General features: G+C 46.9%; 2 protein-coding genes across 3 annotated transcripts; both read right to left on the bottom strand.

Annotated features, from left to right (window-relative positions):
* Positions 1 to 3,244: 3,244 nt before the first annotated feature.
* Positions 3,245 to 25,587, bottom strand: LOC118396991 (sodium- and chloride-dependent GABA transporter 2-like). Its single transcript, XM_052467992.1, has 13 exons — positions 25,210 to 25,587; positions 24,814 to 24,948; positions 23,871 to 24,011; positions 16,362 to 16,449; positions 11,461 to 11,593; positions 11,057 to 11,295; positions 10,820 to 10,944; positions 10,605 to 10,717; positions 10,379 to 10,516; positions 9,816 to 9,918; positions 9,480 to 9,580; positions 9,045 to 9,215; positions 3,245 to 4,422 (listed from the first exon to the last, which is right to left on the bottom strand). Exons 1-13 carry the CDS (start codon positions 25,562 to 25,564, stop codon positions 4,300 to 4,302), a joined length of 1,965 nt encoding a protein of 654 aa, XP_052323952.1. The 5' UTR covers positions 25,565 to 25,587; the 3' UTR covers positions 3,245 to 4,299.
* Positions 25,588 to 36,424: 10,837 nt separating this feature from the next.
* On the bottom strand, positions 36,425 to 52,122 carry vwa7 (von Willebrand factor A domain containing 7). Of its 2 annotated transcripts, XM_052467991.1 has the most exons (18): positions 52,004 to 52,122; positions 51,802 to 51,920; positions 48,817 to 49,062; positions 45,813 to 46,046; positions 45,531 to 45,627; positions 45,319 to 45,453; positions 44,895 to 45,090; positions 43,683 to 43,852; positions 41,629 to 41,741; positions 41,308 to 41,424; positions 41,018 to 41,221; positions 40,571 to 40,703; positions 40,313 to 40,465; positions 40,114 to 40,206; positions 39,699 to 39,979; positions 39,204 to 39,340; positions 38,813 to 38,972; positions 36,425 to 38,585 (listed from the first exon to the last, which is right to left on the bottom strand). In XM_052467991.1, the coding sequence occupies exons 3-18, from the start codon at positions 49,054 to 49,056 to the stop codon at positions 37,974 to 37,976; spliced, it is 3,075 nt and encodes a 1,024-aa protein (XP_052323951.1). In that variant the 5' UTR covers positions 49,057 to 49,062; positions 51,802 to 51,920; positions 52,004 to 52,122; the 3' UTR covers positions 36,425 to 37,973. The 2 variants fall into 2 exon arrangements, with proteins under 2 accessions (XP_052323951.1, XP_035617766.2); XM_035761873.2 differs by having other exon boundaries at positions 51,802 to 52,122.
* Between the last annotated feature and the right edge of the window lie 671 nt (positions 52,123 to 52,793).

Here is a 52,793-nt window from a genome sequence, read left to right as displayed (position 1 = left end):
ATTTACGTTGGTGTTTGTTCTTCACTGGTTGCCCTTTTCTTGTGGTAACAAGTCACAAATCTTGCTGCTGTGATGGCACACTAGTATTATTTTCCACCTTTATTTAACCAGGTTGGCCAGTTGAGAACAAGTTCTCATTTACAACTGCGACCTGACCAAGATAAAGCAAAGCAGTGGTGACACAGAGTTACACATGGAATAAACAAACACAGTCAATAACACAAAATAAAAATCTATATACAGTGTGTGCAAATTTAGTAAGATTCGGGAGGTAAGGCAATAAATAGGCCATAGTGGTGAAATAATTACAATTTAGCAATTTCACACTGGAGTGATGGATGTGCAGAAGATGAATGTGCAAGTAGAGATACTGGGATGCAAAGGAGCAACAAACAAAAAACAGTATGGGGATGAGGTAGTTGGATGGGCTGTTTACAGATGGGCTGTGATCTGTGAGCTGCTCTGACAGCTGGTGCTTAAAGTTAGAGAGGGATATATGAGTCTCCAGCTTCAGTGATTTTTGCAATTCGTTCCAGTCATTGGCAGCAGAGAACTGGAAGGAGAGGTGGCCAAAGGAGGATTTCAGCCAGTAGATATGGGAGTTTTTCCAAATCGGGTTTGTTTTCAAATTCTTTGTGGATCTGTGTAATCTGCGGAAACATGTGTCTCTAATATGGTCATACATTTGGCAGGAGGTTCGGAAGTGCAGCTCAGTTTCCACCGCAAACTAAGTAGTATTTATTATTCTACATTCTCCCAGATTGGGGCTCGAGGGCAGCGCACAAACAATTCCTTAATATCGACGGGAACAGTTTGTCGTTCTAGCAAGGGGAGGTTCGTCACTAGTTACCACAGCCACAAAGTCCAACACGCATGTCTGCAATGTCTCCTCTTAAACTGTGATTTTAAACTTAACCATACTGCTAACCTTAAATAGGCCTATAATCAATTTGACTTTGTGGCTGTGGCAACTAGTGGAAACCAGCGGGGAGGTCTAGGAAGCGGGGTTTTTTTCAGGTTGGGTACCGATTTTATCAATTTTAGGACTGAGAATCGTCTCGTATGAACTAACCGTTAGGCTTCAGGCAGTCTTCACATCCCAGCAGCTAGATTATAAACTGAATGAGATAGGTGTAATAGAAACGCAGCGATAGACGCTTCGAGATGACGTAAAGAAAGATCTAGAAATTAGGTGCTCTAATCAACAATAAGGTGAGACGGAGCGCTATGCAAGGGAAGTGAGCCTTCAGTGGCAAAGAGTGTAAATTATTAGGTCAACTGTTGGTGATTTTTATATATATGTACTTTGAGACAGATTTTTAAAACTATTTTATAAAAAATTCACTGACCACAGTTGCTTTATGTGGACTATTTCACTGCTGTCCATGCTCAACCGGCCCTTTATCCACTATTAAGAAGCACATAGATACAAATTTGACAAGTATTGTTTAGTAATTTTATTTCTTAGATTTATTTTTTAGGCCTAATTATTGAACTTATTTCATGCGTTTTGTATGTGGGGTTTATTAACGTGTGCTAAAGCAATGGTTCCCGAGCAGGGGTACTAGGACCCCAGGGGGTACTTGGCCTATCCACAGGGGGCCTATCCACAAAATGTACTTCGGGGGTACTAGGACTCCAGGGGGTACTTGGCCTATCCACAAAATGTACTTCGGGGGTACTAGGACTCCAGGGGGTACTTGGCCTATCCACAAAATGTACTTCGGGGGTACTAGGACTCCAGGGGGTACTTGGCCTATCCGCAAAATGTACTTCAGGGGTACTAGGACCCCAGGGGGTACTTGGCCTATCCAGAGAGGGCCTATCCACAAAATGTACTTAAGGGGTACTAGCATGAAAGTGGAACAAGAGTGTAGGAGGTTGCCAATCATAGGACAGCAGAACTAAAAGGAGAGAAATAAATGTTGTGACAGGTGGAGGAGGAAGAGGTGACAGGTGGAGGAGGAAGAGGTGACAGGTGGAGGAGGAAGAGGTGACAGGTGGAGGAGGAAGAGGTGACAGGTGGAGGAGGAAGAGGTGACAGGTGGAGGAGGAAGAGGTGACAGGTGGAGGAGGAAGAGGTGACAGGTGGAGGAGGAAGAGGTTACAGGTGGAGGAGGAAGAGGTGACAGGTGGAGGTGGAAGAGGTGACAGGTGGAGGAGGAAGAGGTGACAGGTGGAGGTGGAAGAGGTGACAGGTGGAGGTGGAAGAGGTGACAGGTGGAGGAGGAAGAGGTGACAGGTGGAGGTGGAAGAGGTGACAGGTGGAGGTGGAAGAGGTGACAGGTGGAGGTGGAAGAGGTGACAGGTGGAGGAGGAAGAGGTGACAGGTGGAGGAGGAAGAGTTGACTTGTGGAGGAGGAGGAGGAAGAGGTGACTGGTGGAGGAGGAGAAAGAGGTGACTGGAGGAGGTGGAAGAGGTGACTGGTGGAGGTGGTGGAAGAGGTGACTGGTGGAGGAGGTGGAAGAGGTGACTGGTGGAGGTGGTGACTGGTGGAGGTGGAAGAGGTGACTGGTGGAGGAGGTGGAGGAGGTGACTGGTGGAGGAGGTGACTGGTGGAAGAGGTGACTGGTGGAAGAGGTGACTGGTGGAAGAGGTGACTGGTGGAAGAGGTGACTGGTGGAAGAGGTGACGGATGGGTAGAGGAGGTGGAAGAGGTGACGGATGGGTAGAGGAGGTGGAAGAGGTGACGGATGGGTAGAGGAGGTGACTGATGGGTAGAGGAGGTGGAAGAGGTGACTGATGGGTAGAGGAGGTGGATGAGGTGACTGATGGGTGGAGGAGGTGACTGATGGGTAGAGGAGGTGGAAGAGGTGACTGATGGGTAGAGGAATGACAGGTGGAAGAGGAGGTGACAGGTGGAGGAGGAGGTTACAGGTGGTAAATGTCACAGTGAGCCAAGTCAAAACGACTGAATGATTTTAGGGATGTATTTGATGGCACCATTAGACTCATCCTCTTACAGCAAGTCAAGTCCCCTTTAAATAAGTTCCCCTTCTTTACAGTATATGTTAGCATGAGGAGTTGCCTCTCTTTCTCTCATCTTCCCTTTGTCTTTCCTTTCGGCTTCAGTATTGACAAAGTATTGTGATTTTAGACTAAATACTGTGTAGTAGAAAAAAAGTGTTTGTGTTTGCTTCTTGAGTCTCATCTAAGGGAGTGCCAATACACACATTTCTATGTGACAAAGACAAAACACGCTTCATTTTTTAATCTACTTTAATTGGTGTTTCTAGAAAAACATCCTGTTTCTGATGTCTAGTAAGGATTATAAAAATGCAAGTGAAGGTTAACGTTGAGGTAAAGCACTAATTTACAAAACAAAAATGCCATTAGTCAGAGTTGCTGTATATTAGCCAAAGGTGGTCTTTCATAATAAGAAACTGACAACCTAGATGACCTTTTATGTGACTACAACTGCTACCATGGAAACTGGATTGAGTGACTTCAGAAAGGAAAGTCATGAGCTGCCAGTAACCCATGTTGTTGGAGCCGATTTGGACATATTTGTATAAAAGACCTAACATATGGAGCTCCATGTATATTAAATATTATTGTAAATGAGGAAATATTAGGTACGTACGTTTTATGATTTATATTTACCTGATTGAGAAATATTCATTTGTTGTTAGTGTAACTCAGTTTTTGGCCCCCGCTCTTGCCTATTCATTGTATTGTGGTAAGTGTGTTAGGATAAAGGCAGGAAGTTGGGCCTTCGGGGGAGGGAGTCCTTGCTAGATGCGGGAGCGGTATAGTTTTTTGACCATACAGACATACAAACATACAGACATACAGACAGGTCATAATATGTATTTTCCATATCAAGTATTCTACGCTTTAAGTTGATTGAAGAATCATTTATTTGTTAGATATAAGAAGAATAAACATTTTTGTTGCACCATATCCCTGGATGTCATTGAATGTTTGGCCTTTTGGAAACCTTGAGTGTGGACTGTATGCGTACCAAACAACCCCGCTTCAGGCTTGGGCAGTGGCTATGGTAAAAACTAAAGGAAGCCACTACACATGTTAAGCCCTGAGTGGGGACAGTTGAAAGAACATTGTTTTGTACAATGACAACCTACAGTGTCTCTAGGTTGTTTGAGCTTTGTCCTTTCAAATGTAAGGTGGCAACACTTCAAATATGGAACATGATGACACTATTGAAACATGCACCATTGTTCATTATCAATGCGTTTCTCTCAACGTGTTGGTAAAGATACAAGAGTTCAGCTTGGTGTTGAAATAAACGTTCAGTATACGAAGAGCTTTGACACAGAAGCTTTTCTGGATGTGTATCACTTGTCTGTGCTTTCCTCTGCTGCAGTCATGAGTGTACCTCCATCTCTGCTCCAGAGGACAGCCTTTCTCTTCCGGGTCAACGGGAGGTCATTGTCTGGCCGACACAAGTGGAGGAAACGCTGGGGAGTTGAGGAGAAAGTCAGCACATCAACATGTCAACTTTAGTGGTTGTTGGTTTCTTCAATAATTTATAGTGAATTAATAATACCTACCCACTCAGTTTACAAAAATATTTTAAGATGTATATGTCCTCCAATTTGACCCTCTAACATAATTATTCTATGACCAATCCATAAAGGAAACCCGAGTTTTAACTCCAGTCACAGGGCAGTCCCACTCTCACCTCTCTAAGGCTGCCTGTCACAGGGCAGTCCTATTCTCACCTCTCTAAGGCTGCCTGTCACAGGGCAGTCTCACTCTCACCTCTCTAAGACTGCCTGTCACAGGGCAGTCCTACTCTCACCTCTCTAAGACTGCCTGTCACAGGGCAGTCCCACTCTCACCTCTCTAAGGCTGCCTGTCACAGGGCAGTCCCACTCTCACCTCTCTAAGGCTGCCTGTCACAGGGCAGTCCCACTCTCACCTCTCTAAGGCTGCCTGTCACAGGGCAGTCCTACTCTCACCTCTCTAAGGCTGCCTGTCACAGGGCAGTCCTACTCTCACCTCTCTAAGGCTGCCTGTCACAGGGCAGTCCTACTCTCACCTCTCTAAGGCTGCCTGTCACAGGGCAGTCCCACTCTCACCTCTCTAAGGCTGCCTGTCACAGGGCAGTCCCACTCTCACCTCTCTAAGACTGCCTGTCACAGGGCAGTCCTACTCTCACCTCTCTAAGGCTGCCTGTCACAGGGCAGTCCTACTCTCACCTCTCTAAGGCTGCCTGTCACAGGGCAGTCCTACTCTCACCTCTCTAAGGCTGCCTGTCACAGGGCAGTCCCACTCTCACCTCTCTAAGGCTGCCTGTCACAGGGCAGTCCCACTCTCACCTCTCTAAGACTGCCTGTCACAGGGCAGTCCCACTCTCACCTCTCTAAGGCTGCCTGTCACAGGGCAGTCCCACTCTCACCTCTCTAAGACTGCCTGTCACAGGGCAGTCCCACTCTCACCTCTCTAAGGCTGCCTGTCACCAGGCAGTCCCCTCTCACCTCTCTAAGGCTGCCTGTCACAGGGCAGTCCCACTCACCTCTCTAAGGCTGCCTGTCACAGGGCAGTCTCACTCTCACCTCTCTAAGACTGCCTGTCACAGGGCAGTCCTACTCTCACCTCTCTAAGACTGCCTGTCACAGGGCAGTCCCACTCTCACCTCTCTAAGGCTGCCTGTCACAGGGCAGTCCCACTCTCACCTCTCTAAGACTGCCTGTCACAGGGCAGTCCCACTCTCACCTCTCTAAGGCTGCCTGTCACAGGGCAGTCCCACTCTCACCTCTCTAAGACTGCCTGTCACAGGGCAGTCCTACTCTCACCTCTCTAAGACTGCCTGTCACAGGGCAGTCCCACTCTCACCTCTCTAAGGCTGCCTGTCACAGGGCAGTCCCACTCTCACCTCTCTAAGGCTGCCTGTCACAGGGCAGTCCTACTCTCACCTCTCTAAGGCTGCCTGTCACAGGGCAGTCCTACTCTCACCTCTCTAAGGCTGCCTGTCACAGGGCAGTCCTACTCTCACCTCTCTAAGGCTGCCTGTCACAGGGCAGTCCCACTCTCACCTCTCTAAGGCTGCCTGTCACAGGGCAGTCCTACTCTCACCTCTCTAAGGCTGCCTGTCACAGGGCAGTCCTACTCTCACCTCTCTAAGGCTGCCTGTCACAGGGCAGTCCCACTCTCACCTCTCTAAGACTGCCTGTCACAGGCAGTCCCACTCTCACCTCTCTAAGACTGCCTGTCACAGGGCAGTCCCACCCTCACCTCTCTAAGACTGCCTGTCACAGGGCAGTCCTACTCTCACCTCTCTAAGGCTGCCTGTCACAGGGCAGTCCTACTCTCACCTCTCTAAGGCTGCCTGTCACAGGGCAGTCCTACTCTCACCTCTCTAAGGCTGCCTGTCACAGGGCAGTCCTACTCTCACCTCTCTAAGGCTGCCTGTCACAGGGCAGTCCTACTCTCACCTCTCTAAGGCTGCCTGTCACAGGGCAGTCCTCTCACCTCTCTAAGGCTGCCTGTCACAGGGCAGTCCTATTCTCACCTCTCTAAGGCTGCCTGTCACAGGGCAGTCCTACTCTCACCTCTCTAAGGCTGCCTGTCACAGGGCAGTCCTACTCTCACCTCTCTAAGGCTGCCTGTCACAGGGCAGTCCTACTCTCACCTCTCTAAGGCTGCCTGTCACAGGGCAGTCCTACTCTCACCTCTCTAAGGCTGCCTGTCACAGGGCAGTCCCACTCTCACCTCTCTAAGGCTGCCTGTCACAGGGCAGTCCTACTCTCACCTCTCTAAGGCTGCCTGTCACAGGGCAGTCCTACTCTCACCTCTCTAAGGCTGCCTGTCACAGGGCAGTCCCCTCTCACCTCTCTAAGGCTGCCTGTCACAGGGCAGTCCTATTCTCACCTCTCTAAGGCTGCCTGTCACAGGGCAGTCCTACTCTCACCTCTCTAAGGCTGCCTGTCACAGGGCAGTCCTACTCTCACCTCTCTAAGGCTGCCTGTCACAGGGCAGTCCCACTCTCACCTCTCTAAGGCTGCCTGTCACAGGGCAGTCCTACTCTCACCTCTCTAAGGCTGCCTGTCACAGGGCAGTCCTATTCTCACCTCTCTAAGGCTGCCTGTCACAGGGCAGTCTCACTCTCACCTCTCTAAGACTGCCTGTCACAGGGCAGTCCTACTCTCACCTCTCTAAGACTGCCTGTCACAGGGCAGTCCCACTCTCACCTCTCTAAGGCTGCCTGTCACAGGGCAGTCCTACTCTCACCTCTCTAAGGCTGCCTGTCACAGGGCAGTCCTCTCTCACCTCTCTAAGGCTGCCTGTCACAGGGCAGTCCCACTCTCACCTCTCTAAGGCTGCCTGTCACAGGGCAGTCCTACTCTCACCTCTCTAAGGCTGCCTGTCACAGGGCAGTCCTGACTCTCACCTCTCTAAGGCTGCCTGTCACAGGGCAGTCCCACTCACCATCTCTAAGACTGCCTGTCACAGGCAGTCCCACTCCTCACCTCTAAGACTGCCTGTCACAGGGCAGTCCCACCCTCACCTCTCTAAGACTGCCTGTCAGGGCAGTCCCACTCTCACCTCTCTAAGGCTGCCTGTCACAGGGCAGTCCTACTCACCTCTCTAAGGCTGCCTGTCACAGGGCAGTCCTACTCTCACCTCTCTAAGGCTGCCTGTCACAGGGCAGTCCTACTCTCACCTCTCTAAGGCTGCCTGTCACAGGGCAGTCCTATCTCACCTCTCTAAGGCTGCCTGTCACAGGGCAGTCCTACTCTCACCTCTCTAAGGCTGCCTGTCACAGGGCAGTCCCACCTCACCTCTCTAAGGCTGCCTGTCACAGGGCAGTCCCACTCACCTCTCCAAGACTGCCTGTCACAGGGCAGTCCTACATCTCACCTCTCTAAGGCTGCCTGTCACAGGGCAGTCCTAGGACAAACACTCTCTAAGGCTGCCTGTCACAGGGCAGTCCTACTCTCACCTCTCTAAGGCTGCCTGTCACAGGGCAGTCCCACTCAAACTCTCTAAGGCTGCCTGTCACAGGGCAGTCCTCTCTCACCTCTCTAAGGCTGCCTGTCACAGGGCAGTCCACTCTCACCTCTCAAGACTGCCTGTCACAGGGCAGTCCCACTCTCACCTCTCTAAGACTGCCTGTCACAGGGCAGTCCCACTCTCACCTCTCTAAGGCTGCCTGTCACAGGGCAGCTTCTAAGGCTGCCTGTCACAGGGCAGTCCTACTCTCACCTCTCTAAGGCTGCCTGTCACAGGGCAGTCCTACTCTCACCTCTCTAAGACTGCCTGTCAGCCTTTAAACTTTAGAGTCCCACCCTCACCTCTCTAAGACTGCCTGTCACAGGGCAGTCCCACTCTCACCTCTCTAAGGCTGCCTGTCACAGGGCAGTCCTACCTCACCTCTCTAAGGCTGCCTGTCACAGGGCAGTATTCACCTCTCTAAGGCTGCCTGTCACAGGGCAGTCCATCACCTCTCTAAGGCTGCCTGTCACAGGGCAGTCCTACTCTCACCTCTCTAAGGCTGCCTGTCACAGGGCAGTCCTACCTCACCTCTCTAAGGCTGCCTGTCACAGGGCAGTCCTACTCTCACCTCTCTAAGACTGCCTGTCCCAGGGCAGTCCCACACTCACCTCTCTAAGGCTGCCTGTCACAGGGAAGTCCCACTCTCACCTCTCTAAGACTGCCTGTCACAGGGTAGTCCTACCTCACCGTTTAAGGCTGCCTGTCACAGGGCAGTCCTACTCATCAACTCTCTAAGGCTGCCTGTCACAGGGCAGAACTCAGAGTCACCTCTCTAAGGCTGCCTGTCACAGGGAGTGTATTCACCTCTCTAAGGCTGCCTGTCACATCAGTCCTACTCTCAAATCTCTAAGACTGCCTGTCACAGGGCAGTCCCACTGGACCTCTCTAAGACTGCCTGTCACAGGGCAGTCCCACTCTCACCTCTCTAAGGTTGCCTGTCACAGGGCAGTCCCACTGTCACCTCTCTAAGGCTGCCTGTCACAGGGCAGTCCCACTCTCACCTCTCTAAGACTGCCTGTCACAGGGCAGTCCCACTCTCACCTCTCTAAGGCTGCCTGTCACAGGGCAGTCCCACTCTCACCTCTCTAAGGCTGCCTGTCCCGGTGCAGATCTGCAGCAGGGCCCACCCGGGGACCAGGACGATGGAGGAGAGGGCCAACAGCCAGCCCAGAACATACACCCATCCTGGGTACACATACCAGCGGTTGAAGGTCAGGGGCTGGTACTCCACCAGAGAGCAGATGAACGACACCTGGGAGAGACGAGGGAATGAGGATTTCTTCAACATTAATGCTTTTAACTTCTGGAATAACTCCAGATCAGTCCTTGTTGACGTGAGCACGTGAACATAGTTGCTTGTGTAAAGCAAGTGAACGTCCAAATGCAACAGGTACCATTTGGCAAAACATGAATTGGTAAACTATTGCATTGTGATAGTGCCATCTCCTGGTACCTTAGAGGATTGCACAATGTGTGTCTTGCTTGCCTTTACTGTCCATCAAAGCCTGAAACTCACCAGGGAAACCAGAGGGGTCAAGTAGAGCCAGCAGAGCTTGAAGACGGGGTTAGGCCTCATCCCTGTCATGTCCTCTATTACGCCATACATATGCTCTGCACCTGGTGGGCAAGATTGGGTGCATGTTAATGACATTATCGAAATGTTGACATGTTGTATTGATATCAGGTTTATCATCTCAATAAGATTGATAGTGGAATGATACTGGTTTACCATTCTATAGGATTCTATGGCACTACAGTGTTTATCTTTTATATATATTTTATAAATTATATTTTTTATTCGACAGAAATCATTGACAGAGATGTATTCCAGGTTAGTTCACATCAGCCTCACCAAATATCCATCCCATGGCCAGGGACTCGAACACAGAGAGGAAGAGCAAACAGGTTCCGTTACAGGCATAGTAGTCAAACAGCTGGAACACATACATCCCACCCTGGGGACAGGAGGAGAGAGGTGTGACTAGGACAAACACTCTCTTTAAGTAGATCACAGAGATCTGGAACACATACATCCCACCCTGGGGACAGGAGGAGAGAGGTGTGACTAGGACAAACACTCTCTTTAAGTAGATCACAGAGATCTGGAACACATACATCCCACCCTGGGGACAGGAGGAGAGAGGTGTGACTAGGACAAACACTCTCTTTAAGTAGATCACAGAGATCTGGAACACATACATCCCACCCTGGGGACAGGAGGAGAGAGGTGTGACTAGGACAAACACTCTCTTTAAGTAGATCACAGAGATCTGGAACACATACATCCCACCCTGGGGACAGGAGGAGAGAGGTGTGACTAGGACAAACACTCTTTTTAAGTAGATCACAGAGATCTGGAACACAATTCCTGGCATTTCTCTCTCTCTCTCTCTCTACCCTCTCTTTCTCTCTGACCTCTGTGACCATAACGAGTTGGAAGAAGAAGCAGGTGAGACAGAAGAAGAGGAGAAAGAGCTCCCTGCGCCCAGTCCTCCGCAGCACCGTGGGAAACAGGTCTGATACTGACGTCATCACCACCTCCATGGCAACAAACTGGATGGGGGAGGAATACAGAACGCCTTTAAACTTTAGAGATGAATGTGTGAACTATTGTGTGTGGACTGTGTAGATAATAGCTAACCTGTGTATCCAGACCCAGTAGAATGATCATGATGAAGAAACAAGCAGCCCACATCTGAGGCAGGGGCATCATGGCTACTGCCTGGGGGTACGCTATGAACGCCAGCCCAGGACCTGAGAGAACCCAGTTTAAAATACAATGTATTTGTTTCACTTCATTTCATCCAAGTGTCCAACTGTCCTGAAAATAACAATAAAAACTCATTTGTGCAGTACCTGACTCCGCCACCTCCTCAATGGGGACGCCCTGTTCATGAGCCATGAACCCCAGGACTGAGAAAACTGCGAACCCAGCAACCACGCTGGTGCCGCTGTTCAGCAAGCACAGCCACAGGCAGTCTCTGAAACATACACAGACACAACATTCGGGACACACACAGTGTCAACACACACAGTGTCACCACACACAGTCACCACACACCGTGTCAGCACACACAGAGGATAAGGACTCACTTGTAGCAGTTGTTGTTGTAGGTATTGTAGGAGCCCAGCACGTTTAAGGAGCCCACTCCCACACTGTAGGAGAAGAAGATCTGGGAGCCGGCCTCCATCCACACCTGGGGGTCAGAGAGCCTGTCTGGTTCAGGGTAGAGGTAGAACAGGACCCCCTGCAGGGCCCCTGGCAGAGTCAGGCCTCTGATCAGTAGTACCAGCAGCATCGCGTAGGGAAAGGTAGCAGTGAAATATACAACCTAGAGAGAGAGCGTGTGTATGGATGGAGACAGGGAGAGGGTGTAAAATCACAAAGACAGAAAGCCATGAGAGAAAAATGATAAGAGATTGTACTGTTTCAATGCTAAATAGAACATATGCTGTGTGTGTGCATATGTGCAGTGCATAAACACACACACACACACCTTGCCTGTTGACTTGACCCCTTTCCAGATGCAGAAGTAGCAGATGACCCACATGACGATGAGACAGAGCAGCACCTCCCACCTGACACTGCCCACCTCCTCTATGCCCCCCGAGATGGCCAGCACACGACGCCTAGATGGATAGTGGGGAGAGACACAAAGGGGAGAGACAGAGAGAGGGGAGAAACAGAGAGAGGGGAGAAACAGAGAGAGGGGAGAGACAGAGAGGGGAGAGACAGAGAGGGGAGAGACAGAGAGGGGAGAGACAGAGAGGGGAGAGACAGAGAGATAGAGAGAGAGACAGAGAGAGAGGGGAGAGAGAGACAGAGGGGAGAGACACAGAGGGGAGAGATACAGGGGAGTGACAGAGAGGGGAGAGACAGAGAGAGGGGAGAGACACAGAGGTGAGAGACACAGAGGTGAGAGACACAGAGGTGAGAGACAGAGAGGGGAGAGACAGAGAGGGGAGAGACAGAGAGAGGAGAGAGACAGAGATAGGAGAGAGACAGAGATAGGAGAGAGACAGAGATAGGAGAGAGACAGAGATAGGAGAGAGACAGAGATAGGAGAGAGACAGAGATAGGAGAGAGAGAGAGGAGAGAGACAGAGAGAGGGGAGAGACACAGAGGTGAGAGACCGAGAGGGGAGAGACAGAGATAGGAGAGAGAAAGAGATAGGAGAGAGACAGAGATAGGAGAGAGACAGAGACAGAGAGAGAGGAGAGAGACAGAGACAGAGAGAGAGGAGAGAGACAGAGAGAGAGGAGAGAGACAGAGAGAGGGGAGAGACACAGAGGGGAGAGACACAGAGGGGAGAGACAGAGAGAGGGAGAGACATAGAGAGGGGAGAGACAGAGAGAGGGGAGAGACACAGAGGTGAGATACACAGAAGTGAGAGAAGCAGAGAGGGGAGAGAAGCAGAGAGGGGAGACACAGAGGTGAGAGACACAGAGGTGAGAGACAGAGAGGGAGAGACAGGGAGAGACAGAGATAGGAGAGAGACAGAGATAGGAGAGAGACAGAGATAGGAGAGAGACAGAGATAGGAGAGAGACAGAGAGAGAGGAGAGAGACAGAGAGAGGAGAGAGACAGAGAGAGGGGAGAGACACAGAGGTGAGAGACCGAGAGGGGAGAGACAGAGAGGGGAGAGACAGAGATAGGAGAGAGACAGAGATAGGAGAGAGACAGAGAGAGGGGAGAGACACAGAGGGGAGAGATACAGGGGAGTGACAGAGAGGGGAGAGACAGAGAGAGGGGAGAGACAGAGAGAGGGGAGAGACAGAGAGAGGGGAGAGACACAGAGGTGAGAGACACAGAAGTGAGAGAAGCAGAGAGGGGAGAGAAGCAGAGAGGGGAGACAGAGGGGAGAGACACAGAGGGGAGAGACACAGAGGGGAGAGACACAGAGGGGAGAGACAAAGGGGAGAGACACAGAGGGGAGAGACAGATATAGGAGAGAAGCATAGGGGGGAGAGACAGAGAGAGAGGGGAGAGACAGACATAGGAGAGAAAAAGAGAGAGGAGAAACAGAGAGAGGAGAGAAACAGAGAGAGGAGGGACAGAGAGGGGAGAAACAGAGAGAGGAGGGACAGAGAGAGGAGGGACAGAGAGGGGAGAAACATGGAGAGGAGGGACAGAGAGGGGGTGAGACAGAGAGGGGTGAGAAACAGAGAGAGGAGGGACAGAGAGATGGGTGAGAAACAGAGAGAGGAGGGACAGAGAGATGGGTGAGAAACAGAGAGAGGAGAGACATCGAGAGGAGGGACAGACAGGGGGTGAGACAGAGAGAGGAGGGACAGAGAGGGGGTGAGATGAAGAGATGAGTGAGAAACAGAGAGAGGAGAGACAAAGAGAGGGGGTGAGATGGAGAGATGAGTGAGAAACAGAGAGAGGAGAGACAAAGAGAGGAGGGACAGAGAGGGGGTGAGACAGAGAGAGGAGGGACAGAGTAGGTGAGAGAGAGATGGGTGAGAAACAGAGAGAGGGGAGACAGAGAGAGGAGGGACAGAGAGGGGGTGAGACAGGGAGAGGAGAGACAGAGAGAGGAGGGACAGAGAGGGGGTGAGACAGAGAGAGGAGGGACAGAGTAGGTGAGAGAGAGATGGGTGAGAAACAGAGAGAGGGGAGACAGAGAGAGGAGGTACAGAGAGATGGGTGAGAAACAAAGAGAGGAGAGACAGAGAGAGGAGGGACAGAGAGGGGGTGAGACAGAGAGAGTGGAGAGACAGAGAGAGGAGGGACAGAGAGAGGGTGACACCGAGAGAGGAGGGACAGAGATGGGGTGAGACAGAGAGGGGTGAGACAGAGAGAGGAGGGACAGAGAGGGGGTGAGACAGAGAGAGGAGAGACAGAGAGAGGAGGGACAGAGAGGGGGTGAGACAGAGAGAGGAGGGACAGAGAGGGGGTGAGACAGAGAGAGGAGGGACAGAGTAGGTGAGAGAGAGATGGGTGAAAAACAGAGAGAGGGGAGACAGAGAGAGGAGCGACAGAGAGAGGACAGACAGAGAGAGGAGAGACAGAGAGAGGAGAGACAGAGAGAGGAGGGACAGAGAGGGGGTGAGACAGAGAGAGGAGAGACAGAGAGTGGAGGGACAGAGAGGGGGTGAGACAGAGAGAGGAGGGACAGAGTAGGTGAGAGAGAGATGGGTGAGGAACAGAGAGAGGAGGGACAGAGAGATGGGTGAGAAACAAAGAGAGGAGAGACAGAGAGAGGAGGGACAGAGAGGGGGTGAGACAGAGGGGGGTGAGACAGAGAGGGTGTGAGACAGAGAGAGGAGAGACAGAGAGTGGAGGGACAGAGAGGGGGTGAGACAGAGAGAGGAGGGACAGAGAGATGGGTGAGAAACAGAGAGATGAGAGACATCGAGAGGAGGGACAGAGAGATAGGTGAGAAACAGAGAGAGGAGAGACATAGAGAGGAGGGACAGAGAGATGGGTGAAAAACAGAGAGAGGAGGGACAGAGAGGGGGTGAGACAGAGAGAGGAGAGACAGAGAGAGGAGGGACAGAGAGGGGGTGAGACAGAGAGAGGAGGGACAGAGTAGGTGAGAGAGAGATGGGTGAGAAACAGAGAGAGGGGAGACAGAGAGAGGAGGGACAGAGAGATGGGTGAGAAACAAAGAGAGGAGAGACAGAGAGAGGAGGGACAGAGAGGGGTGAGACAGAGAGGGGGTGAGACAGAGAGGGTGTGAGACAGAGAGGAGAGACCGAGAGATGGGTGAGAAACAGAGAGAGGAGAGAGAGAGAGGAGGGACAGAGAGGGGGTGAGACAGAGAGGGGGTGAGACAGAGAGAGGAGGGACAGAGAGGGGGTGAGACAGAGAGAGGAGAGACAGGGAGAGGAGGGACAGAGAGGGGGTGAGACAGAGAGAGGAGGGACAGAGAGAGGAGGGACAGAGAGAGGAGGGGCAGAGAGGGGGTGAGACAGAGAGAGGAGGGACAGAGTAGGTGAGAGAGAGATGGGTGAAAAACAGAGAGAGGGGAGACAGAGAGAGGAGGGACAGAGAGGGGGTGAGACAGAGAGAGGAGGGACAGAGTAGGTGAGAGAGAGATGGGTGAGAAACAGAGAGAGGGGAGACAGAGAGAGGAGGTACAGAGAGAAGGGTGAGAAACAAAGAGAGGAGAGACAGAGAGAGGAGGGACAGAGAGGGGGTGAGACAGAGAGGGGGTGAGACAGAGAGAGGAGAGACAGAGAGTGGAGGGACAGAGAGGGGGTGAGACAGAGAGAGGAGGGACAGAGAGATGGGTGAGAAACAGAGAGAGGAGAGACAGAGAGAGGAGGGACAGAGAGGGGGTGAGACAGAGAGAGGAGGGACAGTGAGGGGGTGAGACAGAGAGAGAGGTGAGACAGAGAGAGGAGGGACAGAGAGAGGGTGAGACAGAGAGAGGAGGAAGAGAGGGGAGAGACAGAGAGATGGGTGAGAAACAGAGAGAGGAGAGAGAGGGGAGGAACAGAGAGATGGGTGAGGGACAGAGAGGCGTGAGACAGAGAGAGGAGAAACAGAGAGAGGAGTGACAGAGAGGGGGTGAGACAGAGAGAGGAGAAACAGAGAGAGGGGGACAGAGAGGGGGTGAGACAGAGAGAGGAGGGACAGAGAGATGGGTGAGAAACAGAGAGAGGAGAGACAGAGAGAGGAGGGACAGAGAGGGGGTGAGACAGAGAGAGGAGGGACAGTGAGGGGGTGAGACAGAGAGAGAGGTGAGACAGAGAGAGGAGGGACAGAGAGAGGGTGAGACAGAGAGAGGAGGAAGAGAGGGGAGGGACAGAGAGATGGGTGAGAAACAGAGAGAGGAGTGAGAGAGGAGGGACAGAGAGGGGGTGAGACAGAGAGATGGGTGAGAAACAGAGAGGAGAGAGAGGGGAGGGACAGAGAGATGGGTGAGGGACAGAGAGGCGTGAGACAGCGAGAGGAGAAACAGAGAGAGGAGGGACAGAGAGGGGGTGAGACAGAGAGAGGAGAAACAGAGAGAGGGGGACAGAGAGGGGGTGAGACAGAGAGATGGGTGAGAAACAGAGAGAGGAGAGACAGAAAGAGGAGGGACAGAGAGGGGGTGAGACAGAGAGGGGGTGAGACAGAGAGATGGATGAGAAACAGAGAGAGGAGAGACAGAGAGAGGAGGGACAGAGAGGGGGTGAGAATCAGAGAGAGGAGGGACAGAGAAAGGAGTGTCACAGAGAGGGGGTGAGAAACAGAAAGAGCAGGGACAGAGAGGGGATGAGACAGAGAGTTGGGTGAGAAACAGCAGCAACTCCCACGTGACACTGCCCACCTCCCCCATACCCCCCAGATGACCAGCACACGACGCCTAGAGAAAGAGACTTGTGGAGAATATAGACAAACTGACATTGTCTTTTATGTTGTGGCCAACTGGAAGATCAAGGTATGTTGAATCTGTAAACTTACTCCCAGAATTCAGTGGCTGCAGAGGTTGAGTTCATCTGTCCAGTCCAATTGAAAGTACGGTTTTGAGAGGAGAAGTCAACACAGTCATCTAATGGGGAAGAGAGAACATAATGTCATTTTCATTTTTTTTGTTGTTTTTTTTTTTTGCATTTTCCAATTAAGAACATTCAAAACAAAAGTGAAAAGATATTAGACAACGATAGGACAAAGTGACAGTAACAGACGAGCGTAACAATTTGTAAAAATGTATTATTATTATATAAACAAACATACAATAAGAAAAAAAATAACAACGAAACATTGGATCACCTGCTGTAGGCTACATATTATACATTACGTGTGAAACATTATGTGAGGATTATATATATAGATTCAATCAATGTGATGTGAGGGGAGATTCTCCATATAGTCAAAAGGTTGCCAAATTCTGTAAAATGTCTTTAACTTATTCCTCAAGCAGTAATTGATTTTCTCCAAAGTGATACAACTATTAACTTCCGAAAGCCACATTGCAACTGGCAGGGAGGAATCCAATTTCCATTTCAAGGCAATACATTTCTTGGCAATCGCTAGCAATATTTCTTTTAGCTTTATAGTATGGCTTTGCCTAAGATTGGTGTTAGTAAAGTTGCAACCCCGTGAATTGAGGATATGGTATCGCATACCCCCTGCCAGAAACCGTGTAGTTTTGAACACTGCCAAGTGGAATGGAGGAATGTTCCTTCATCTGAGCCACATCTAAAACATAGGGAGGAGATATCTGGGTTGAACCTGTGCAGTCTAGATGGGGTGATATAGAGCTGATGGAGGAAATTAAACTGGATCAGTCTGTATCTGGAGTTCAATGTGGATGTAACCCCATCCCTGCATAGGTCACTCCATAGATCCTCATCAAGATCAATACCCAGATCTCTCTCCCATCTAAGTCGGGGTTTATCTAGCCCAGGCAGTGTTAGTCCTGACATAAGAGCATTGTAAACACGGGAAATGGTCTTGAACAGTGGTTGGTCTGCGTGGCAGAGTTGTTCAATAGGTGACATCTTAGGTAGTTTCCATTGTCCCTTGAGAGTCACCCTAATAAAGTTTCGTAGTTGTAGGTAGCTGAAGAAGTCCCTGTTAGGCAAGTGGTATTTCTGTTTCAGCTGATCAAAAGACATAAGAACTCCCTCCTCGTAACAATGTTACAGAAGAGTGATCCCCTTATCAGACCATGGTCTAAAGTTACTATTCTGGAAAAACATAGGGATCAATCTATTGTTCCATAAAGGGGTTTTAGGGGAAAGGAACCCCCCTCGTCCGAACAGCTCATGCAGTTTGCACCATGCCAGGACATAATGTATGATTAAAGGGTTGTCTGTGATGGTTTTTATAGATTTTCTGTCCCATTTGTAAAACAATTATGCCCCAGTGTCATCATTTACCTCAAGCTTTTCAATGTTCAACCATGAGGGAGAGGGACCATTGTCAAACCTCTGAGCCAGAAACCTAGACTGTGCAGCCCAGTAGTACATTCTAAAATTGGGGAGGTTTAAGCCCCCTTGACTGTAATCAAGGGTCAGTTTATCCAGGCCAACCCTAGGGGTTTTGCCATGCCAGATAAACCGTCTGGTCAGCTTGTCGAGAGAGGAAAAAAATGCTGCGGGAACAGGGATAGGGAGCGATTGAAACAGATATAGAAATCTGGGCAGGACATTCATTTGAATTACATTGATTCTACCCAGTAGAGTGAGAGGTAAGTCCATCCATTTACAAAGGTCAACCTCCACCTTTTGCAACAAACTGGCCAGATTGAGTTTATAGAGGTTGTTCAGATTACCATCCACCATTATGCCCAAATATGTGAAGCCCATAGGAGACCATCTAAAAGGAAACTTGTGCTTGATTGTATGATGGTCAAAGACAGACAACGGTAAGATTTCGCTTTCATCAAAATGGACCTTATATCCAGAGAAAGAACTATAACACTGTAGTAGGATCTGCAAGTGAGGGAGTGTTCTGGGTTTGTTAGAAATAAGATACGGTCGTCCGCAAAGAGTGATAATATATGGGTATGGGGGCCCACCTCAAAGCCATGTATGTCAGGGCACGTTCTAATAGCCTCAGCCAACGGTTCGATGGCGAGGGCAAAGAGGTGGGGGCTAATTGGGCAACCTTGTCTGTTCCCCCTATAAAGAGGGAAAGAGGAGGAAGTAATCCCATTGGTAGCAATCCTAGTTTTAGGAGATTTGTAGAGTGATTTTATCAAATTTACAAACACAGTACCTAAACCAAACTTTTCCAAGACGCGAAAGAGGGATGGCCATTCAACCCTATCAAAGGCCTTTTCAGCATCGAGGGAGACTGCGACACTAGGTATTTTGTTTTTGTTAGCAAGGTGAATTATATCAAAAAACCTTTTGAGATTATTGGAGGACAATCTATTAATTATGAAGCCAGTCTGATCTGGGTTGACCAACAGGGGAAGACATGACTCCAGTCTCTTAGATAGCATCTTGGTGACCAGTTTACAATCTGTGTTAAGGAGAGAGATTGGTCTATAGGAGGCGCACTTTAGCGGGTTTTTCCCTTTCTTGTGGATTACAGTAATCACTGCTTGAGAGAGGACTCTGGAAAGCAGTTGTCTTCTCTGGCTTTTTTAAGTACCTCCATAAGGTAGAGGACCAACAGCTCCCTAAATTATTTATAGAACTCTGGAGGGAAGCCATCCTCCCCAGGAGATTTTTTAGAAGGTAAGGATTTAATGGCCTCCAACAATTCAGGAACTGAGAAGTGTTCACTCAGGCACTCGCTGTCTTCCCCTGACAGGCATGGGAGGTTGAGAGAGGAGAGAAAGGAGTCCATCTCTGATAGATCATCGCTTGATTGGGAAGTGTAAAGGTCTTCATAGTATTTCTTAAAAGTATTATTAATTTCAGTAGGGTCGAAAGATATCTCATCAGTAAGATTTTCTATGGCATTAATTGTCCTCTTACTTTCCTCTGCTTTCAGTTGCCATGCCAATACTTTGTGAGCTTTCTCTCCAAGCTCGTAATAACACTGTTTTGATTGAGTGATGGCCATCTCAGCTTGATATGTGTTCAGAATATTATATTTAAGTTTTTTATTTACCAAAAGCCTGTATAGATCTTTAGTCGGGCCTCTTTGGTAGGTTTTCTCTAGCTCTGAGATTTCAGATTCAAGGGCACTCAGTTCCGCACAGTGTTTTCTCTTCAACCCTTTAGTATAGGAAATAATCTGTCCCCTCAGATAGGCCTTCAATGTGTCCCAAAGAATGAAGCTGTCAGGAGCAGAGGGTTTGTTTGTCAAAGTAAAAATATTGATCTGCTCTTTGATGAATGCACAAAATTCAGGTTGCTTTAGGAGTGTAGAATTTAGTCTCCATCTATATGCTCCATTTACCTTGGTAGGAATGGAGATTGATAATACCAGAGGAGAATGGTCACTAAGCAATCTGGGGAGATACTCGACATCTAACACTCTATGAAACAGTTGTGTCGAAAGTAAAAAGTTATCTATGTGTGTGTGTGTGTCTTGTGTGGGTATGAATAAAAAGAGTGACCTGTGTGTTTCTTTAGGAAGGAAACAATAAAAAAAACATAGAAAAAAGGAAGAAAAAAATAATAAAAATCCCACCCACCCCGATTGTCAGACTAAAACAACAATCCCAACAATCAAACATGAATACACTTGTAGAGATACGTTGCTGCTCCCTTTCCATCTTGCTCTTACTAGCTAAACCTTGGCGTAAACTAAAACCTGTGAGCTCTCTAAATTGAAAACAAACGTTGTGAATAGATATACGGTTAGTTGAAAATGTACAAATCAATTATAGTGACCGGGAGATACCAGCAGTTAAATCCGGATAAGAGAAAACAAACAAGCTGCATTTTATCCCCCAAAGAGACCGTCCTGGCTCAGACGTTGCATCTTATCCCCCAGAGAGACCGTCCTGGCTCAGACGTTGCATCTTATCCCCCAGAGAGACCGTCCTGACTCAGACGTTGCATCTTATCCCTCAGAGAGACCGTCCTGGCTCAGACGTTGCATCTTATCCCCCAGAGAGACCGTCCTGGCTCAGACGTTGCATCTTATACCCCAGAGAGACCGTGCTGGCTCAGACGTTGCATCTTATCCCCCAGAGAGACCGTCCTGGCTCAGACGTTGCATCTTATCCCCCAGAGAGACGGTCCTGGCTCAGACGTTGCATCTTATCCCCCAGAGAGACCGTCGTGGCTCAGACGTTGCTCAGTTCTTTGAGAAAAGTGTGCACTTCTCCCGGTGTGTTGAAGCGATGGCTTCGGCCTTTGTACTGAACTTTCACCCGCGCAGGGTGGATGAGTTAGCCGGTGATGTTCTTCTCCTTCAGTGCTTCGGCGGCAGGTCTGAACTGCTTGCGATGTCTGGCGAGATCCGCGCTCATATCTGGGAAAAGGCTGACCCTCTTTCCATCGATGGTGATGTCCCCTTTGGCTCTTGCGAGTTGCAGTATCTTCTCTCTGTCTTGGAAACAGAAGAACCTGATTAGGACGGCTCGTGGGGGATCATCTGGACGGGGCTTCGGCGCTGATGTTCTGTGGGCGCGTTCGATTTCCAGCGGCTTGGTGAAGTTGATTATGCCTAGGACCTCCGGGATCCATTGAGTGAAGAAACGGACCGGGTCACGGCCCTCGCTGTCCTCTTTCAATCCCACCACACGGATATTACTACGTCTACTCTGGTTCTCCATCTGATCTACCTTGTTTTTGAGGTAGGCATTGTCCTTTTGCAGTTGTATCAAGACCTGGTCATGTCTAGATGGTATCTTCAATTGTGCTAATGCGCAACTCTGCCTCAGTCGTTCTCAAAAGGAGATCATTCATGGAGGATTTCAGGTTGTCAATGGAAGAATGGAGTTCAGCCGATTTCTTATCAATTTTCAGAGAAAGACCTCTGTTACCATCCTGAATTTCCCGGAGGAAAGTAGCCAGCATGTCGGCAGGCTCTCAAGAGGCTGCTGAGAGCAACAGTCTGGAACTGTCGTCTGAGGGCTAATGTTAATCTTGCTAGCTGTAGTGTTATCGTTATCTTGGGAATCAACAACGTTTTGGTCATCCTTCTTGCCTCTCGGTCGGAGGTCCATGGCTCTTTGGGAAGGTAAGTACTTGACAATTTATCAGCCGATGTTAGAATATTGTTTTAACGTTGTTATTTAGGTAAAAATAGAATAACTTTCAAGAGCTCGGTTTGTCAACGTCTGCTCAGCTCCGCGGCATCACGTGCTCCCGAGAACATAATGTTTACAACTAAAACTTGCTCAAACAAATTCTTATGGTAAAGAACACCATTTATGTTATATTTTTTTTACTATTTTAGCAGGTGAGTTGACTGAGAATATATTCTCATTTACAGCAATAACCTGGGGAAAGTTAGTTAAAATACATACGAAAAACGTGAGTGAAATTCACCTGGAGGAGAGTTGGAGTACTACGTACCAATGGTCCAGCCGGCCCAGGGTACCTACCAGCGTTCCAGGGGCTGGTACAGCCGGCCCAGGGTACCTACCAGCGTTCCAGGGTCTGTTGCAGCCGGCCCAGGGTACCTACCAGCGTTCCAGGGGCTGGTGCAGCTGGCCCAGGGTACCTACCAGCATTCCGGGGGCTGGTGCAGGCGGCCCAGGGTACCTACCAGCGTTCCAGGGGCTGGTGCAGCCGTCCCAGGGTACCTACCAGCGCTCCAGGGGCTGGTGCAGCCGGCCCAAGGTACCTACCAGCGTTCCAGGGGTTGGTGCAGCCGGCCCAGGGTACATACCAGTGTTCCAGGGATTGGTGCAGCCGGCCCAGGGTACATACCAGTGTTCCAGGGGTTGGTGCAGCCGGCCCAGGGTACCTACCAGCGTTCCAGGGGCTGGTGCAGCCGGCCCAGGGTACCTACCAGCGTCCCAGGGGCTGGTGCAGCCGGACCAGGGTACCTACCAGTGTTCCAGGGGCTGGTGCAGCCGGCCCAGGGTACCTATCAGCGTTCCAGGGGCTGGTGCAGCCGGCCCAGGGTACCTACCAGCGCTCCAGGGGTTGGTGCAGCCGGCCCAGGGTACCTACCAGCGCTCCAGGGGTTGGTGCAGCCGGCCCAGGGTACATACCAGTGTTCTGGGGATTGGTGCAGCCGGCCCAGGGTACCTACCAGTGTTCCAGGGGTTGGTGCAGCCGGCCCAGGGTACATACCAGTGTTCCAGGGGTTGGTGCAGCCGGCCCAGGGTACATACCAGTGTTCCATGGGTTGGTGTAGCTGGCCCAGGGTACCTACCAGTGTTCCAGGGGTTGGTGCAGCTTGCCCAGGGTACCTACCAGTGTTCCAGGGGTTGGTGCAGCTTGCCCAGGGTACATACCAGTGTTCCAGGGGTTGGTGCAGCCGGCCCAGGGTACATACCAGTGTTCCAGGGGTGGTGTAGCCGGCCCAGGGTACCTACCAGTGTTCCAGGGGTTGGTGCAGCCTGCCCAGGGTACCTACCAGTGTTCCAGGGGTTGGTGTAGCCGGCCCAGGGTACCTACCAGTGTTCCAGGGGTTGGTGTAGCCGGCCCAGGGTACCTACCAGCGTTCCAGGGGCTGGTGCAGCCGGCCCAGGGTACCTACCAACGTTCCAGGGGCTGGTGCAGCCGGCCCAGTGTACCTACCAGCCTTCCAGGGGCTGGTGCAGCCGGCCCAGGGTACCTACCAGCGTTCCAGGGGCTGGTGCAGCCGGCCCAGGGTACCTACCAGCGTTCCAGGGGCTGGTGCAGCCGGCCCAGGGTACCTACCAGCGCTCCAGGGGCTGGTGCAGCCGGCCCAGGGTACCTACCAGCATTCCAGGGGTTGGTGCAGCCGGCCCAGGGTACATACCAGTGTTCCAGGGATTGGTGCAGCCGGCCCAGGGTACCTACCAGTGTTCCAGGGGTTGGTGCAGCCGGCCCAGGGTACATACCAGTGTTCCAGGGGTTGGTGCAGCTTGCCCAGGGTACCTACCAGTGTTCCAGGGGTTGGTGCAGCCTGCCCAGGGTACCTACCAGTGTTCCAGGGGTTGGTGTTGCCGGCCCAGGGTACATACCAGTGTTCCAGGGATTGGTGTAGCCGGCCCAGGGTACCTACCAGTGTTCCAGGGGTTGGTGCAGCTTGCCCAGGGTACCTACCAGTGTTCCAGGGGTTGGTGTAGCCGGCCCAGGGTAACCTACCAGTGTTCCAGGGGTTGGTGCAGCCGGCCCAGGGTACCTACCACTGTTCCAGGGGTTGGCGCAGCTTGCCCCGGGTACCTACCAGTGTTCCAGGGGTTGGTGCAGCTTGCCCAGGATACATACCAGTGTTCCAGGGGTTGGTGCAGCTTGCCCAGGGTACCTACCAGTGTTCCAGGGTATGGTGCAGCCGGCCCAGGGTATATACCAGTGATCCAGGGGTTGGTGCAGCTTGCCCAGGGTACATACCAGTGTTCCAGGGGTTGGTGTAGCCGGCCCAGGGTACATACCAGTGTTCCAGGGATTGGTGTAGCCGGCCCAGGGTACCTACCAGTGTTCCAGGGGTTGGTGCAGCTTGCCCAGGGGAGCTGAGCGCTGAAGGAGAAGACCAGGTAGAACAGAGCCCAGGCCAAAATGATGATGTAACACATACAGCTGTAGAGGAGGATCAACTGCCCTGCATAGCCGATACCTGAGAGGGAGACACATAACCAGATAATTTTCACATGGTCCTGAATGGACAGGTGTTACACTAACCCTAACTTTATCAAGAGTGAATTACCACACTTTCTTTCTGCTAAAGGTTGGGGAACAAGGCTCAGACAAACAGTTCCCACTCATCTTCCATCTCTTCAAAAAGGAACTTGATTACTTGATTACAAAAAGGAACTATTACTCCCCTCTCCCTCTAACAAAATGTAATAAAACCTTTCCTGCTCTAACACTTGTCTTTTCCTTCTAGCACTGACTTTGCTGATAGCTGCTCTACTGAATGAAAACATGTACTTACTATTACTGTGATATGTGTTTGTCTCACCTAGCCACCTTAAGCTGATTGAACTAATTATACGTTGCTCTAGATTAGAGCATCTGACTCTAATGAAAAATGTATATGTAAATGACAGAAGCATTTACCTTTGATCTGTGAGAAAGTGTCCCCAGGCTTTGCACTTGTTGTGCCTCCAGCCTGCTTACATATTAACCCCTCTGTATTCACAAATGAAACTCTTCATGTCATTCTTATCCAGTGGCACCGAGGCCATAGGTGTCAGTGTTTTCGGCCTCCTAGAACGGCCATGGATTCCTTTCATTTGTCGTCAGGAGTTTGTGTCAACTTATTTAGGATTAATTCATTAATTACACAGTCCAATTCAGATTAAATGAAAAGGTTTGAGCATCATCTATTCCTATGTTCTTCTGCCTGTCCTGTCTACAGCCCTGTTTCTGTGACTCCTCAGTGGGTGGGGGTGTCATCGTGTTGCCATGGTGCTCACCCTCGGCCAATGGGCACAGCCTCTTCCAGCAGGTGATGCCCCCCTCCTGAGTGTACTGTCCCATGGCCGTCTCCAGCAGGAACAAGGGCACCCCGCAGGTCATCACAAACACCAGGTACGGCACCAGGAACGCCCCTGACAAATACACACCACCAGATCACTACATGAGAACAAAATGATAGCTACTATATAGCTACTATAAAGTACCTTATAGAAACAAGAAGAGAAATGCCATGCTTCCATACATTGGCTTTGTGATCTCTATACCTGGTCTGTACGAACGGTACTGTATCAAACATACTGTATGATACAGGGGTTTAAATGATCTAAGTTGCCTAATTTGATCAGCTGATCATAATTTGAATAACAATGGCACCCTCTCCTTCATGGACTCACCTCCACCATTTTTGTAGCAGAGGTAGGGGAACCTCCACACGTTACCTAGTCCCACCACGTTGCCTGCTACGGCCAGAAGAAATTCTGTCTTGCTGCCCCAGTGACCTCTCTCCTCCATCTTCACCTTCGCTGATCTCTCCTTCACTGCACATCCTTCCTTCACCAACATTTCCTTCTGACCCAGGTCGTCATCCTTTCTTTTTTCGCCCTCTATCCAGGCTTTTCCATTTGTTCCATCTCTCCCATATGCCTGTCCGTCCATTGTGTTCTGAAGGCTGGTATCTATCCCAAGTTCAGCCAGCGTGACTGAAGCAGCAGGAGTCTGAAATGTACTCATTGACTCAGACAGACACATTCCAACTTCTACCGTTGCGTTTGGACGACTACAATCCTTCAATAAGTTACTGAGGCCTGAAAGGACCCTACTCAAAGACATGGGCTCCAGAGTGCATCAATCAGTTACTGAGGCCTGAAAGGGCCCTACTCAAAGACATGGGCTCTAGAGTACATCAATCAGTTACTGAGGCCTGAAAGGACCCTACTCAAAGACATGGGCTCTAGAGTACATCAATCAGTTACTGAGGCCTGAAAGGACCCTACTCAAAGACATGGGCTCCAGAGTGCATCAATCAGTTACTGAGGCCTGAAAGGACCCTACTCAAAGACATGGGCTCCAGAGTGCATCAATCAGTTACTGAGGCCTGAAAGGACCCTACTCAAAGACATGGGCTCTAGAGTGCATCAATCAGTTACTGAGGCCTGAAAGGACCCTACTCAAAGACATGGGCTCTAGAGTGCATCAATCAGTTACTGAGGCCTGAAAGGACCCTACTCAAAGACATGGGCTCTAGAGTACATCAATCAGTTACTGAGGCCTGAAAGGACCCTACTCAAAGACATGGGCTCTAGAGTACATCAATCAGTTACTGAGGCCTGAAAGAACCCTACTCAAAGACATGGGCTCTAGAGTACATCAATAAGTTACTGAGGCCTGAAAGGACCCTACTCAAAGACATGGGCTCTAGAGTACATCAATCAGTTACTGAGGCCTGAAAGGACCCTACTCAAAGACATGGGCTCTAGAGTACATCAATCAGTTACTGAGGCCTGAAAGGACCCTACTCAAAGACATGGGCTCTAGAGTACATCAATCAGTTACTGAGGCCTGAAAGGACCCTACTCAAAGACATGGGCTCTAGAGTACATCAATCAGTTACTGAGGCCTGAAAGAACCCTACTCAAAGACATGGGCTCTAGAGTACATCAATAAGTTACTGAGGCCTGAAAGGACCCTACTCAAAGACATGGGCTCTAGAGTACATCAATCAGTTACTGAGGCCTGAAAGGACCCTACTCAAAGACATGGGCTCTAGAGTACATCAATCAGTTACTGAGGCCTGAAAGGACCCTACTCAAAGACATGGGCTCTAGAGTACATCAATCAGTTACTGAGGCCTGAAAGGACCCTACTCAAAGACATGGGCTCTAGAGTACATCAATCAGTTACTGAGGCCTGAAAGGACCCTACTCAAAGACATGGGCTCTAGAGTACATCAATCAGTTACTGAGGCCTGAAAGGACCCTACTCAAAGACATGGGCTCTAGAGTACATCAATCAGTTACTGAGGCCTGAAAGGGCCCTACTCAAAGACATGGGCTCTAGAGTACATCAATCAGTTACTGAGGCCTGAAAGGACCCTACTCAAAGACATGGGCTCTAGAGTACATCAATCAGTTACTGAGGCCTGAAAGGACCCTACTCAAAGACATGGGCTCTAGAGTACATCAATCAGTTACTGAGGCCTGAAAGGACCCTACTCAAAGACATGGGCTCTAGAGTGCATCAATAAGTTACTGAGGCCTGAAAGGACCCTACTCAAAGACATGGGCTCTAGAGTACATCAATAAGTTACTGAGGCCTGAAAGGACCCTACTCAAAGACATGGGCTCTAGAGTACATCAATCAGTTACTGAGGCCTGAAAGGACCCTACTCAAAGACATGGGCTCTAGAGTACATCAATCAGTTACTGAGGCCTGAAAGGACCCTACTCAAAGACATGGGCTCTAGAGTACATCAATAAGTTACTGAGGCCTGAAAGGACCCTACTCAAAGACATGGGCTCTAGAGTACACCAATCAGTTACTGAGGCCTGAAAGGACCCTACTCAAAGACATGGGCTCTAGAGTACATCAATCAGTTACTGAGGCCTGAAAGGACCCTACTCAAAGACATGGGCTCTAGAGTACATCAATCAGTTACTGAGGCCTGAAAGGACCCTACTCAAAGACATGGGCTCTAGAGTACATCAATCAGTTACTGAGGCCTGAAAGGACCCTACTCAAAGACATGGGCTCTAGAGTACATCAATCAGTTACTGAGGCCTGAAAGGACCCTACTCAAAGACATGGGCTCTAGAGTACATCAATCAGTTACTGAGGCCTGAAAGGACCCTACTCAAAGACATGGGCTCTAGAGTACATCAATAAGTTACTGAGGCCTGAAAGGACCCTACTCAAAGACATGGGCTCTAGAGTACATCAATCAGTTACTGAGGCCTGAAAGGACCCTACTCAAAGACATGGGCTCTAGAGTACATCAATAAGTTACTGAGGCCTGAAAGGACCCTACTCAAAGACATGGGCTCTAGAGTACATCAATCAGTTACTGAGGCCTGAAAGGGCCCTACTCAAAGACATGGGCTCTAGAGTACATCAATAAGTTACTGAGGTCTGAAAGGACCCTACTCAAAGACATGGGCTCTAGAGTACATCAATCAGTTACTGAGGCCTGAAAGGGCCCTACTCAAAGACATGGGCTCTAGAGTACATCAATAAGTTACTGAGGCCTGAAAGGACCCTACTCAAAGACATGGGCTCTAGAGTGCATCAATAAATTAGCATGATGAGTTATGATTAACCTACATAATCTACAAGGTAATGAGGCTTAGTCAACAAACCCACAGTAACAAAAGTGTGAATGGAAACTCGTCTCTTCACACTCAAGGTGCACACATCCATCTTCACATGAAGCTTATCTTGATTTGGGCTCTGCTTTGCAGCCATATCATACCATATCATACCATATCACATCACATCACATCATACCATACCATACCATACCATACCATACCATACCATATCATACCATACCATATCATACCATATCATACCATATCATACCATACCATACATACCATACCATATCATATCATACCATACCACTCATACCATACCACTCCATATCATACCATACCATATCATACCATATCATACCATATCATACCATACCATATCATATCATACCATATCATACCATACCATATCATATCATACCATATCATACCATACCATACCATATCATACCATACCATACCATATCATACCATATCATACCATACCATACATACCATACCATATCATACAATACCATATCATATCATACCATACCATATCATACCATACCATATCATACCATATCATACCATACCATACATACCATATCATACAATACCATATCATACCATACCATATCATACCCCACCATACCATACATACAATTTCATACCATACCATATCATACCATACCATACATACCATATCATACAATACCATATCATACCATACCATATCATACCCCACCATACCATACATACCATTTCATACCATACCATATCATACCATACCATATCATACCATACCATACAATACCATATCATACCATACCATATCATACCATACCATATCATACCCCACCATACCATATCATACCATATCATATCATATCATATCATACCATACCATATTATATCATACCATATCATACCATACCATATCATATGCAGGTGGGTGTATTTAAGGACATTTACATGGCACATGTATTCTTTATATTAATCACATTAACCATATCTTTGCTTAACATATTTACAATTACATTTTCTCTCTGCATGTTCTGTTGTTATGCAGATGCCCAGGTCCTCCACCTACATCACATAGGGTCAGAGGGTGTGACAGGTCTGCCAGAGTTCATGGGGTCGTGGAGTGTAGATGTGATAGAGGAAAATATAGTTTAGATGATCAATTATGTATTCGTTAATGATTAGAAACCATTTATTCTAATACTATTATGTTATGATATGAAAAGTAAAGGTTATTGGTTAAGCTGTTACTGAAAATGTAAGCAGAACTAATTTGATTGTCTGTGCCTCTTGGGAAGGTCAAGGGGGAGAAAAAGCTTTTCAGACAAGATAAGAATGTTTGGGTTTTGTTCCATTGTTGAGAGAAATCTGTATCTTTTAGACAGGTTGTAATGTCTGGTTTATGAGGGGAGTAGAAAGCATCTCCGGACCTAAACAAAAAAACAATGGGGCTATCGTGGGAAACTGATGATGTCATTTTGAGTTTATAACCTGTGGAAATCTGTGTATGTAGTTAGTACTCTCTGGAATTAAACGCTCTTTAACCTGGCTTTTAAGACTGGTCTCGATCTACTTCATGCATAATTAATGAACTTACAACTCATTAAATGAGTTAGAAATGAGTGCTAATTGGTTTTGGCAATTAAAACATTAAAGGAATTTAGAATTCCTCTATCAAGATGACAGAACCATCCTCCAGTATGACAGTAGCATCATGCACATGGACGCTGACGCCCCAATGACTGATTGGCTCAGCAGCAACGAGCAACGTGTCTCTCGTTGGAGGGGAATGAACTTCGTCTCCAGAATCATTCACAGGTTTTTGGGATTCACCTGGACTACGATTGGGCAGCATGATAACCTTACAGGTGAGTGTTGTCGACTGTGTCTTTGTATAGCCATTAGATTATAATCTTGATCATTTATTTACAAAATAACAAGTTAAACATGATGTCGTTTTTTTCTATTTCATTTTCATTGAAGAATAATGAACTGTATGTATTTACACCTCCATATACACCCCTGACAATTCTGGGCAGACCTGGGCGGCTACAGTCCTTCAAGCTGTCCATGTCATGAAGTGCAGAGCCAACGGGGCATTTGACCTGGAGAGCCTTTACTACTACGAGTGCATCGAAAGGCTAAAGACCATTTAAATACGCACCTTGGATCCACGACAAAAAAAAGGTAGACAAAGTTTAGTCTTGAAATGAAAATGATGTCAGTGGTAGAGACAATGTTGACAACACTATGAACGTTGAGGTGGCTTGATTACGCCTGGCGTTCTCGCTGTCCCTCAAGTGTGTGTTATTGATTGAAGAGGCCTACAGATGACCTCCACCTTGGAGGGTATGTGACAGGGTTCTACCCGCAGGCAGTGCAGGTGGAGTGGCTGGGCGCACAGGGGCTTCCCCTGGTGGACAGGGTGAGCAGTGGAGAGGTGCTGCCCAACGGAGATGGTCCGTACCAGCTGAGGAAGAGCCAGAGTGTCCCACAGGGATCCCAGGACACCCAGAGGTACAGCTGCTCCACAGCGGTGTAGCCAGGAACATCACAGTAACCCGGGATAAGGGAACATGAATTTGTGTCATCTTTCCATTTGTTAAGGAATCAAATCAAAAATCAAATCAAATGTATTTATATAGCCATTCGCACATCAGCTGATATCTCAAAGTGCTGTACAGAAACCCAGCCTAAAACCCCAAACAGCAAGCAATGCAGGTGTAGAAGCACGGTGGCTTGGAACAACTCCCTCGAAAGGCCAAAACCTAGGAAGAAACCTAGAGAGGAACCAGGCTATGTGGGGTGGCCAGTCCTCTTCTGGCTGTGCCGGGTGGAGATTATAACAGAACATGGCCAAGATGTTCAAATGTTCATAAATGACCAGCATGGTCAAATAATAATAAGGCAGAACAGTTGAAACTGGAGCAGCAGCACGGCCAGGTGGACTGGGGACAGCAAGGAGTCATCATGTCAGGTAGTCCTAGGGCATGGTCCTAGGGCTCAGGTCCTCCGAGAGAAAGAAAGAGAGAAAGAGAGAATTAGAGAAAGCACACTTAAATTCACACAGGACACCGAATAGGACAGGAGAAGTACTCCAGATATAACAAACTGACCCTAGCCCCCCGACACATAAACTACTGCAGCATAAATACTGGAGGCTGAGACAGGAGGGGTCAGGAGACACTGTGGCCCCATCAGAGGACACCCCCAGACAGGGCCAAACCGCAAGAAATGAACTGTTACCTACAGTATGAGGAAAATGTAACCTGTTCATTTGGAACGTCATTTTTAAATGACTGACACTTTGAACTGTCTTCATGTATGTCCACAGTTCAAGACCCGATCCAGCTTCTGGAGGAACAGTATCTTAACAGTGATTGGCTCTCTGTTTCAGTCTGTGTTGGTCTGTTGTGGAAGAGAGGAGCAGTCAGAGAAACCTCCACTGTGACTCCCAAGTCTGACCACGGCATGACCCAGTCCAGGTACTGCAGGCCACAAGTCACTGTTTTGCGTCAACCGAGAGGAAGGAGCTCATTTGCTATAACCAGTGGCTTGGTTGATGTGCTTTTATCCTCAGCCTATGACAAGACAGAGGCTTAAACCAGACTTGTAAAAACATGTCATACTGTAATGAACACAATAGGAGACAGAGCTGAAGGTGTTTAATGGAAGGGACCAGGAGGCAGGCAGGTCATACACAGTAGGTCCAAAGTGGCAACAGTACAGTGAGGGAATAGGCAGAAAGCATTGTGATTGAGGCAGAAAGCATTGTGAGTGAGGGGTGGGGTGGCAGGGTAGCCTAGTGGTTAGAGCGTTGGTTCTAATCCCCGAGCTGACAAGGTACAAATCTGTTGTTCTGCCCCTGAACAGGAAGTTAACAGGAAGTTAACTATTTCCAGGCTCTGATCAGGCCCTACACCCAAACAAGGGCACTGCGTTCATCCACCTCTGGCCTGCTCGCCTCCCTACCACTGAGGAAGTACAGTTCCCACTCAGCCCAGTCAAAACTGTTCGCTGCTCTGGCCCCCCAATGGTGGAACAAACTCCCTCAGGACAGCGGAGTCAATCACCACCTTCCGGAGACACCTGAAACCCCACCTCTTTAAGGAATACCTAGGATAGGATAAAGTAATCCTTCTCACCCCCCTCCCCTTAAAAGATTTAGATGCACTATTGTAAAGTGGCTGTTCCACTGGATGTCATAAGGTGAATGCACCAATTTGTAAGTCGCTCTGGATAAGAGCGTCTGCTAAATGACTTAAATGTAAATGTAAGTTAACCCACTGTTCCTAGGCCATCATTGAAAATAAGAATTTGTTCTTAACTGACTTGCCTAGTAAAATAAAGGTAAAATAAAAAAAATAAAAAATTGTGAGTGAGGCAGAAAGCATTGTGAGTGAGGCAGAAAGCATTGTGAGTGAGGCAGAAAGCATTGTGAGTGAGGCAGAAAGCATTGTGAGTGAGGCAGAAACCAACATAGGACTGAAGGATGGGAAAAAGAGCTGCGAGAGATAGTGTCACCAAACAAACCTCTGTTAGGTTCTAATTTCTCAGAATAAATAACTCACGGACACTGGAGAAGCTTAACCAAGTTTAATTATTCCCAAAAGGTCGTTACAGCTGTAATTCAGACAGAAAGATTCACAGATTTTTAACCCTCTCCTAGGCGGAGTCAGTGGAAAACAGTGGGTTTCCTATGAGAAATTTAACAAAAATGTACTTTGTGGCCCATGATGAACACAAAGGTATTTTGGTAAGTTAATCCACAGTGAAATGTTTATGTTTGTGCACGAGATGTGTTTAACCTGCACTGGTCCCCAATCGTGTGTGTCTTGTCAAATGGATTTCCAGTGCTAGGTTGAGTGGTTTCCAGTGCTAGTTTGAGTGGTTTCCAGTGCTAGGTTGAGTGGTTTCCAGTGCTAGGTTGAGTGGTTTCCAGTGGTTGCTTGAGTTCGATGTCTTTTACTGGTCTCACAGCAGAGCTTGAGTTGTGTCTATATGCCACACATGCTGACCTACAGTAGAACAGTCCAAATTAAACTCAAAACCAGATATAGCTTGGCAGCCAAGTTTCTTATTTTCAATTACATTTTAGTCATTTAGTGCCTTGCTCAAGGGGTCATTGACAGATTTGTGTCGCTTTGTCGGCTCAGGGATTCAAACCAGCAACTTTTCAGTTACTGGCCTAATGTTCTTAACCCCAAGGCTACCTGCCACCCATCCCATAGAGTTAGTTAGAGGACTTATCATGGATATAATCTTTTTTTGCATGGACATTGCCATTAAGTGCTTCCACCAGCTTGATTTTGACTTCTGACATTTGGCTTGCATAGTAAACAGCACAGTAAGTAAGCATTTCACTGTAAGTCTACACCTGTTGTTTACAACTCTTCTTCCGTGGCCTCAAACTGCTCTTAAACGCAAGTAAAACTAAATGCATGCTTTTCAATCGATCGCTGCCCGCACCTGCTCGCCCGTCCAGCATCACTACTCTGGTTGGCTCTGACTTAGAATACATGGACAACTACAAATACCTGGGTGTCTGGTTAGACTGTAAACTCTCCTTCCAGACTCACATTAAGCATCACCAAATCCAAAATTAAATCTAGAATCGGCTTCCTATATCGCAACAAAGCATCCTTCACTCATGCTGCCAAACATACCCTCGTAAAACTGACCATCCTACCGATCCTCGACTTCGGTGATGTCATCTATAAAATAGCCTCCAACACTCTACTCAACAAACTGGATGCAGTCTATCACAGTGCCATTTGTTTTGTCACCAAAGCCCCATAAACTACCCACCATTGCGACCTGTACGCTCTCGTTGGTTGGCCCTCGCTTCATACTCGTCGCCAAATCCACTGGCTACAGGTTATCTACAAGTCTCTGCTAGGTAAAGCCCCGCCTTATCTCAGCTCACTGGTCACCATAGCAGCACCCACTTGTAGCACACGCTCCAGCAGATATATCTCACTGGTCACCCCCAAAGCCAATTCCTCCTTTGGTTGTCTTTCCTTCCAGTTCTCTGCTGCCCATGACTGGAACGAATTGCAAACATCTCTGAAGCTTGAGACTCACATCTCCCTCACTAGCTTTGCACCACTCCAGAATCGAACCGCTGCACCACTCCAGAATCGAACCGCTGCACCACTTCAGAATCGAACCGCTGCACCACTCCAGAATCGAACCGCTGCACCACTCCAGAATCGAACCGCTGCACCACTCCAGAATCGAACCGCTGCACCACTCCAGAATCGAACCGCTGCACCACTCCAGAATCGAACCGCTGCACCACTCCAGAATCGAACCGCTGCACCACTCCAGAATCGAACCGCTGCACCACTTCAGAATCGAACCGCTGCACCACTCCAGAATCGAACCGCTGCACCACTCCAGAATCGAACCGCTGCACCACTCCAGAATCGAACCGCTGCACCACTCCAGAATCGAACCGCTGCACCACTCCAGAATCGAACCGCTGCACCACTCCAGAATCGAACCGCTGCACCACTCCAGAATCGAACCGCTGCACCACTCCAGAATCGAACCGCTGCACCACTCCAGAATCGAACCGCTGCACCACTTCAGAATCGAACCGCTGCACCACTCCAGAATCGAACCGCTGCACCACTCCAGAATCGAACCGCTGCACCACTCCAGAGCCCTAAAAAAACATCAAAAGTGGGATATTCTGTCATTTGACTCAAGCCAACTTCCTGTTACACTTCAGCTCATAAGCTGTGTTCATGAATACACCAACAAGAATATATTATTGGCAATATGATAACCACAATTGTAAATTCATTAATGCAATTCTCCATCCTAGGTTTATTCATTATTTCAGTTATGCTTTTGGAATTCTTGTCTCACCAAGTTGTATCATAGTACAACAAACCAAATGCAGTTTTACTTGGTATACTTTTGTTTAAAGGCTAAACCCAGCAAACACAACGACTACACCATGTTGTCTAAATGTTTTCTATTGAAACAGGCTACAGAAACGATAACTTCAAATGTTGTCTTCCAGCCCCTCCTCTTCATTGCATCGCAACCCAATGGATCTTGAATCCAAAACTCGTCCATTCAGTAATGATAGATGATGTCATTGTCTATTCGTACAACAGCAGTGGCAAACAAGAGGCTGTGATGCCAGAATGGTTGAACCACCCTGAGGGAATTGAATTCTGGCGGGACGTCAATCGAAATCTGAATTGTAATCGATATGTAATGGATACGGCTGTGAGAGTAACAAGTGAATATTACAATCATTAACAATGGTAAGACAAAATATGTGTGCCAAGACGGTGCAACAGAGAGCTAAAGGCATGGCTATACAAGCCGTCAGATTTGAAACATCTAGCACTGAGATGCAGTGCCTTAGACCGCTGCATCACTTAGGAGCCCAAGTGACTAGGTTGCATTTGTTGAGTAAGGAATGGGATGGTAAGGCACAGGTACATTTCCCAATATCATTTACAATTGAATTGGCTGGAGATATACTACAGCATGCAGTGGAAGCCACTGAAGGGAGAACGATTCATAATAATGGCTGGAATGGAGTATAATGGAGTGAATGGAATGGTATCAAACACAAGAAACACCATTCTGACCATTATTATGAGCCGACATTCCCTCAGCAGTCTCCACTGACAGCATGTAGTTTGTTCACACGTGTGAACTTTCTATCCAGTTCCAAAGAAGAACCTGGCCAACATGTACGTAGTGAAAGGCATCATTTGGGCGGCAGGTAGCCTAGTGTTTAGAGCGTTGGACTAGTAACCGAAAAAAGGTCAAATAAAAAATGGTATCTGTTAAATTCATCTTAATACTCGCTGTCCTGTTCATGAGGGGTGTGATTGGGCCTTTCATTGCCATTGTGGATCATTCCAACTTAGTATGGAGGAGAGTAGTAGGTAAGAGTCCATCTTATAACCTCTTGCTACACTAGGTGTTATGTTTGGTCAGAGTAAAGTAAACAAGCCACATGTTATTTCAGCTCAAAATCAAGAGGGTGACCAATGATTCATTAAAAAGTCATTTTCAGTAGTGGAGAGAGATGAGGTGCATATCATTTACCGTTTTATACTGCACTTGCCAAGTATTATCTAACAGTGTTCTGGTCTTCCAAGTGCTAGCTCATATTCTGAGCGATAAGGGCTTTGTATTTCAGTTAACGGAGTAGTTGATCTGTATACATTTCTGAACACCAAAGAAATATCTGTATGAATTTGTGCTCTATAAAAACCTAGTCATTTACAAATGGTAGACTTTCTGCTTTTATTGTTGTGGTTGATGTTGTAAAAACAAATCCTGTTAATTGTTATCTTACTGTTACATTAGCTGCAAGATACACTTGAAACCACAAATCAATGTTTCAGCATATCATTGAAGGAGTGGTTAGCATCAGGAAGTAGCTCCATGGAGGAGAATTTATCGATCTGTTCCAGGGCTGGAGAAGTTTTGTGTGACTGTTAAACAGTAGCTGTGCCTGGGTAAAATCGCCAGGGAAGCCAAGCCAGGAAAATAAGACACAGAACAATCTGTGTTGTGATAATGGCATTGTTTGCTCTATAACCTGTTCATATGCCTTGCCACTGTGATATATAGGCCTAAAGGCCGAGACAATACGAAGACACAGTGGCAGAATAAATTGAACCACACATTTCTTTCATTACAAACACGGAGAGCAACATCAGTGAAGTCCACAAAACATATTGCATGTAACAAATAGTTACATGACCAACAACATGGTCAAGCGAGTTCATGTTTCCGAAATGTTAGGACTACTAAACAACTATCACTTACAACCTGTTACAGCAAGTGGCAAAGAAAACAGCCGCTGCCTCCACTATTCCAGCACGAATACAGTGACAACTAACATTTACCAAAAACGATTTAGTCTAATCAATGTAATCTAAATATGACGTGACTGTCCATGGTAATGATTTATGTGTGTGGTGTGTGCCCATGCGTGTGTGCGTGAGTGCAAGTTAAAGAACAACAACATGTTGACCAGTGGCAGTCGATGCCGTTTAAGATGAGGGTGGACTTCTTTTTCATGAGCATGGCCTTATTTTTATTACAGCATATTGGATGACTGTCACTCATATTCCATTCACCCAGTTCAATGTAACATGGATAGGTTTAAACTACTACATGATACTCAACGTTTCCCTATACCCAGCATGAGGTTGCTACATCCTAGCCTTTGAATGAACGTTTACAATGTAGGTGCACACAGGTGATTTGATTTGAACACCACCGTGAATGGTTCGGACTGGGTGAACTACATTCACGGGTAATTCAAGTCTGGTGCAGCGGTCTAAGGCACTGCATCTCAGTGTTAGATGCGTCACTACAGACCCTGGTTTGATTTCAGGCTGTGTCACAACCGGCCGTGATTGGGAGTACAATAGGGCAGGGCACAATTGGCCCAGTTTCGTCTGGGTTAGTGTTTGGCCAGGGTAGGCCGTCATTGTAAATAAGAATGTTTTCTTAACTGACTTGCCTAGTTAAATAAAAGGTAAAAAGGACACAGCATTTATTTGTCTCTAACACCTTGTAGTGGTGTAAACAGTCTGTTCGGGAGTCAGCGATGGGACAAGACTGTAACTACCAATTGGGAAGAAAAAGGGGTAATAAAAAAATATATTAACAAAAACAAATGACAACAAGGATAAGGGTTTGTATGACACAATGTCAAGAAAGTACTATTTAAAAATCAACTTAATTCATCATTGTCTGCTTTCCAGTGAAAGGTTCAAGTGAGGAACTGAAGTCTAAAGTGTGCTTCTAGTGGCCCATAAAAACAGAAGCCTTTTGGTTACAGAACATCTTTAAGGTTATTTGACATAGAGAAATGATCCCACATCAACCAACAGGGGAACAGTCCAAATCAAACTCAACAATGAAAACAACAGGAAGCAACTTTGCAGCGGCATCTCTCCAGCACTGTCTGACACTCCACTCCTCTCCCGTGTACCCCTCTGCTGGCTGGCGGTCAGATGGCAGCGCCTCATATTTCCGGCCCCGTCCCACACCAGGAGCTCCGCCTGGGGGGAGCAGCAGGGGGAGGTGTACCTCACCCACAGAGGCTTGGGCAATCTACCTGTCCACTGGGCCACGTTCAGAGGAGGGTTACCTTGTACCAGCCTGGGATCCAGTTCAGCATAGCCATTCTCCCCATGTGCTGGGCTTGTCCTCTCACTGTCTCTCTGGTTCTGAGGTTTGTGCTTGGGGTTCTCCTCCAGGCTGTCCCCTAGGGGGTCTGTTGGGCTGTGGAGCAGGGTGAGAATGCCCTGACCCTGAGAGAGCTGGAGGGAAGCCAGGCCAGAGCACCCCCTGTCTGTCACAGCCAGAGAGACAGTCCATCTGACTCCTGTGCACTGAGTCGGGCCTGGGCAGGTGTGTTCTACTCGCATGATGGAACATGATGGGGGAGACATGTCAGGATCCTGGGGGAGAAGGGGACAGGATGTGATATCAGGTATACTACACAGGAAATGATGACATAAAGAGGGGTAGTATGTGTATATTAAATAGACATTTCCCTATGTATTTTGAATGCTTGATTCCAGTAGGCTTCTGATCTCCAAAGCTGAGATTCAAAGGCCTTGTTTCTACAGTATGTATGTATTGTACTCATAGTAGAAGCTCGGTTGTCTCAGTGTATGGGTCTCACCGGAGGAACCACAGTCAGGTGCAACACTGCGTAGTTGGAGTCCAGGGAGTCCAGCACTCGCACTGTCAGAGTCATAGTGACAGCCCCTCCTGCCTCAGCCCCCTTAGGAGTTTGGAGCTCCACCTCCCCCCTCACTGACCCTCTCTCCCCCACAGAGAGGCTGAGAGAAAAACATTTTAGAATGAGAAATAACATAGAGTAGGGAGCAGTGATTACTATCTGCTATACAGTATATCTTTTTTAATTAATTGTTGTTTATTTTGCTTAACAAGAGCTTTGCGATTCTGTCTGTAATGCAAAGTGCTATAAAAGTGTAATAAATGATTCATTATTATAATAATTAGCCATTTTGTGACAGTTTGACATTGTTGGTCCGTTTTGCCCTGTCTACCTGTGTGGTCCTCTCTGAGAGAGATATCCCCGGTCATCGTCAGCGGTCAGGGTGAGGTTTCGGGCGGGGCCGTGGTTCTGAACATCAAAAAATACTGTCGTACTGTGGCCAGGAACCAGACGTGGGATAGACAGGACCTGAGGGAGGGAGGGAGGGAGGGAGGGAGGGAGGGAGGGAGGGAGGGAGGGAGGGAGGGAGGGAGGGAGGGAGGGAGGGAGGGAGGGAGGGAGGGAGGGAGGGAGGGAGGGAGGGAGGGAGGGAGGGAGGGAGGGAGGGAGGGAGGGAGGTGCATAATGTCTTACTCTTTCTTCTATTGTGTTCATGGCTGTGTTGTGCTAGACTGTCTTGTTATTTGTAATGTTCTGCTTGACAACTGATTTTTGTGGTGTGTTCTGTTATGCACAGTGCAGCATTGTGCTCGGCCTTATTGTCCATGATGTCCAGATGTTGGGCTGTACAGTATCAGTTGGCTGTTTGTTGCTGTTGTTGTTGTACCTGTATCTTAATGTGTGTGTGCTGGATCATCTCCGTGGAGACGCGTTCCAGGCGGTTCCCTCCCCCGTCTCTGCCGGATAGACGGACACAGAACGGCACCCTGGGAACAGAGGCCATCCAGCCAACCAGCTCCTCTCCAGAGGACGCAAATGAAGAGGACGAGTTTAGCCACACTTTCTGGAGGCTCTCCCCATTGGCTCCCAGCAGGGTCACGTGACTGAAAGAGGCCTTCTCATTGGGCAATAGACCTGTGACAGTCAGCACTAGAAAGGTTGGGACACCTGAACGGACATGAAACAGCAAATGGATGAATAGATGTGATCATGACTTTTTTTGTCATGAAGCGTATAGGCTAGACAAATGAAGGATAAATAAATATATACTGTATTCTAGCCAAAAACCACACCCCCCTCACCTGCGATTGGACTCCCCTCCACTTTAGCCAGGCCTGGATGCGTTCCATTGGCCTCCACAGCAAAGTAATACAGGAAGTCCACATTGCTGTCAGCTTTGGAGACAGGTATTACTCTGTTATCAGTCGGCCTACTCGAGTTTTGCTCATGATTACTCTGTGGGAACAGGTACTGTGTGTAGTATAGTGACAGACGGGGTACCTATGGCATTAAAGGTAACATGACCATCAGCAATGGTGTTGAGGTGCCACTGGCCTGGCTCTATAGGGGACAGCAGGCTGATCCTGTACAGACCCTGAAACTGCTCACACTCTGCCAGGGGACCCTGCTGATTCAACAGAGACTGAGTACGATCTGGGAGGGGTGGAGGGAGACAATGAGAGAATGAAGATGTCATACAGAAAAGGCTGTCGTCCATGTGTGTATCTACATGTCAGTGTGTGAAATGTGTAGTCGTACCAGTTGGGCTGCTGAGGACACATTGTCTGAGGTCTCCAGTGAGGTGAAGGGTCACGCACTTCACTGCATTGTCCACACTGAAGGAGTGGGATAAGTTGGAGTCACTATCACTCTCTGCATGTAGCAGAGTCACCTACAGAGGGAGACAGAAGGCTTTGGCGTGAGGGCAGTGTTTCCCAAATGACGTATTGCAGTCTAAAAATCCCAGACCTAGGGCAACATGTGGGAGGCAACTCATCTGCCTAGGGATAATACCAATGACAGGTCTCCTGCCTGAAAAGAATAAACAGAGAAGTACCATTCTAAGAAAGTATTTTATTTAGCATTGTATCATATAGTAACAAAACCTATTAATTTCAGACAAATAGTGGATCAGTATGGGCAGGTGTACCTCTGAAGATAATGATTGTACTCTACCACAGTGAGCATTTTGCCTTGTTGCAGTACCTTATCTGCAGCTGTGTTGTCCTCAACTATGGTAGAGACACGGTGGATGTCTGAGTTAGTGGTGAAGACAGTCAGTCCCCCGGAAACAGAGGACAGGGAGGAGTAGAGAGCGAAACGGTCAGGGGACAGAGTCTCCCTCCTCCTCCTCTTCCTCCTGCTGCCCTTCATCTTGTGACTGGGGTCTTCAGTCAGGAGGAAGGTCATCTGGTGGAGCCAGAAGGGATTGGATTGTTTATCTGGGATCCTTTGTTATCATTTATCATTTTGATCACAAAAACAAAAAGTGTTACCTTGCATTGTTTCTCGAGTATAAGAGCCCTCACAGCATTGTACAGGTGAGCATCTTTAGGGGAGGCATCAGTGAATACAAATATCTCTGACAGGGGTGGGCTATGAGTGAGGGCCAGCTGTAACACACAGGTACATGAATGTACATAAGACTATCAATAAAGAGAGGGTAAAAAAAACTGCTAAAATATGAATTCCTCTGAAAATTATGATTTGGCTGTTGCTTTGTACAATTGATGTTCTGTTTACTGTATGTTATCTTATGCTGTTATTAAAAGATAATAATTTGATGTCAAATCAGCTGTAGCTACTCTCTGTGTTACCTGTATGGCAGAAAGACACATCTCAGGTTCATCTCCTCCACCCAGAGCCATCAGGTTCTCCATATAGCTCATGAACTCCTCCGGTTTCTCTGTCTCATACACCGGCCCCACCCCTGGAGCACAGAGAACACAGGGAAATGTATTCACTTCAGCACCGTACACTGGTAGCACCGCAATATAATTATATATACAGTGCATTTGGAAAGTATTCAGACCCCTTAACTTAAAAAAAAAAAAAAAAAATTACAGCACAGCCTTATTCTAAAATTGATGAAATTATTTTTTTCCTCATCAATCTACACACAATACCCCATAATGACAAAGCGAACACAGGTTTTAGTTTTTTTGTGCAAATTTATAAAAAATATTTTTAAAAACAGATTATTTACATAAGTATTCAGACCCTTTGCTATTAAACTCAAAATTGAGCTCAGGTGCATCCTGTTTCCATTGATCATCCTTGAGATGTTTCTACAACTTGATTGGAGTCCACCTGTGGTAAATTCAATTGATTGGACATGATTTGGAAAGGCACACACCTGTCTATATAAGGTCCCACAGTTGACAGTGCATGTCCAAGCCATGAGGTCGAAGGAATTCTCCGTAGAGCTCAGAGACAGGATTGTGTTGAGGCACAGATCTGGGGAAAGGTACCAAAACATTTCTGTAGCATTGAAGGTCCCCAAGAACTCAGTGACCTCCTTTCATAAATGGAAGACGTTTGGAACCACCAAGACTCTATTTAGAGCTTGCCGCCTGGCCAAACTGAGCAATCGGGGGAGAAGGGCCTTGGTCAGGGAGGTGACCAAGAACCCGATTGTCATTCTGACAGATCTCTAGAGTTTTTCTCTAGAGATGGGTGAACCTTCCAGAAGGACAACCATCTCTGCAGCACTCCACCAATCAGGCCTTTATGGTAGTGGCCAGACAGAAGCCACTCCTAAAAGGCACATGACAGCCCGCTTGGAAAGATTCTCAGACCATGAGAAACAAGATTCTCTGATCTGATGAAACCAAGATTGAACTCTTTGGCCTGAATGCCAAGTGTCACGTCTGGAGGAAACCTGGCACCATCTCTATGGTGAAGCATGGTGTTGGCAGCATCATGCTACATTCAGCGGCAGGGATTGGGAGACTAGTCAGGATCGAGGGAAAGATGAACGGAGCAAAATACAGAGAGATCCTTGATGAAAACCTGCTCCAGAGCGCTCAGGACCTCAGACTGGGGCAAAGGTTCACCTTATAACAAGACAACAACCCTAAGCACACAGCCAAGACAATGCAGTAGTGGCTTTGGGACAAGTCTCTAAATGACCTTGAGTGGCCCAGCCAGAGTCCAGATTTAAACCTGATCAAACATCTCTGGAGAGACCTGAAAATAGCTGTGCAGGGACGCTCCCCATCCAACCTGACAGAGCTTGAGAGGATCTGCAGAGAAGAACGGAAGAAACTCCTCAAATACAGGTGTGCCAAGCTTGTAGTGTCATACCAAAGAAGACTTGCGGCTGTAATCGCTGCCAAAGGTGCTTCAACAAGGTACTGAGGGTCCTAATACTTATGTACATTTTTAAAACATTTGCTAAAATGTATTAAAAACAGTTTTTGCTTTGTCATTATGCGGTATTGTGTGTAGATTGATGAGGGGGCTAAAATCAATTTTAGAATAAGGCTGTAACCTAACAATGAGGAAAAAGTCAAGGGGTCTGAATACTTTCCGAATGCACTGTATACCGTACATATTTTTTTATTTTCTTCATGTAATATAGTTTTATGTGGACCACAGGAAGAGGAGCTTCTCCAAGTGCAGTAGCGAATGAAGAACCTAATAAACTAACGAATAACTTGTACATTGCAGATATAACATTAACATAATGCCTGTCATATAGGTTTGATATTCTTGTAGACAATTAACGTAAAATGGTGCCCCAAAACTGAAGAAAGGAGTTTAGCCTGTAACACACTTTTGGCACAGGTAACATTTAGGGTTCCATGGTTTGGCCCTGACCCTAACCCTGTCAACTAACACTCTGGCCTGGTCATGCCCTCTCCCTCACCTGGGTCATGGAAGGGCACCAGCAGGAAGGTGCCAGGCTGCTCGGGAGTGTTGGCGCGGGCCTGGATGATAGAGTGGGCACGGAGGCGGGCTGCGGTGATTTCCTCAAACATGCTGCCTGTGGTGTCCATGACAAACACCAGCGCTGGAGGCTGCTTCACACTGAAGAGTCTGCCCTCAGAATAGTACAGCCAACAGAAGGAAACAGTCTGCCCTCAGAATAGTACAGCCAACAGAAGGAAACAGTCTGCCCTCAGAATAGTACAGCCAACAGAAGGAAACAGTCTGCCCTCAGAATAGTACAGCCAACAGAAGGAAACAGTCTGCCCTCAGAATAGTACAGCCAACAGAAGGAAACAGTCTGCCCTCAGAACAGTACAGCCAACAGAAGGAAACAGTCTGCCCTCAGAATAGTACAGCCAACAGAAGGAAACAGTCTGCCCTCAGAATAGTACAGCCAACAGAAGGAAACAGTCTGCCCTCAGAATACTACAGCCAACAGAAGGAAACAGTCTGCCCTCAGAATAGTACAGCCAACAGAAGGAAACAGTCTGCCCTCAGAATAGTACAGCCAACAGAAGGAAACAGTCTGCCCTCAGAATAGTACAGCCAACAGAAGGAAACAGTCTGCCCTCAGAATAGTACAGCCAACAGAAGGAAACAGTCTGCCCTCAGAATAGTACAGCCAACAGAAGGAAACAGTCTGCCCTCAGAATAGTACAGCCAACAGAAGGAAACAGTCTGCCCTCAGAATAGTACAGCCAACAGAAGGAAACAGTCTGCCCTCAGAATAGTACAGCCAACAGAAGGAAACAGTCTGCCCTCAGAATAGTACAACCAACAGAAGGAAACAGTCTGCCCTCAGAATAGTACAGCCAACAGAAGGAAACAGTCTGCCCTCAGAATAGTACAGCCAACAGAAGGAAACAGTCTGCCCTCAGGATAGTACAGCCAACAGAAGGAAACAGTCTGCCCTCAGAGTAGTACAGCCAACAGAAGGAAACAGTCTGCCCTCAGGATAGTACAGCCAAGAACAGGAAACACAGTAGCACGAGTAGTTACAACACATTATATGAGTTCTGTGTACCATTTTTACCATGTTCAGAATATCAGCACAAATGGATTGTCTATAGATCAAGTTAAAATGTAATCATATCAAACTTTATTTTAAAAAGTGTATTTAACATCATAATGAAGGCTACATAGACCCCACCTGAGGAAGCTGATGTTGCCCACACTGTCTCGGAGGTCTCTGAGCACAGTAAGGGTTGCCGTGGTAGCGAGGCGGGCAGCCTCCACATGGAGGTAGTGATGGGGGGAGAAGAGGGGGGAGGTGCTGTCCTTATTGATGCCCCCCTTGGCCCCCTGGTGACGACTGCTGTCCAGTACTCCCCCGTGACTACACTTCCCTGAAGAACACAGTATTTATAATGATTCTTCATCAAAGATAAAGTTATTAAAAAGTGTGACAGAGATTTTTTCAAATGGAAACCACACTCATGCTGAAGCTTGCAGACGTTTGAAGTATTTCAAAAAAATATATTTATGATTACAAATAACTGAATCAATATACTGTATCTAGTTCAGATGTTAGTTCTTCAATCTACACAGGAATGAAAATAGCTAGGCCTCCGTACCTTGTGGTTTGGGTGGGTAGGTGCTAAAGTACCCAGTGGTGAGCAGTAGAGGGTACTGCTGACTTTGGGTCATTCTGGGCAGGAGGTTATCTCTGCAGGTAGCGCTGTGACACTCCATACAGGTAGGAGTGTCCTCTAGGGAGGACAGATAGACAAAGAGAACTATGAACACAGATCTCATTAATTTAACCCACAATGTGTTTTAACTGTACCTGTGGCTACAGGGAAGGCTGGCTGCCCAGGATGCAGCAGGTGGAGGTATATTGAGTGCTGACCCATCTCCACCCAGTTACTGTGGCTGTAGAAATCCTGTTCACAGAGACAGACAGTCAGCATCCTGCAGGTCAGACACTGGGGACCTCTCCTGTCATTCTCATGTAAAAGGCTCATTGCATATTCAAATTGCCACAACGCCAATTATTATTGGATGAGTGATATTTACATTTGACATGATGTGCTATCTTACAGAGTATCGTGTGTTTTGCCTATTGTACCTGCAATGAGTGTAGCAGCTGTCCCAGACTGTGTCTCGCCCCCTGGTACTCTTTGGCTCGTGCAGAGAGCAGGGTTTGGGCCCAGAACTGCCGTAGCATCGCCATAGATTCCTCCACGCGCTCCGAGTCAAAGTGGTAGACTGGGTCGGACCGTGTGGAGCTCAGGAAGTCCATGGCCGCATTGGAATGCACCACCTCCCCCACTGCATGCCAGAACCCCCGACCCAGACCTGCCTGTGAGACCGTCAACATCATCATCATCATCCAGAAACTGAGTTTATTCATCATCATCATTGTCATCGTCATTATGAATTCACAGCACCATTATGGATTCCACTAATTCCACTCCAGCCATTACCACAAGGCCTTCCTCCCCAATTAAGGTGCCACCAACCTCCTGTGATATCTGACTAATGCAGCGTTCAAAACAACTATGAACTCAGAAATCTCAAACTTCTGACTTCAGTGTGTTCAAACTGGGAACTCAGGAAAAAAAATAGCTCTGACTGGGAAAAATAGTTTTGAACTCGGAATTCAAAGTCGGAGAAGTCGGGAACTCGGGCCTCTTTCTAGAGCTCTGACCTTCCGAACTTAAAATCACAGACGTCATGAAATGACCTCGTTTTTTTTCTGAATTCCCAGTTGTCTTGAACGTACCATAAGGTCATCATAACAGGGTGTCAGAAGTGCTTACACCTCGTCAAATTTAAGATAGGAGTGATTATTTCAAAAACATTATTATGTACCTTGACAGAGTTTTGAGTGACCAAAAGTAGCTAACAGCTAACTGCTCTCTCATGTCTCTTCATTAGTTGAGCAGAGCCAGAGATACTTTAAAGGAGATTGGAAACTCCCTTTGAATTGTATTAACGGCCATTGTGTATGCAGCCAGCCCATGCTACATCAATGGGCCGCACGGTGCAATCTGGGAGATTCTGGGACGAGGAGCGCTCTCCTTCAAGGAGTGAATGGAAGTCAATTGGGCACGAGCTCAAAAACCCAACATTAGCATGACTTTCATCAACAAGAAGAACAACATTGCAAATCTTTTCCAAGATGTGAGATAATTCATTTGCTATCTGTAATATTGTATTGTTTTGGAATCGTGACATTAAGTACTTTCGAGGAAAATAGGCACATTTAATTGTTACATTTGACTGTGTAAAACCTAGTAGTACTACTTATTTCTCTGAGAGTGAGGTGGATATATAGCATTTTGCACAAAAAAACATTGTTATTTGTTTCTCTGAAATGAAACCAGATGGCGTAAAGGAGCTTGCAAGGATTTGAAGTCTTCCATGATATCTACTTTGATGCTAATTGTTTTTTTCAAATCTGAGTATTAATAAAAGTAATGTTGTCTGAGAGAGATTTACATGGTTAACAAAACATCACGCCAGGGTAAGCCTACACGAAACACAGACCTTGTTTTAAGTGTTTCTAAAATCCGCTATGGGGAAAATTGTGGGAAAAAACGATTGGAATAATTTTCCTGTTTGAACGCTAGGTTTTATGGGTATTATGACTCATAATGTGGTACTATTGAACAACCCCATGCCATGATTAGATAGTGAAAAACACACCAATCTCTTTCATAATTTCTTTAAACAATAAAAGCTCATTTACCAACATTTCTGAAAATTGATATATTGTCACGACTTCTTCCAAAGTCGATGCCTCTCCTTGTTCGGGCTTGTGCTCGGCGGTCGACGTCACCGGTCTTCTAGCCATCATTGATCTATTTTTCATTTTCCATTAGTATTGTCTTGTTTTACACACCTGGTTCCAATCCGATTCATTAAGTGTTGTGTATTTAACCCTCTGTTTCCCCTCATGTCCTTGTCAGAGATTGTTTATTGTTATGTTCATGTTTTATGGATTGGTGTGCGACGGGTTCTTGTACCCACATTTATTTTATTATGGACTTTGGTTTAGGAGTTTGTGTTTTAAGTTATTAAAATACTCCCATTTGTACCGAATTTGATTCTCCTGCGCCTGACTTCCCAGCCACCTACATACACGACGTGACATTATTTAGGGTTTTGGAATTAAACTCTTCAACTCATTCTTTGTGTAACGGATGTGAAACGGCTAGCTTAGTTAGCGGTGTGCGCTAAATAGCGTTTCAATCGGTTACGTCACTTGCTCTGAGACCTTGAAGTAGTAGTTCCCCTTGCTCTGCAAGGGCCGCGGCTTTTGTGGAGCGATGGGTAACGATGCTTCGTGGGTGACTGTTGTTGATGTGTGCAGAGAGTCCCTGGTTCGCGCCCGGGTATGGGCGAGGGGACGGTCTAAAGTTATACTGTTACATTTGCATATGTATTCCTAATGAACCATACATCAGATTCTCTCCAGATTTCATCTGCTAAATGACTTAAATGTAAATGTAATGTACATGAAGGAATATAGTTATTATATGATAGTACTTCCTTTGTTATCCAACTGTGTCCTTTCTGTCATCCTGTGAACCCTGTTCGTTGCTGCTCGCAGCTACTGTATATTTTTAATTCTGTTTTGAGAAATCTATTTAATTGATTCTGTATTTTATTACCTTTAACTAGGCAAGTCAAAGAACAAATTCTTATTTTCAATGATGGCCTAGAAACAGTGGGTTAACTGCCTTGTTCAGGGGCAGAATGACAGATTTTTACCTTGTCAGCTCAGGGATTCGATCTTGCAACCTTCTAGTTACTAGTCCAACGCTCTAACCACTAGGCTACTAGGCAGCCAAAGCAACATTTCCCAAAAGCAGCAATAAAACAATGCTGGTCGTGATACTGACAGCAGTCATCATCATCATCATGGTGTCTATAGACATGTTTGTGTCTATAGACATGTTTGTGTCTATAGACATGTTTGTGTCTATAGACATGTTTGTGTCTATAGACATGTTTGTGTCTATAGACAGCCTTCCATGCATTACCTGGAGCTGGATAAAACACTCTTAAGATGGAACACAGTACTGCAATGTGATTATGTGTGTTTACACACACCATAGCCTCACCTGCTCCTGTGTGTGCTGGTGTGTGTTGGCCATGCTCAGTGTCTCCAGAGTGACATTGAGGACACCCTGCTCAGTGATGAATTGGTGTGTGTAGGAGTCCAAGGACAGGGTTAACACACGGGACCAGAAGTTGGGGAGGAAGCCTCTGCAGCCTGGTAGAGTCAGTACCACACACAGCAGAACATACAGCTCCCTCATCTGAACCCCTGACCCACCATGACCCCTGCTCTGTGACATCATCAGTTCCTGGGGAATAGGGTGGGGAGAAGAAGACATTACACCTGAAACATATTATTTCCATTAGACTTTGGTCTTCGGTATGTTGTTTTGATAATTGTATCTTTACACAAAATGCAAACCAGTGTGTTACATGGTGTTATGTGCCTGTGTGTGTTGTGTTAGTTGTGAGAACAGGAGGATGAGTGTCTTGAACCTTGTGGCCACATAAACAATTGTTTGTGGTGACCGAGATTTTCCAAGTAGAACAAAATAGGCCATGAACCGTTTTGCATTTATCCACCATGTTTATGGGGCATTGATAAGTGAAGTCTCCTAAATACGCCTCACCAAATGTCAAACCTCCAACTGAACAGTGTTCTGGAATCTCTGAAGCCTTCTAGCACATTCTCTGTTGTGCATACTCACCACAGTGACTATCAGTTTCATGTCTCTAACCTCAACCACTTTTACTGCTTGTCCTATCACGAGCCTTGTTTTCATCAATCTAGAGCAGGGGTGTCAAACATACGGCCCGCGGGCCGGAACCGGCCCCCAAGGAGGTTCGATCAGGCCCGCAGGATAATTTGAAAGTGGAAAAAATGCATAAAAGACATGGAATTAATATTTTTAATTCGCTGCAATTCATGGATTATCCGCTAAGGGGCGCACTCTTTCCATCAGAGTAGAAGACAAGCCGCATCACTGAGACAGACTGAAAACAGCAGACGGTATCAATGCGCCATCTGCTGCTTGTTACGACGTTGTTAATATCATTAGCCAAAATGTCGTTATCCAAACGGAGAAAAGTAGATAAGGAGTGTAGAATTTTCAAAGAAAAATGGACCACGTCCTATTTATTTACAGAGATGCACGGAAAACCTTTGTGCTTGGTGTGTTTGCAACAAGTTTCGGTATTGAAGGAATATAATATTCGACGCCACTACGAGACTCATCACAGCGAAAAATATTACGGCTTGCAAGGACAACTGAGAAGAGATAAGATTAACGAATTGCTGGCGGGTCTGAGGAAACAGCAGTCAACTTTCATCCAGAGCCGAGAAGTCAGTGAAGCAGCGGTAAAAGCCAGCTACCTAATTGCTAGCGAAATAGCATTAGCATCGAAGCCGTATTCCGACAGTGACTTTGTTAAACGATGCATGATGAAGGCGGCTGAACTTGTATGTCCCGAGAAGCGACAAGCTTTTGCCAATATTAGCCTGACGAGGAATACTCGGCAGATTTGAAGGGCAAATTTGCCTCTAGGTCTGGACAGATTTTATCAGTATCTACTACCAGGGTACCCCAAATTAACAGCCCTGGCTGCTAAAATTTTGTGCATGTTTGGGACAACCTACCTTTGTGAACAAATTTTCTCAGTGATGAATATCAATAAAACAAAAATGCGTTCAAGGCTCACAAACAAGCACTTAAATGACATTCTGAAAGTGACAGCTAGTCAGGACATGACACCTGGTGTTGATGCACTTGTACAGGCCAAAAGATGCCAAGTTTCAGGTACAAATACAAGTCCAGACTAGACTAACACCTTTAAAATGCTGCCTTAGATACTGTTTGCATTGAAAGAATACAGCTCTGTGAAGATGAATCCTTACTGTGGTGATTTAAAAAATGTGCACTTTAATGTTAGTCAGCAGCTTCAAAACAAAAGTTGTGTGATGGAATTCTACTGTTCATACAACTCCATACATTTTCAGTATGTATTGTATGTGTATGTATGTTTCATGTATGAAGTTTACAGATTTACAGGACAGGCGAACACTTTCTTCATTACACATTTAAAATCACTCTCCTTAGTTTGTAAGGTGTACGCAGGGATTACATTTAGATTTTATATGCGTATGTGTAAGTGGTTTAAAAATTCCTTTCTTTAAAAGTCTCATTTAATCTTAAAGTGCATTACTATATTTTTCAGTACCAATTAAAGTTTTGTGCCTTTGTACAATCAGTGGGATCAGTTGCAATGCATATTTGTGAATGATAAAAGTAAATTGCACATTTGTCTAAGGAAATATGAGGTGTTTCATGAAATGTTTTGTAAAAGGATAGTTCATTAAATTTCAATATTTTCCTAATGTTCTTGTGCTTCTTTACACCAAAACAAAGGAAAGACATGATATTTTGGTTATTTATAGCAGAGTATGGTATAATTTTAATGGTCCGGCCCACTTGACATCTCCCTAGGCCGTATGTGGCCCACGATGCGAAATGAGTTTGACACCCCTGATCTAGAGCATTAGTGACTGTAACTGTGCTGCTAGCAACAATTTAATTCAGTTTTTTTGCCAATCTTTACTCACACCTGTCATATTCAATGGGGGTTACACGTTAGTAAATTCATCAGTTATTCTGCGCTCTGGCACACTCAAAGGAGAGTTCTCTGAAACCGGAGTAGCCAAAATGAATTTACAAACTCACTCAAAGTTAACTAATAATGTGTATGATCATTGCCATAGTAATAAAGTAAACAAAGTTGTACATACATGTATTATATAATATTGTATTAGATAAACAATTTTAGTCCCCTGTGCTGACTTGTAACCATGGATTTCAGCCATAGAAATATGAACCTAAAATTATTTAAATAAATACCATTGAATAGCATTACATTTCATAAGCAGTTGTTACTTATAATTACTTTAGTTACTATAATTTCTTGGTGTATATCAGATGAGGAAAGCCCTCATCTTCACTTTGATCATCTGATGTATTACTGTACGTATGTACGTCGCATAGTCATTTTTTCACCTTAATTCATGACCTGTCTTGATCCTGTTCCTTCTACTTCCTGCTTGATAAGTGAGTTTGATATATCTCCAGAGTTCAGACACTATTGGCGTACGTGTCAGACATGCTGTGTCAACTGTCTGTAGAGGAAATCCACATGTGAGTTCTGCTGAGCCTTCAACCACAGTCTGTAACCAGAGAAAAGTTATTTATAATATCACACCGTTATTGAGTCTTCCAGTCCGTTGTCCTTGGGCCTTGTCTCAAGATGTCCTCTCTGGTATGAAAATACATAAATAAGTAATAGATGGGATGGGCGCCGCTGTTGCAGCTTGCATGAGATTCTGGTTGACACTGAGTCTTTCTGAGGGGGTAAACGGAAGGCTGAAGGTATCCCCCCCCCATTAATGCACGGTGCATTGACTCTCCACAATAAGGCTGCATATATTACCAGCCATAGTGTTCAACTGAAGGCCCCCCTCCCCCTTCTCTCAATTCCTAACTCCCTCTCTTTTCTCCCAGGAAGAAAAGCATTGGTCCGGCCTCTATGATGAAAAACACCCTCTCCACACCCTCTCCCTCCTAGTAGATCCTTTCTTATGACTTTATAAAGAAAGGGGGTCAGTTGCTAACCAACGAGAGACTCAGCATTGCACTTCAGCTCGTTGGCCTGTTTGTTCTAAGAAGAGATGGGGCACAGAGAGGTTAGCTGTAACATATCCAGTACAGTGGTGGAACAAGTACCCAATTGTCATACTTCTGTAAAAGTATTGATACCTTAATAGAAATTTATTCAAATAGAAGTCACCCAGTAAAATATTACTTGAGTAAAAGTCTAAAAGTATTTGGTTCTAAATATATTTAAGTATCAAAAGTAAATGTAATTGCTAAAATATATGTATCAAAATTAAAAGTAAAAGTATAAATAATTAAAAATTCCTTATATTAAGCAAAACAGATGGCACCATTTAGTTGTTTTTTACATTTATGCATAGTCAGGGCTACACTCCAAC

Source organism: Oncorhynchus keta, chromosome 18 (genome assembly GCF_023373465.1).
Source record: "Oncorhynchus keta strain PuntledgeMale-10-30-2019 chromosome 18, Oket_V2, whole genome shotgun sequence".
NCBI lineage: Eukaryota > Metazoa > Chordata > Actinopteri > Salmoniformes > Salmonidae > Oncorhynchus > Oncorhynchus keta.
The sequence above is the reverse complement of the archived record's forward strand: the minus strand, read 5'-3'. Positions and strand labels throughout refer to the sequence as shown.

What these genes read in the sequence shown, in the direction of transcription:
- vwa7 (XM_035761873.2), bottom strand. Translation starts at nt 49,056, where the DNA reads ATGATGTCACAGAGCAGGGGTCATGGTGGGTCAGGGGTTCAGATGAGG. An exon ending in TACTCGAGAAACAATGCAAG is followed by an intron (nt 41,222 to 41,307) that starts GTAACACTTTTT and finishes TGGCTCCACCAG; the next exon opens with ATGACCTTCCTCCTGACTGA. An exon ending in TGTCCTCAGCAGCCCAACTG is followed by an intron (nt 40,466 to 40,570) that starts GTACGACTACAC and finishes CACCCCTCCCAG; the next exon opens with ATCGTACTCAGTCTCTGTTG.
- LOC118396991 (XM_052467992.1), bottom strand. Translation starts at nt 25,564, where the DNA reads ATGTGTCTGTCTGAGTCAATGAGTACATTTCAGACTCCTGCTGCTTCA. An exon ending in GCAGCCACTGAATTCTGGGA is followed by an intron (nt 11,594 to 16,361) that starts GTAAGTTTACAG and finishes CTATCCATCTAG; the next exon opens with GCGTCGTGTGCTGGCCATCT. An exon ending in TGACCCCTCTGGTTTCCCTG is followed by an intron (nt 9,216 to 9,479) that starts GTGAGTTTCAGG and finishes CGTCTCTCCCAG; the next exon opens with GTGTCGTTCATCTGCTCTCT.